General features: G+C 35.7%; 2 protein-coding genes across 2 annotated transcripts; both read right to left on the bottom strand.

The window, feature by feature from the left end:
• Window positions 1-11,939: 11,939 nt before the first annotated feature.
• Window positions 11,940-21,217, bottom strand: LOC142222114 (pheromone-binding protein-related protein 6-like). The gene is made up of 4 exons (XM_075292074.1): window positions 20,877-21,217; window positions 12,664-12,739; window positions 12,189-12,451; window positions 11,940-12,109 (listed from the first exon to the last, which is right to left on the bottom strand). Exons 1-4 carry the CDS (start codon window positions 20,967-20,969, stop codon window positions 12,092-12,094), a joined length of 450 nt encoding a protein of 149 aa, XP_075148189.1. The 5' UTR covers window positions 20,970-21,217; the 3' UTR covers window positions 11,940-12,091.
• A 21,365-nt stretch (window positions 21,218-42,582) lies between these two features.
• Window positions 42,583-48,021, bottom strand: LOC142233003 (uncharacterized). The gene has a single exon (XM_075303748.1). It carries the CDS (start codon window positions 48,019-48,021, stop codon window positions 42,583-42,585), a length of 5,439 nt encoding a protein of 1,812 aa, XP_075159863.1.
• Window positions 48,022-72,089: the final 24,068 nt, after the last annotated feature.

Below are 72,089 nucleotides of genomic sequence, written 5' to 3'. Positions count from 1 at the left end.
CAGAGACCAATTTTTTGCTCCGATTTAGTTGAAATTTTGCACAGGGAGTATAATTAGCATTGTAGCTATGGGTGCCAAATTTGGTTGAAATAGGTTCAGAGTTAGATATAGCTCCCATATATAGCTTTCGCCCGATTTACACCCATATGACCACAGAGGCCAATTTTTTGCTCCGATTTAGTTGAAATTTTGCACAGGGAGTAGAATTAGCATTGTAGCTATGCGTGCCAAATGTGGTTGAAATCGGTTCAGATTTAGATATATCTCCCATATATAGCTTTCGCCCGATTTGCACTCATATGACCGTAGAGGCCAATTTTTAGCTCCAATTTAGTTGAAATTTTACACAGGGAGTAGAATTAGCATTGAAGCTATGCGTGCCAAATTTGGTTGAAATCGGTTCAGATTTAGATATGGCTCCCATATATATGTTTTTCTGATTTCTACAAAAATGGTCAAAATACCAACATTTTCCTTGTAAAATCGACACTGCTTAGTCGAAAAGTTGTAAAAATGCCTCTAATTTTCCTAAACTTCTAATGCATATATATCGAGCGATAAATCATAAATAAACTTTTGCGAAGTTTTCTTAAAATTGCTCCAGATTTAAATGTTTCCCATATTTTTTTACTAACATTGTGTTCCACCCTAGTGCATTAGCCGACTTAAATTTTGAGTCTATAGATTTTGTAGAAGTCTATCAAATTCTGTCCAGATCGAGTGATATTTAAATGTATGTATTTGGGACAAACATTTATATATAGCCCCAACACATTTGACGGATGTGATATGGTATCGAAAATTTAGATCTACAATGTGGTGCAGGGTATAATATAGTCGGCCCCGCCCGACTTTAGACTTTCCTTACTTGTTTTTTACCAACATTGTGTTCCACCCTAGTGCATTAGCCGACTTAAATTTTGAGTCTATTGATTTTGTAGAAGTCTATAAAATTCTGTCCAGATCAAGTGATATTTAAATGTATGTATTTGGGACAAACCTTTATATATAGCCCCCAACACATTTGACGGATGTGATATGGTATCGAAAATTTAGATCTACAAAGTGGTGCAGGGTATAAATTAGTCGGCACCGCCCGACTTTAGACTTTCCTTTCTTGTTTCTTATAGAAATAAAATTTTGAAAAAAATTATCAATAAAAATACAATTTTAGAAAAACTTTTGTGTAGTAAATAAAATTCTGCAAAATATTCTACAGAAACAAAATTTTGACTAAATTTTCTATAGAAATAAAATTTTGACAAAATTTTCTATAGAAATAAAATTTTGACCAAATTTTCTACAGAAATAAAATTTTGACCAAATTTTCTATAAAAATAAAATTTTGACCAAATTTTCTAATAAAAAAAAATCTATTACTATAAAATTTTGGCAAAATTTTCTATAGAAATAAAATTTTGACTTAAAAATTTTTATAGAAATAAAATTATCAATAGAAATAAAATTGTGAAAAAACTTTTGTGTAACAAACAAAATTTTGCAAAATTTTCTATAGAATTAAAATTTAGCAAAATATTCTATACAAACAAAATTTTGACTAAATTTTAAATAGAAAAAAATATTTCTATAGTAATAAAATTTTGAATAAATTTTTTATAGAAATAAAATTTTGACAAAATTTGCTATAGAAATAAAATTTTGACAAAACTTTTTATAGAAATAACAGTTTGACAAAATTTTCTATAAAAAACAACTTTGAAAAAATTTTCTGTCAATATTCCACGTACGTATATGGCCTGAAAATAAAATTAAAAAAAAATAATTTCGATTGTTCGAAATATTTCAAATAAATTGATATGGGCATTAAAATGGATCGATCCATCCCATCTGCTAGTCTAAGATTCTAGGAAACATAAAAAGATAGACGTAATTGGAAGTTGATTTTCATTTACAATCATGATGTACATTGATCGAATGAATAACGCAATGGAAACTAATTTGCGTAAAAACTTGCTTAGTTACAAAAATGTGAAATGTTTTAAAAAATTTGGTTTAGCCGAAGTCGGAGTCGAGCAAAATTTTTACGACTCCGACTCCAGCAAAATCTTCAGACTCCGACTCGGGCTCCACAGCCCTGGCTATACCAAAACATTCACGGATGACACCATATTCGGCTCACCCATTTATGGACCTAAAATACTTCTTGTTTATTTTAATAAACGCATCAATGGAATGAACGTATCAATGTCTAGGAACTCAAGTAGTCAAATCGGCAGGTAGGTCTACTTGGGGGATATATAGAGGAACATGGACTTAGATTTCTAATTTCAGGCAAAAAAAAATGCAGTGTCCTGATTGTCACGAAATCAAATTGTGTTTCGGGGAATATTAAGCGATATAGTCCAACTTCAAATTTGTCCAGCTAGCAGACAAAAAACACGTAAAGAAAGTTTAACCCGTCTGAATTAATTTTGACCAAATTTGGCATACACAGCTAAAGCGTGCGAAAGATGTATATGGTAGCTATATCGAAATCTGTACCGATATCGATTTCGGTATGTGTAGCCAGAATTTTAACTCTACTCTCATTGCGAAATTTTATGTAAATCGGAGTAAAACTTTGGACTCTTTTTGTTAAATGGGTATGTATCGGGCGAAAGATATATATGGGAGCTATATCTAAATTTGAACCGATTTCAACCAAATATGGCATTCGTATCTAAAATGTTGATTCTATTCTCTTGTACATTTGAAGCAAATCAGGTAAAACTCTGGCTTCTTCAGCCATATATGTTCATATTGGGCGAATGTTTTCTTCCAAATCAATAGGTCTCTATTCTTATCCAAAACATATACTTGTGCCGAATTTGAACTCAATTAGCCTAGAAGTGCGTCCTAGACTTTCATCACAAAAATGTGTTCATACACAGAAAACAATTCCGTCGTTAAACAAATGATAATTTGAACTTCTTTTTATTGCAAAAAAATTTTTTGTAGTTAAATTGTATTATTTTTTCGAAATTTTCCACAGCTTATTGAAATCTTAAGTTTTTTATTATGTCTCAAATATTTTATGAACTGAACGTGTGTAAAATGTTCGGAGACTGTACACATAAGCTCAATATGAACTAAAGCAAATGAAAATGTTCGTACGATTCCCGAAATTAGTACGAATTAACTACTGTATGGTTAAAATAATTTGCGCCTATGATTTTCTTCTTTATTTTTAGTTCATTTTATCTTTTATGAGAGGGTGTAATTTCATGAACTGCAGTTAAGAAGTAAAACAGGGCATTATTTTTTTCTCGTTTTAACAACGAATTGTGGAAATCTCAAAATTTGGAGTACAATTGAGTTAAATTTTCGTACGACTTAGTTCATTCTTCATATAATATACAGCTTACTTTTTTCGGTGCAGTGACGGAATTCCCATTTTCATTTCTCGAGCATCTGGAAGACGAAAAAAGCTAAAAGAATGGACATTATGCGCGTGATATAAGAACTTTCTGCTATTAAGGACACAGTAAGACTACGTAAGTTTTTGTCCAAACAACCTTAATTTAGTGGAAACTTGCAGAATACAACAAGTATATACGGCCGTAAGTTCGGCCAGGCCGAAGCTTATGTACCCTCCACCATGGATTGCGTAGAAACTTCTACTGAAGACTGTCATCCACAATCGAATTATTAGGGTTGCGGTAACACTTGCCGATGGCAAGGTATCTTAACACTTCCTAACACCGTAATATATACCACATAGTCCATACGTGGTATATATTAAACTAAAAAGGCCGATTAAATACGTATATAATTAAGTTTAAAGTTTCTATATAAATAAAATTTTGACAAAATAACATTTTGACAACATTTTCTATAGAAGTAAAATTTGGAAAAAAATTTCTATAGAAATAAAATTTGGAAAAAAATTTCTATAGAAATAAAATTTAGAAACAATTTTCTATAGAAATAAAATTTGGAAAAAAATTCTCTATAGAAATAAAATTTTGACAAAATTTTCTATAGAAATAAAATTTTGACAAAATTTTCTATAGAAATAACATTTTGACAATATTTTCTATAAAAATAAAATTTTGGTAGATTATTTTTGGCTCGAGTGGCAACCATGATTATGAACCGATATGGACCAATTTTTGTGTGATTGGGAATCAGCTATATATAACTATAGACCGATACGGACCAATTTTGGCATGGTTATTAGCGGCCTTATACTAACACCACGTGGCAAATTTTAACCGGATCGGATGAATTTTGCTCCTCTAAGAGGCTCCGGAGGTCAAATCTGGGGATCGGCTTATATGGGGGCTATATATAACTATGGACCGATATGGACCAATTCTTGCATGGTTGTTAGATACCATATACTAACACCACGTACCAAATTTCAACCGGATCGGATGAATTTTGCTCCTCTAAGAGGCTCCGGAGGTCAAATCTGGGGATCGGCTTATAAGGGGGCTATATATAATTATGGACCGATATGGACCACTTTTGGCATGGTTGTTAGAGACAATATACTAACACTACGTACCAAATTTCAATCGGATCGGATGACTTTTGCTCCTCAAAGAGGCTCCGGAGGTCAAATCTGGGGATCGGTTTATATGGGGGCTATATATAATTATGGGCCTATGTGGACCAATTTTTGCATGGTCATTAGAGAACATATACCAACACCATGGACCAAATTTCAGCCGGATCGGATGAAATTTGCTTCTCTTAGAGGCTCCGCAAGCCAAATCTGGCGATCGGTTTATATGGGGGCTATATATAATTATGGACCGATGTGGACCAATTTTTGCATGGTTTTTAGAGACCATATACCAATACCATGTACCAAATTTCAGCCGGATCGGATGACTTTTGCTCCTCTTAGAGGCTCCGCAAGCCAAATCGGGGGATCGGTTTATATGGGGGCTATATATAATTATGAACCGATGTGGACCAATTTTTGCACGGTTGTTAGATACCATATACTAACACCATGTACCAAATTTCAGTTGAATCGGATGAAATTTGCTTCTCTTTGAGGCTCCGCAAGCCAAATCTGGGGATCAGTTTTATATGGGGGCTATATATAATTATGGACAGATGTGGACCAATTTTTGCATGGTTTTTAGAGACCATATACCAATACCATGTACCAAATTTCAGCCGGATCGGATGAAATTTGCTTCTCTTTGAGGCTCCGCAAGCCAAATCTGAAGGTCCGTTTATATGGGGGCTATACGTAAAATTGGACCGATATGGCCCATTTGCAATACCGTCCGATCTGCATCAATAACAACTACGTGTGCCAAGTTTCATGTCGATAGCTTGTTTCGTTCGGAAGTTAGCGTGATTTCAACAGACGGACGAACATGCTTAGATTGACTCAGAATTTCACCTCGACCCAGAATATGGGGTCTTAGAGCAATATTTCGATGTGTTACAAACGGAATGACAAAGTTAATATACAAACGGAATGACAAAGTTAATATACCGAATCACCGGATGGGACTATAGACCTGCTGTTGGAAACACATCCCAGAGTGTGAGATCAAAGACACAATGGATATTTGTATTTCTATGGACTACAGAGGATCGGAGAAAGATATATTAGGTATGGTGACAATAGATTAAACGGGTTAATGGGCTATTGACAGTTTCTGCCCATATAAATCTCCAGGCTTGGATAGAGTATACCCATGTATGCTTCAGGAGTCTTTTGATCTCTTGGGTGATTCCTATGTGGAGTTGATGAGGGCCTCATTGCGTCTTGAATATATATCAAGGGCCTGGGGGAATGTTAAAGTAACATAGTCTTCATTCCGAAAGCGGGGAAGAGATCACATGGAACGGCAAAAGTTTTTAGAGCCATCAGCTTATCATCCTTCTTGCTAAAGACGATGGAGAGAATATGGGATGGTAATATAAGAATTCAGCTAGATATGAAACTATCGATCTGTCAGCATGCCTACCCTAAGGGGAGATTTATAGAATCTGACCTGCACTCAGTGGTGCATCACATAGAAAAATCTATGACTCTATGACATATGGTGAATATACATTGACAGCGTTTCTGGACATTGAAGGGGCCTGTAATTATACAAGAATTGATAGAGTAGTTCTAGCATTAGAGTAGAATGGTGTCGAGGAATTCATAAAAAGTGGATCGAGTTGATGTTGCGAACTCCACAAGGAAGGACAGAACCACTAGAGAATTGCCACAGGGAGGTGTAATATCACCTTTGCTGTGGCTATTAATGGTGAACGAGGTTTTGATTGGGCTGAGCAGTAAGGGCATCAAGGTGGTGGCATACGCGGATGACATTGTGATACTATACCAAATTGGGTACAAGAACCAGAAAAATACTAGCAACACTATTCTCCATAGTGGTCCTGGCAAGATTGAGAGTGAGTTAGTTCGTGAGTATAGTTTCGGAAAAATTCTTTCGTGACAATTTTTATTTTGGTCCAAGCTCACTTACGAGTAGCAACAGGAAATAGCCTATAAATTTAGTCGAACAATTTAATTTATACCTCGATCCGATAGCCACCAATACATTCCCCTTGCCCCGTCTATCTTCTCTCTCTCTCTCTCTCTCTCTCTCTCTGGATAGCATTAATGATTCAATGAATTTTTATCACCCAAACACCTGTTATTGAATGGTTACGCTTCATTATTCATAATGCGAAATTAACAAAACATTCAGCATTCAATTTTATTTACCCATGCCATACCACACCATATCACTCTACACCCCCCGAGTCATACTCTAGGCCGCTTTGGTATTATACTTGCACATTGTAATGCCAACGATTTTTCTCATGAATTCGTTTATAATTTATGTTGTCATAAATATTTTCAAGCGAAAAACGATCCAACAGAAAAAAAGAAGGCAGTTTTATGTGGCGCTTTTCCAAATATGTCGCACAAAATATTTAAGAATCTGTGAAGAATTCTCCTCGTACCTCGCTCCTTTGCTGCCAATGTGCCATTTTCCTTGCTATTGAATTGAGTTGGTAGGTAGCACCGTCCTTTTGTGTTAATGCCACATTTTGGAAATGACTGTTAGTCCTAATGCCAATGAAATGGCCAAAGAAAAAATGGAATTTCAATGCTATTCGAAGGATCTCATTAAAATGAAATTTCCATTCGATATTTATAATTCATGAAAGTACAAAAATGTTCATTTAATTTCTCTCTAGGTCCCCCTAAATAGATGGACAGCTAGATGAAGACATGGTAATGCTGAAATTTTCGTTACTTCGCTCGATTGTTTTTTCTTTTCGTATGAAAAATAAATCTCTTGTTGTTTTTCCAATTATTTGGCAATCAGTTTTCATTGGTGATACTTTTAATAGAGAAAGTGATGGAGATATGGTATTTGAATTTCATAGACTGCTATTGCAATAATTATGATAATAATAATTTTGGGAAATTTATTAAATTATATCTTCACAGGAAACGTATTCAAAAACCTAATTCACAAGGAATTATGTACGTTAAATGTGTTCTCATAAAGTTAAACGTTTTTAAAAACAGACAATAGTTCAATAAATTTAAACATATATGAAGTTTTCCATAAAATAAATGCACTTTTAATTCCTAGTGAAAGAGAGCTTCTAAAAAAGTAGTTTGGATCCCCAAATTGTGACCTGAAAGTTTGAGAAGGTTTTGCAAATAAAGAGAATTTTTAATTTTCTATTGAGTGTAAATGAAAAAATATGTTTCTACAGAAATATATGCCGAAAAACAGAATAAAAGCGATATATAACATAACTAGTATATCCGGCCGTAATATAGGCCAGGCCGAATCTTATGTAGCCTCCAACATGGATTGCATAGAAACTTTTACTAGAGATTGTGATTGTGGTAATACTTACCGATGGCCAGGTATCTTAAAATTTCTTCTAAGTTAGTCCATACGTGGTATATATTAGGCAAAAAAAAGTATAAATGGGGAAGTCTACAAATATTACGAGCCGATATGAACTTTTGCGCGGTAATTAAAGAGCCAGAATTGACCAATTTTTTCACGGTTGTTAAGAAACCATATGCTAACACTACGTACAAAATTTCAACTGGATTGGATGAATTTTGCTCCTCAAAGAGGCTCCGGAGGCCAAATCTGGGGATCGTTTTATATAGGGCTATACATAATTATGGACCGATATTTATATACTAACACCACGTAACAAATTTCAACCGAATCGGATGAATTTTGCTCCTCCAAGATGCTCCGGAGGTCAAATTTGGAGATCGTTTTATATGGGGGCTATACATAATTAGGGACCGATATGGACCAATTTTTGTACGGTTGTTAGAGAACATATACTAACACCACGTACTAAATTTCAACCGGATCGGATAAATTTTGCTCCTCAAAGAGGCTCCGGAGACCAAATCTGGGGATCGGTTTATATGGGGGTTATATATAATTATGGACCAATGTGGACCGATTTTTGCATGGTTGTGAGAGACTATATACTAACACCATGTACCAAATTTCAACAAGATCAGTTGATTTTTGCTCCTCCAAGAGGCTCCGCAAGCCAAATCTGGGCGTCGGTTTATATGGGGGCAATACGTAAAAGTGGTCCGATATGGCCCATTTTCAATACCATCCGACCTACATCAAAATAATTACTCCGGCGGAGTTACAAGCAGTAACTGACAAAATTATCCCCTGGTTGTCGGCGATATATAAAGGATGTATCAACTTATCATATATCCCAGGAAAGTGGAGGGAAACAAAAGTCGTTTTCATACCTAAAGCGGGAAAAGCCTCTCACTCGAGGGCGAAGGATTTCCGACCAATCAGCTTATCCTCATTCCTACTTAAGACTCTGGAGAGGATGATAGATATTTATCTTAGAACTAGCATCGATTCAAGTTTGTTCTCGAAACGACAGCATGCATACTCGAAGGGCAGGTCTACTGAGACCGCACTACTAGTCAGCTTTATTGAAAGCTCACTATCTGTCAAAGAATACACAATCGTGGCGTTTCTAGACATCGAAGAAGCGTTCAATAATGTCCATCCGAGCTCGATATTAAATGGACTGACAACTCTGAATGTTGATCCATGTATACTCAGGCTGTTAGACGAACTGCTAATGAAGAGACGTATTTCAGCCACACTAGGACAAGCACTCCCCAAGGAGGAGTTCTATCACCTCTTCTTTGGAATGTTGCTATAAATAGCCTTCTGGTTACTCTAGAAAAAGAAAGGATAAAAGTGGTGGCATACGCAGATGATGTGGCTCTGGCAGTCAGGGGAAAATTCCCATCCACAATCAGAGATATTATTCAGAGGGCCCTCCGGATGACTGAGAAATGGGTGAAAGACAATGGTCTTGGGGTAAATCCTGCAAAGACAGAATTAGTCATGTACTGCAAAGATCGCAAAACTCCCACGGTTAGGCCTATTTCCTTAGGGGGTATTGAAATTCCCTTTGGTGATTGTGCAAAATACCTTGGCATTATTTTGGACAGGAAGCTGAACTTTAAGCTTAATATTGAAAAAAGGGCGAGAAAGGCAACTGTAGCTTTGTACTCGTGCAAAAAGGCAATAGGAAAAAAATGGGGACTAAAACCAAAAATTGTGCATTGGCTATACACGGCAGTGGTTAGACCTATAATGCTATATGGTGTTGTAGTCTGGTGGCCGGCACTTCAGAAACCGACTTGTTTAGATAAAGTTCAGCGTATGGCGTGTTTGTGTATTTCAGGCGCATTCAGCAAGACAGGAACAAACTCCCTTAATGTCATACTGCATCTATTGCCTTTAGACATTTTGGCCAAACAGTCAGCTGCAACAACGGCTGGTGCGGTTGCGCGAGCTATCGCTGTGGTCGGAAAGAAGTTACGGTCACAACAGTTCGGTCCTCAAAATAATGCCAGATGTGCCTAACGTAGTGGATTACACTTTGGCGAGTCCACTTTTCGACAAAAAGTTTGAGACTCTAATCCCCAACAGTGAGGCGAGGTGCACACAGACCCCGGGGAATAAAGAATATATAGATTTCAACACTGATGGCTCCAAATTGGATGGACAAGTGGGGTTCGGAGTATATTCTAATGATCTGGAACTTCGAATAGCGAAAAGATTACCTAACCACTGTAGTGTTTTTTCAGGCTGAAATATTAGCAATAAGAGAGGTGGCGAATTGGCTGAGAAGTAATGTTCCAAAAAATGTGGGCATTAATATATACTCAGACAGTCAACCTGCAATAAAATCCTTGGACTCTGTGTTCCTCAACTCGAAAACGGCCATCGACTGCCGCAAATCTCTCAATGAGATGTCTGAGCAGTACAATACTCACCTAATATGGGTGCCTGGCCATAGGAACATACCGGAGAACTGCGAAGAGGATGAGTTGGCAAGGCTAGGGGCCACCTTACATATTGGTATGCCCCTAGCTACCTACAAGCTCATACTGCGTGAGAAGGCTGTTATGATGGCAAATGTTCGATGGGAGAATTGCAAGGGTTGTAACTACACCAAGCAAATATGGCCCCATTTCAACTTAAACCGCACACTAGATATGCTAATGTTCTCGAGACGTCAGATATCACTCCTGATATCTGCTATAACGGGTCGCTGCCTGATAGGCGATTTTGCAAAAACTATTGGCGCGAAGTATAGTGACTATTGTATGAGCTGTCATGATGCGGAGGAAAAATAATCAATTAAACACCTCTTGTGTGAGTGTCCTGCATTTTGTGTAAAGCGCAAGCAACTTTTAGGAGCATATAGTTTCAGATTACTGGCGGATCTGGAAAACGTTAACTTAAGCAGTCTGCAAATGTTTTTGGAACAATCTGGTTGGTTCAGCGAAGAAAAATAATCGAGCGGTTAAAACTAGAAGTGCCCATATGTAATAGGTACTTTTAGTTAATGTGGTATCACAATGGACTGAATAGTCTAAGTGAGCCTGAATCTTAATCGGGCTGCCACTTTAACCTAACCTAACCTACATCAATAACAACTACTTATGCCAAGTTTCAAGTCGATAGCTTGTTTTGTTCGGAAGTTAGCGAGATTTCAACAGACGGACGTACGGACGGACATGCTTAGATCGACTCAGAATTTCACCACGACCCAGAATGTATATACTTTATGGGGTCTTAGAGCAATATTTCGATGTGTTGCTAACGGAATGACAAAGTTAATATACCCCTACGGGAAATGGATCATCCACAGGTCCGGTATATGACTAGTACCTGGTGTTTATTGAACAGTCCTAGTTCTGGTCAAAACGTATGGAGGAGACCGGTCACTTTGACATGGGTTTGTCATTGACGGGGTAAATTTATTCCAAAGGACACGTCCTGGGACAATTTAGTAGGAGCACCCCATAGACAGGTACTCAGGAACCAGTTTCGAGCCGACTATTGGGAATCTGTTTCCTATCGCATCAGAAGTGAAGAACTTTCGAAATATGTTGAACAATATGTTATTCTGATAATCGTATTTCACTAAATGTGTATATCCAATAAGTTTTAATTTCAAGCGAGTATGGAAATCAATAAATTATGACTATTTAAAAATTGCGACAAACTGGGGCACCGGTACCAGTCCTGTGATATGTCCGTCAGTGGCAATTTGCACAAATTTCCCGTAGGGTACCCTATGTTGGAGGGTATAAAAAGAAATCTTATGAAAAAATATTTGATAAATTGGTCCCAAATGAAGACCGGAACATTTGTCGATTATCCACCATCTAGCATCTCTACAAATGTCAAGCAAATCGGCGATCATAAGTTGAAAGCTCAAAAATATTATCAGATTTGTTGTCCTAAAATGTTTTAGAACGGCAATTTTTCACCAAAGGTTTTTTTTCACATTTTTAAGACGGTCTTACGGGCTCCGATTTAAATATTGGTCTGTCACATAAATATCACAGCATTTTCAATATAGTAATATTTTGAAATTTGCACTTTCCCAACTAATCATTAATACAAACCAAATATATTTCGCATTTGCTCACTAGAAATTAGTATTCTTTTTAAATAATAGGATGATTTTTTTTTAATTACCACAACCCACTATAATTGATTAATCAAATACACAACAGATAACTTTCGTAATCCACAATAATATGCCAAGCTGTAACATTTCTCTATGGTAAGAAGTAATGCTGCAACAATAAAATGAATATTATTAATTAAGAAACTTTTGGAAAGTATCGAATGTTTTCTAAATTCAAATTTATTTACCACGGGATCTGTTTCCTTCCAACAGACATGCCATGACCAGGCTCTATCACATTGAGTGGCTCCCTTTGGTATATGCGATTCGCAGGCATCAACAATGTGCTGGACAAATTTCGTCAATTCTTCAGGCAATAAGCGTTTCAATTTATCATAATGAAGTTCGCCATCATCATCGACAACATTCACTTCATGAAATAGGCAATTCATGTAACATTTTAAAGCCTCATCTTCATGAACCTCTCCATCGCTGAATTCTTTGATGGCATCTGGAAAAGCGATATGCGTTTGTGATGTGAGAGTTAATTTCTTTGTCAATTAAAGAAAGCAATATGAAAAGCGAATGGACAAATGAAGCCCTTGGACAAATTTCTCCAAAAGCCTCGATTGAATGGTCAGAGACGAAGTGAGAGAGAAAGAGGTACCAGCGAACAGACCACAACATGGCCTAGTGAGTATTGTTCGGTTTTGGCATATTTACCTTCGGTTGCTCCTGTTTTTTCAACGCAAACATCATGGATGATGGTGAAATGTTTCAGAAACTCTGGTGGAGGATACTGCAAACCACATAAAAGAAAAGAAACAAAAAATAAATATGTAAAATTTAACAATGGACAACAATTATAAAAAAAAACACCAAACTAATGTTGGTGCAAGTCTTTTCTATAACGCACTACGTAAGTTAACTCAAAGGTCGAATGTTGCCAAATCCATGACTACCGAGCGAATTCTATTAAAATTAAACAATGAAGCTGATATTTGTGTTATCTAGAGGAAATCCTTATTTATTACAATCCTGGCGTAAAAACTTTGTCTTTGTAAAAATTTTTGTGAAAATTTAATTTCTATTGGAAATTTTGTCACAATGTTATTTCTATAGGAAGTTTTATCAAAATTTACTGCCTGCTCATGAAACACCAAATCGACTCGAGACGAATCATTCGTCTAGATTGAAACTAAAATAACTTTTGATATATTTGCTAGAAAATGCTGATATTTGTCATGAACTCTTTATTTATAATTTACTATCAAACACCGAAACAATTGGTATTCCACATACTCTGGTTTTCGAGATATCAATATGGGATTTTTGACGAATCGTTCGTCTCGAGGCGAACGAAAATTCCACGAACAGGCAGTTAATGTCTATAGGAAATCTTGTCAAAATTTCATTTCTATAGAAAAATTTGTTAAAATTTCATTTCTATAAGAAATTTTGTAAAAATTTCATTTCTAAGGAAATTTTGTCCAAATTTCATTACTATAGAAAAATTTGTCAAAATTTCATTTCTATAAGAAATTTTGTAAAAATTTCATTTCTTAGGAAATTTTGTCAAAATTTCATTTCTAAGGAAATTTTGTCAAAATTTCATTTCTAAGGAAATTTTGTCAAAATTTCATTTCTATAGTAAATTTTTTAAAATTTCATTTCTATAGTACATTTTTTAAAATTTCATTTCTATAGTAAAGTTTTTAAAATTTCATTACTATAAGAAATTTTGTCAAAATTTTATTTCTATAGAAAATTTTGTCAAAATTTTATTGCTACAGAAAATTTTGTAAATTTTTTACCCTCCACCATAGGATAGGGGTATATTAACTTTGTCATTCCGTTTGTAACACATCGAAATATTGCTCTAAGACCCCATACAGTATATACAAAGGGTGATACGGTCAAAATTTGGTCAATATAAACTTGACGTATTTCTTTCAATTTTGCATTTAAAAAACCTGAACACCCCTCATTTTGAAGGTGTGTGTGTGTAGAATGTTGCTCCCATTTTGATTTTGGAATTCACTCTTCAGTTGTCAAAATGCCGTCCAAGCAAGGAGAGCAGCGTATCAAAATTTTTCTCGCGCATCGCGAAAATCCGAGCTACTCGCACGCAAAGCTGGAAAAATCGCTAAAAGTTGCCAAATCAACCGTTACAAATGTAATTAAAGTGTTTGGGGAACGTTTGTCGACAGCTAGGAAGTCTGGATCGGGGGGAAATCGAAAACCGGAAGCCGCTGAGACGACAAAGAGAGTTGCCGGTAATTTCAAGCGAAACCCTAACCTCTCTCTCCGATATGCCGCAAATAAGCTGGGGTCTACAACCATGCATCGAGCCAAAACACGAGCCGGACTATCGACTTACAAGAAGGTAGTGACCCCAAATCGCGATGACAAACAAAATACGACGGCCAAAGCGCGATCCCGGAGGCTGTACACGACGATGCTGACGAAGTTTGACTGCGTGGTAATGGACGACGAAATCTACGTCAAAGCCGACTACAAGCAGCTTCCGGGACAGGAGTTTTATACGGCAAAAGGAAGGGGAAAGGTAGCAGATATTTTCAAGCACATAAAACTGTCAAAGTTCGCAAAGAAATATCTGGTTTGGCAAGCCATCTGTACCTGTAGCTTGAAAAGCAGCATTTTCATAGCTTTCGGGACTGCCAACCAAGAAATTTACGTGAAAGAGTGTTTGAAACACGGTTGTTCCGCACTGTTTTGGCTGCATTTGGCATCTTGCCATTACGGTAAAAAGGTCATGGAGTGGTACGCCGCCAACAACGTGCAGGTGGTTCCCAAGGACAAGAACCCTCCCAACACGCCAGAGCTCCGCCCAATTGAGAAATACTGGGCTATTGTCAAGCGGAACCTAAAGAAGACCAAAAAAACTGCTAAGGACGAGCAGCAGTTCAAGGCAAAGTGGCTTTCTGCAGCGAAGAAGGTGGACAAGGTTGCTGTACAAAATCTGATGGCAGGTGTCAAGCGTGAGGCCCGGCAATTGGGATTTGGAAAAGCGAAAGCCTTACTGAATATTTTTCCTGAATTTTATACTAATTGAACTTGAAAAAGAAATTTAATTTGATTTTTTAAATAAACGATTTCACCAATTTACACGCGTTTTCCCTTGACCAAATTTTGACCGTATCACCCTTTATTCTGGGTCGTGGTGAAATTCTGAGTCGATCTGAGCATGTCCGTCCGTCCGTCTGTTGAAATCACGCTAACTTCCGAACGACACAAGCTATCGACTTGAAACTTGGCACAAGTATTTGTTATTGATGTAGGTCAGATGGTATTGCAAATGGGCCATATCGTTCCACTTTTACGTATAGCCCCCATATAAACGGACCCCCAAATTTGGCTTGCGATTGCTCTAAGAGAAGCAAATTTCATCCGATCCGGCTGAAATTTTGTACAAGGTGTAAGTATATGGTCTCTAACAACCATGCAAAAATTGGTCCATATCGGTCCATAATTACATATAGCCCCCATATAAACCGATTCCCCGATTTGGCTTGCGGAGCCTCTAAGAAAATCAAATTTCATCCGATCCGGCTGAAATTTGGTACATGGTGTTAGTATATGGTCTCTAACAACCCTGCAAAAATTGATCCACATCGGTCCACAATTATATATAGCTCCCATATAAACCGATCCCCCGATTTGGCTTGCGGAGCCTCTAAGAGAAGCAAATTTCGTCCGATCCGGCTGAAATTTGGTACATGGTGTTGGTATATGTTCTCTAATGACCATGCAAAAATTGCCCATAATTATATATAGCCCCCATATAAGCCGATCCCCAGATTTGGCCTCCGGAGCCTCTTAGAGGAGCAAAATTCATCCGATCAGGCTGAAATTTGGTACGTGGTGTTAGTATATGGTCTCTAACAACCATGCAAGAATTGGTTCATATCGGTCCATAATTTTATATAGCCCCCATATAAATCGATCCCCAGATTTGTCCTCCGGAGCCTCTTGGAGGAGCAAAAGTCATCCGATCCGGTTGAAATTTGGAACATGGTGTTAGAATGTGGTCTCTGACAAACACGCCAGAATTTATCCATATCGGTCCATAATTATATATAGCCCCCATATAAACCGTTCCCCAGATTTGATCTCCGAAGCCTCTTGGAGGAGCAAAATTCATCCGATCCGGTTGAAATGTTAGTATAAGGCCGCTAATAACCATGCCAAAAGTGGTCCATATCGGTCTATAGTTATATATAGCTGATCTCCAATCACACTAATTGGTCCATATCGGTTCATAATCATGGTTGCCACTCGAGCCAAAAATAATCTACCAAAATTTTATATTTATAGAAAATGTTGTCAAAATTTTATTTCTATAGAAAATTTTGTCAAAATTTTATTTCTATAGAAAATTTTGTCAAAAGTTTATTTCTATAGAAAATTTTTTCCAAATTTTATTTCTATAGAAAATTTTTTCCAAATTTTATTTCTATAGAAAATTTTTTCCAAATTTTACTTCTATAGAAAATGTTGTCAAAATTGTATTTCTATAGAAACTTTAAACTTAATTATATACGTATTTAATTGGCCTTTTTTAGTTTAATATATACCACGTATGGACTATGTGGTATATATTACGGTGTTAGGAAGTTTTAAGATACCTTGCCGTCGGCCAGTGTTACCGCAACCCAAGTAATTCGATTGTGGATGACAGTCTTCAGTAGAAGTTTCTACGCAATCCATGGTGGAGGGTACATAAGCTTCGGCCTGGCCGAACTTACGGCCGTATATACTTGTTATTATTCATTTCTATAGGAAATTTTGTCAAAATTTCATTTCTATAGTAAATTTTCTAAATTTCATTTCTATAAGAAATTTTGTAAAAATTTCATTTCTATAAGAAATTTTGTAAAAATTTCATTTCTAAGGAAATTTTGTCTAAATTTCATTGCTATAGAAAAATTTGTCAAAATTTCATTTCTATAAGAAATTTTGTAAAAATTTCATTTCTAAGGAAATTTTGTAAAAATTTCATCTCTAAGGAAATTTTGTCAAAATTTCATTTCTAAGGAAATTTTGTCAAAATTTCATTTCTATTGGAAATTTTGTCAAAATTTCATTTCTATAGGAAATTTTGTCAAAATTTCATTCTATAGGAAATTTTATCAAACTTTCATTTCTGTAGGAAATTTTGTCAAAATTCCAGTTTTATTCGAAATTTTGTCAAAATTTCATTTCGAAAGCAAAAAGTTGTTAAAATTTTATTTATATAAAAAATTTAGTAAAAATTTCATTTTTAAGGAAATTTTGTCCAAATTTCTTTGCTGTAGGAAATTTTGTCACAATTTCACTGCTGTAAGAAATTTTGTCAAAATTTCATTGTTATTGGATTTTTTTTCAAAATTTCAATGACATAGGAAATTTGGTCACAATTTCAAACCTCTACGAAATTTTGTCAAAATTTCGTAGAGGTGTGAAATTTTGTCAAAATTTTATTACTATACACAATTTTGTCCAAATTTTGTCTCTATAGAAAATTTTGGCAACATGTTATCTCTATAGAAAATTTTGGCAAAATTTATCAATATTTTATCGATATAGAAAATTTTGCCAAAATTTTATTTCTACAAAAAATTTTGTCAAAAGTTTATTTCTATAGAAAATTTTTTCCAAATTTTATTTCTATACAAATTTTTTTCCAAATTTTATTTCTATAGAAAATTTTTTCCAAATTTTACTTCTATAGAAAATGTTGTCAAAATTTTATTTCTATAGAAACTTTAAACTTAATTATATACGTATTTAATTGGCCTTTTTTAGTTTAATATATACCACGTATGGACTATGTGGTATATATTACGGTGTTAGGAAGTTTTAAGATACCTTGCCGTCGGCCAGTGTTACCGCAACCCAAGTAATTCGATTGTGGATGACAGTCTTCAGTAGAAGTTTCTACGCAATCCATGGTGGAGGGTACATAAGCTTCGGCCTGGCCGAACTTACGGCCGTATATACTTGTTATTATTCATTTATATAGAAAATTTTGTCAAAATTTCATTTCTATAGTAAATTTTCTAAATTTCATTTCTATAAGAAATTTGTAAAAATTTCATTGCTATAAGAAATTTTGTAAAAATTTCATTTCTATAAGAAATTTTGTAAAAATTTCATTGCTATAGAAAAAATTGTCAAAATTTCATTTCTATAAGAAATTTTGTAAAAATTTCATTTCTAAGGAAATTTTGTAAACATTTCATTTCTAAGGGAATTTTGTCAAAACTTCATTTCTATTGGAAATTTTGTCAAAATTTCATTTCTATTGGAAATTTTGTCAAAATTTCATTTATGTAGGAAATTTTGTCAAAATTCCATTTTTATTCGAAATTTTGTCAAAATTTCATTTCGAATGCAAAAAGTTGTTTAAATTTCATTTATATAAAAAATTTAGTAAAAATTTCATTTTTAAGGAAATTTTGTCCAAATTTCTTTGCTGTAGGAAATTTTGTCACAATTTCACTGCTGTAAGAAATTTTGTCAAAATTTCATTGTTATAGGATTTTTTTTTTCAAAATTTCAATGACATAGGAAATTTGGTCACAATTTCAAACCTCTACGAAATTTTGTCAAAATTTCAATGCTATAGAAAATTTTGTCAAAATTTTATTACTATACACAATTTTGTCCAAATTTTGTCTCTATAGAAAATTTTGGCAACATGTTATCTCTATAGAAAATGTCAAAGTTTTATCTCTATAGAAATTTTAGTCAAAATTTTATTTCTATATAATTTAAACTATATAGAAAATTTTGTCAATATTTTATCGATATAGAAAATTTTGCCAAAATTTTATTTCTACAAAAAATTTTGTCAAAATTTTATCTCTATAGAAAATGTTGTCAAAATGTTATCTCTATAGAAAATGTCAAAGTTTTATCTCTATAGAAATTTTAGTCAAAATTTTATTTCTATATAAAATTTTGCAAAAATTTTATTTCTATATAAAATTTTGTCAAAATTTTATCTCTATAGAAAATTTTGTCAAAATTTTATCTCTATAGAAAATTTTGTCAAAATTTTATCTCTATAGAAAATTTTGTCAAAATTTTATCTCTATAGAAAATTTTGTCAAAATTTTATCTCTATTGAAAATTTTGTCAAAATTTTATCTCTATAGAAAATTTTGTCAAAATTTTATCTCTATAGAAAATTTTGTCAAAATTGTATCTCTATATAAAATGTCAAAATTTTATCTCTATAGACATTTTTGTCAAAATTTTACTTCTATAATAAGTATTGTCAATTTTTTATTTCTATATAAAATTTTGTCAAAATTTCATTTCTATAGAAAATTTTGTCAACATTTTAGTTCTATAGAAAATGTTGTCAAAATTTAATTTCTATAAGAATTTTTTTAAGTTTTATTATTATAGAAAATTTTGTCCAAATTTCAATGCCATAGAAAATTTTGTCAAAATTTGATTACTATAGAAAATTTTGTCAAAATTTTATTACTATAGAAAATTTTCTCAAAATTTTGTTACTATAGAAAATTTTTTTAGAAATTCTATTTCTTTACGAATTTTTGTTAAAATTTTATTTCTATAAAAAATTTCAAATATACATTATACCATTTTTTGTGGTGTAGGGCACTTAAATCCCCTGGTAGATATCATTAAACACTAGGACACTTAATGAATGCAAGAAATGAAAAGAAACCAATAAATATAAAAACAGAGAGAGATACGAATTATTGACATTGTGTTTTTGACCAGACACCTTACACACTACACCGTAAAGCCGGATTGTCAGCCATAGGAGGATAATTTAAGTGATAACGAAATGAAGACAAATATCACCAGCAAAACTCTGATTCGGCGAAGCAATGTGTCAAAGTTAATTAAGATTGGAATCAATGTCGCCTTATGGCAACGATTTCCTTTGTTTTTTTTTTTTTTTTTTGTATCTCCGTCTCCCTCCGTTAATCAGATAAATTAAAGACAGTTGTTGGATATCACATATACTAAGGGAAATACGAAAATTTATAAATATAATTATCCTTATTGTATGTATACACCACATACATTGTGGTATTAAATGCTAAATGAACCACGATTGCTTGGATGTGTATTTTGCTTGACTGTGTATTTCCCGTTCGTAGACCTGTATCCTATAGAAGTCTGGTAAGGCTGCATTTCAGATCCTGCCCACTGTCCAATAATAAATTTGCCTAATAAGTTACGTGCCCATTTTAACATTGAGAGATGTTTAATTAGTTGTTAAAGGCCTCTCAATATTAGTTAGAGTGATTTTCCTGCGATGTTCCAAAACGAGGAATCTCAACAATCGACTTGATAGGTTATGGCGTCTGCAGTTTGAAACGAGAATGGAATAATTTCAATTTTCTTATATTGAAACGCCTTTTGAATACGCAGTAATAAGGAGGTCCCTTATCATTGAGCTTAACGTAGAATCGGGCAGTATTCATTGATAATTGCCAATAGGCTTATAAGTTAGCTTGAACTAGCGGGCTTCCACTAAACTTTGAGAATATTAAGAAAAATATACCAAGAAATTTATTTGGTTTGGAAAATCTAACAGGTCCATAGGACATACCTGTTCCATAACATACATACCTCTGACAAATGCTGTGTATTATACACCCTGAATTTATTCAGAGTTCAACAAAATTAACAAATTTCCCACCATAAGATATTTCAATCGATATAGCATAATTTGCATCGCTAAATGAATAAATCCTCAGTAACTGTATTAGTATCCTAGTTATTCTCAAGGCACTTGATCACAATTTACAAATTACTTACTCCCAACAGAATATGCAAAATTTGTTGGTATTTTGTTGTTTTTCTGTTGTTTTTTTCTCAATTATTTGTTAGCTTTGTTTTTGTTTTAGGCCCTGAAGTGTAAAGTAATTAAATTGTTAGCTTACATTCTCATCGCGACGTGGTTTTTGTGCCATGGCTAAGAGTGGCATCAATATCAGCACCACCACTGGCAGGACAATTAAAAATCCTTTTTCCATTTTGTTCGTTAGATTTCTTGTTCGCGTTTACGCTCGCCTTAATGTTTGTTGTTCCTTTGCGTTGCACGTTCAATATTCAGGAGTGTTGTTACCAAGGAATTACGAGTTTTTTACGCGTTTTAAGCTCTCACTTTTTTTTTTTGCAATGGGAGTATTTTTTTTGTTTTGGCTGATATTTCTGCGTGTCTGGCTGGTTGGCAGGAGGATGAATGAATACAACTTGATTTACATTTGTGATTGCTTTATTTGAAATTCCAAAGTGTATTTTATAGTTCCATTTCGTTTCCATTTCCAATGCTATTCACCAGTGGTAATGTAAGGGGTGCATGGTTACGCTTGTTTCTTTATACACTTCGAAAATATACTCATTTGTAAAAGTATCTTAGAGTTAGGTGTTGTATTTATATATACAGGTTCACAATTGTACACGTGGGCGGTTCACTAAGTACTAAGCCTACAGACAATGATACCCTCAAAAAAAGTGAACTCTCTTTATTATATATGGAGAAAGTTTCCTTTACTCTAATATTTTTTTGTGTACGTTAGTCAAATGAACTAAAAAACGGGGAAAAATTATACGCAAATGAAGTAAAAAGTTTTACTTAATTCGTACTTCTCACAAAATAGTTCATTATTTCTTTAAATTTGTAAATTTTACTACAAATGCGTCGATCATGAACTTCGTATGTCACTAAAGACATTCTTGTAATTTTGGACTCCAATTTTTTCTTTCAAACTACAAAATTTTCTTTAACAAGTGAAAAAATTAGTTATGTCTAATAAATGTTCTTGAATTTGTCGAAAAATATTTACTTATTTTTGTGATATCGGCGTGATGTTAGCGTTTGTAATACTGTTTAGTTAAAAATTTCTAAAAACATTAAAATTTTTCTAAAATTAACTAAATGTTTTCTTCCTGATGGGTTCACTGTTTTTTCAGTGTAGTCAATTTAGCTATACCCTCTGATAAGTGTTGCCAGTATTTTTCTAACTTTTATCCCCAAATTAGGACACTTTTGTCTTCAACTATCCTCAAAAAATTTTTGACAAATTTTTATGAAAAGAATAAATATATAATATTCTGCTATAAAAAATTATTAAATAATTTAAAAATTTCACACATTTTAAAAGTTTTGTCATACCAGGTTGGGAGCTGCAATAAAACCATGGTTTGAAATGCTCAAGAGAAGAAAATCGTAATTCGGTCACCACACACAAAAAAAAAAATCTGATTCAATCACGAAATTAATTGATCCAATTAAAAATTAATAATTGAAATGTCTTCAATCGCAGAAATGATAGTATCAATTAAAAAATTAATTGAAGGTCAATTAAAAAGTTAATTGATCCAATTAAAAAATTAATTGATACTATTATTTTTGTGATTGATTTTTGTTTCAATTAAACAATTTGTTGAATCAATTAAATTTTTAATTGAATATTTTTTAAAACTCAATTAAAATTTTAATTGGAAAAATGTTCGTGAAATGTTTTTGTGTGCATGTATATATGAGTAAATTAACTTCTAAACAAGTATATACGGCCGTAAGTTTGACCAGGCCGAATCTTATGTACCCCCCACCATGGATTGCGTAGAAACTTCTACTAAAGACGGTCATCCATAATTAAATTACTTGGGTTGCGGCCGATGGCAAGACATCTTAAAACTTCTTAACATCATCTTCTAAATTGTAAGTTAGTCCATGCGGGATATATAGTATACATAAGAAAGGTCGATTATATACGTTTATATTTAGTTCTTGACCAGTATATATTGGGAAGAAATAATTACGAACCGATATGAACTTTTGTGCGGTAATCATAAAGCCACACGTAAAGAAAAAAAAAGTTTGGAAAACGTGTACCGAAAACGTTTTTCTTTTGTTAGAGTTTTTTTGAATTCCTTCGAAAAGTATACACTTTTATCACCAAAAAAATTCGTTTGTTACAAAATGTTAATTTTTTTAATAAAAAAAAGTTATTTTTGAACCAACAACACAGTCCATTTCGTTTATATCAAACACTGTTCTTTTCTGACTTTAGGTCTTTAATAAGACACATTTTACAGTTCAAAATTTAATATACTACAATGTAATGTTGAACATTTTTTCGGAATCTTCCTAACATATCTGGAATATATGTAAAAAAAAAAAAAAACTTTGGCCGAAGCAGGGATCGAACCCACGACCCTTGGCATGCAAGTCAGACGTAGCAACCACTGCTCCATGGTGCCCAACTAAATGTATTTTTCTGTGAAATAAACTTTGTTTAATCGGCTCGTGGGCGCCGCAAGCTATGCTATATAAATATAACTTATATGGGTAATTGTCTATTGATGACAATAACGGCTACATAGTTCAGTGGTTAGTGTGTTGGCTTCTCCGTCCAGGCGAAAGGTAAAAAAAAGGTGCTAAGAACTAAAAAACTTCGTGGAAGTGACAAAGATGTGAGGGAAAATGCAATTAGCCAGAAAAAAATTTTTTTTTGAGTTAGTCTTTATGAAATTGTTTTTACATCCTGGAAAAGAATAAACGTTTATCACAAAAAGTATAAACTTTTCTTCCAAATACACTTCCTTTCAACGAAAAGCAAATGAGAAACGAACTTTGTTTGTCTAAAATTTCGTTTGTGAGGAAAGAATTATTTTTTTGCGTGCAGAATTGAAATATGGCAGAATTAAAAAATTGGAGATTTTTTACTGTTTGGTAGAATTCTGGATGTTTTGGAAGATTTTGCAAAATATGTTATTCTTCTCCAACTATGAAATGTTTCATAAATTTTCTATAGAAATAAAATTTTGATAAAAATTTCTATAGAAATAAATTTTTGACAAAATTTTCTATATAAATATAAAATTTTGACAAAAATTTTTATGACAATAAAATTTTGGTAGATTATTTTTGGCTCGAGCGGCAATCGTGATTTTTCTGTGATTGGGGATCGGTTTATTTGGGGAACTATATATAATATAGATCGATACGGACCAATTTTGGCATGGTTGTTATCGGCCATACACTAGCGAAATGTACCAAGGTTAGGTTAGGTTAGGTGGCAGCCTGATGTATCAGGCTCACTTAGACTATTCAGTCCATTGTGATACCACATTGGTGAACTTCTCTCTTATCAATGAGTGGTGCCCGATTCCATGTTAAGCTAAGGGACCTCCTTTTTATAGCCGAGTCCGAACGGCTTAGAGAACTTTTGAAACCCTCAGAAATGTCACCAGCATTACTGAGGTGGGATAATCCACCGCTGAAAAACTTTTTGGTGTTCGGTTGAAGCAGGAATCGAACCCACGACCTTCTGTATGCAAGGCGGGCATGCTAGCCATTGCACCACCAAATTTCAACCTGATCGGATGAATTGTGCTCCTTCAAGAGGCTCCGGAGGCCAAATCTGGGGATCGGATTATATGGAGTCTATACATATATAATTATGAACCGATATGGACCAATTTTTGCATGGTTGTTAGAGACCATATACTAACACCACGTACTAAGTTTCAACCGGTTCGGATGAATTTTGCTCCTCCAAGCGGCTCCGGAGGTCAAATTGGGGGATCGGTTTATATAAGGGCCATATATAATTAAGGTCCGATATGTACCAATTCTGGCATGTTTGTTAGAAACCATCTACTAACACCATGTACCAAATTTCAACCGGATCGTATGAAATTTGCTTCTCTTAGAGGCTCCGCCATCCAATCTGAGGATCGGTTTATATGGGGGCTATATACTTATGGACAGATGCGGACCAATTTTTGCATGGTTGTTAGAGACCATATACAAATACCATGTACCACATTTCAGCCGGATGGGATGAAATTTGCTTCTCTTTGAGGCTCCACAATCCAAATCTAGGGATCGGTTTATATGGGGGCTATATATAATTATGGACCGATGTGGACCAATGTTCGCATGGTTGTTAGGGATCCTGTACCAAATTTCAGCCGGATCGGATGATATTTGCTTCTCTTTGAGGATCCGCAAGCCAAATCTGGGGATCGGTTTTTATGGGGGCTCCATATAAAAGGTTTGCTGATAAGTCTCCGGTCTAACAAAGAAAAACACATTTTTTTGTCAAAATTCGTTTTTATTATTCAACATAGTTCCCTTCAGGAGCGATACAACGATTATAACGACCTTCCAATTTTTTTATACAATTTTGGTAGTACTCCTCAGTTTCGGCGATCACCTCTTCATTGCAGCCAAATTATTTCCCTGTGAGCATCTTTTTGAGGTCTGAGAACAAGAAAAAGTCGCTGGGGGCCAGATCTGGAGAATACGGTGGGTGGGGAAGCAATTCGAAGCCCAATTCATGAATTTTTGCCATCATTCTCAATGACTTGTGGCACGGTGCGTTGTCTTGGTGGAACAACACTTTTTTCTTCTTCATATGGGGCCGTTTTGCCGCGATTTCGAGCTTCAAAAGCTGCAATAACGCCATAAAATAGTCACTGTTGATGGTATTCCATGCGATAAAAATTATTCCATGCGCATCCCAAAAAACATAGGCCATTACTTTGCCAGCGGACTTTTGAGTCTTTCCACGCTTCGGAGACGGTTCACCGGTCGCTGTCCACTCAGCCGACTGTCGATTGGACTCAGGAGTGTAGTGATGGAGCCATGTTTCATCCATTGTCACATATCGACGGAAAAACTCGGGTGTATTACGAGTTAACAGCTGCAAACACCGCTCAGAATCATCCACACGTTGTTCTTTTTGGTCAAATGTGAGCTCGCGCGGCACCCATTTTGCACAGAGCTTCCGCATATCCAAAAATTGATGAATGATATGACCAACACTTTTCTTTCATATCTCTAAGGTCTCTGGTATCTTGATCAACTTCATTTTACGGTCATTCAAAATCATTTTGTGGATTTTTTTGATGTTTTCGTCGGTAACCACCTCTTTCGGGCGTCCACTGCGTTCACCGTCCTCCGTGCTCATTTCACCACGCTTGAATTTTGCATACCAATCAATTATTGTTGATTTCCCTGGGGCAGAGTCCGGAAACTCATTATCAAGCCAAGTTTTTGCTTCCACCGCATTTTTTTCCCTTCAGAAAACAGTATTTTATAAAAAAAAGGAAATTCCTTTTTTTCACAATAACAAAAGTTACTTCATAAAAGACGCTCTATCTCACAAACTAATTGACTTACAGACGTCAAATTTTGACACGAATCATTTGAAGGTTGGTACTATATAAAAATAATATGCATTTAATACTAGCGACGCCATCTATGTGTCAGACCGGGGACTTATCAGCCAACCTGTTAATTATTGACCGATGTGGACCAATTTTTGCATGGTTGTTAGAGACCATATACCAACACCATGTAACAAATTTCAGCCAGATGGGATGAAATATGCTTCTCTTAGAGGCTCCGCAAGCCAAATCAGGGGGTCCGTTTACATGGGAGCTAGACGTAAAAGTGAATCGATATGGCCCATTTGCAATACCAGCGGACCTACATCAATAACAACTACTTTTCGAGTTGTTCTTTAGTTCGGAAGTTAGCGTGATTTCAAACAGAGGGACGGACGGACGGACATGCTTAGATCGACTCAGAATTTCACGACGACCCAGATTATATATACTTTATGGTGTCTTAGAGCAATATTTCGATGTGTTACAAACGGAATGACAAAGTTAATATACCACCCATCCTATGGTGGAGGGTATAAAAACTCCCAGCCAAGCTGAGTAAAATTATAAATTAGCGCTTGGACTCCTAAAATAAAATCCTGTGTCCGTTTCTAGGCCAAATGCTCCATTTGTGCCCTTTTGTATGTGGTGAAAACTTTGAAGGAGCAAAGTTTTCTGTTTTAAATTTTGGCAATCCGTTGTTCTTCTTTTTTTAGAGATAAAGAGAATTTCATATAAACCTTACTTGTTATAATGAAACGATTTGGAAAAATCCCCAGAAAAGTCTCAAAATTTATGGAAATTCTTCACCGAATCCCCAGGTCCCCATATCCCTAATACTGACAATACTGCCTGTGATCGCGTTTTGAACCGATATAGACCAATTTTGGTCCGATATGGACCAATTATTGCTTGGTTCTTAGAAGGCCTATATTGACATCATGTAACAAATGTGGACAGGATCGGATGAAATTTGCTCCGCTCATGATATGGGAGCTATACCTAAAATGGTACGGTATTCACCGCAACCAAGTATGTTTATGCTTTGTGGGGTCTGAGATCAATATTTTGATGCGTTACAAACGGAATGACAAAGTTAGTATAGCCAATGGTGGATAATATAAAAAAAGCTGACTAATGTCACGTAAAGACCCAGAAAATCTTGATGATTATTCCTAAACTGTGCCAAGCACTGCTCTCCACTAGTCTCACTGTTGCTCATCCATTAAGCCGGCATCTTCTTCATAGCCAAAACTTCGTACAGGACATGAAATAGGTGACCCAATACCATATGGATTTGTTGCCACTCTGTCACCTGTGGTACCAACTGGTATCAAAAACAACTTTCAACATACAATTCTCTCAGTGTACATACTCAAACTCTACGCATTGCATATTGCAAATTGTTACTTTCGATCAGTAGTACTTCGATACCGTAATTACAATTTTCCCATATTGTTCTTGAGAGCCCATAACAAATTCTGCTTACAAATCTGAAATTGAACAATAAAAAAATGTGTCACTGTGAATATACTAGATAGCGAGGGACGTACAGAAGGTTGGAATGGAATGTTGGGCGGATACATACACTTGTCATCATATACCCAAATCACACTTTACAACAATCGTGAAGTGTGACACACCTTCTCCAATTCAATTGATTTACAATTTGATTGTTAAGGCGTTACCTCCACCATCCATCAACAAGTGTTTTAATGATGAACTGATGAATATTCTCTTAATTGAATAGAATCCCACAATCAAGTTTGTTGTTTTGCATATGCTAGGGTCGAGGCTATCATTTGAATGATTATGGGGTTATATTGCAATCAAAATCATCCTTTATTTATTTATTTTGTTTTTGTTTTTAATAAAAGAAAAATATAATATATTTGAACTTAAATTTAATGCTATTAATGCAAATGAAATATATTTTTTGTTCGATTTTTCAATTTGTTTCTATTCTTTTTTTTTGTTATTGCACCCAAATAGATCGACCTACTGGTTTAACTTATTGTGGCATGAAATGTGAAATTTTAATTTTATCTGTTTGAAATTTAAAATTTAGAGGAATTTGGAGGTCATAAAGAGAGCTATGCCGAATTGGTTATACATGTATAGGATCATAACATATTTGGGAATAGCTCCTATACATTTACTTGAAATATGAAATCTTGCGGTACCTTAAGTAAGTAAAGTGTTAAATTTGGTATATATCGGTGCATGTTTTGATAACGACCTAAAGTACGCGAACAATCCCCTTCCTCAGATATTCTGTGAGAACCCATTGACAAATTTCTTTGCTACACTCAAAAAAAAGTGAACCCTACACATAAAACAAAACACCAAAATATTTTCAATTAAAAAGTTGATTGAACTTGAAAATCCTTTCAATTAATAAATTAATTGATACTATTAACTTTTTAGTCAGGATGGAAACATTGAATTAATTAAGCCAAGGAATAAAATTTTAAAATTTTTAATAAAACAATTAATCGCCCAGCAAAAAAAAATTGAAGTTGTTCCACAAACATTTCTTTTAAAGCCCATCCCAGAATCCCCCACCGAGTTTTTTCAACTTCTGATGCAGTCCTTTTGGACAAGTCCACAAACATTTCTTCTAAAGCGCATCTTGGGATCCCCCAATGATTTTTTTTCTACTTCCGATGCAGTCCTTTTGGACAAGTGCACAAACATTTCTTCTAAAGCGCATCTTGGGATCCCCCAATGATTTTTTTTCTACTTCCGATGGAGTCCTTGTGGACAAGTATTAGAAAGAACGTAATCAGGCTATTTTAAGTGCACATTTTGTACAATTAAATTTTACAAAAAATAGAAAACTAATAAAAAAAAAAACTAAAAAAATAGAAATTAATAAAAAAAGTAAAAAATAATAAAAAAAAAATAAATTTCATTCCCGCTGGGATTTGAACCTGTGCTGTTGGACTTTTTCGCTTCCATGGAAGTTCTTTTGAGAAAGTTTTTCAAATTACGAGAATTTTAAATTTTTTGCTTGACTTTTAATAGAAATATATATTTATACGAAAATATATGCCGAAAATAAAAAATAACAAGTATAAACGGCCGTAAGTTCGGCCAGGCCGAATCTTATGTACCCTCCACCATGGATTGCGTAGAAACTTCTACGAAAGACTGTTATACACAATCGAAATACTTGGTTTGTTGTATCTTAAATCGTTTTCTAAATTGTTAGTCCACACGTGGTATATATTAGACAAAAAGCTATGTAAGTCTACAAATAATTACGAATCGATATGGACTTTTGCACGGTACATAGGGAGCCAGAGTTGAAATATGGGGGTCGCTTATATGGGGGCTATATACAATTATGAACTTGATATGGACCGATTTGATACCACCACGTACCAAATTTCAACCAGATCGGATGAATTTTGCTTTTCCACAAGGCACCGGAGGTCAAAACTGGGGATCGGTTTATATGGGGGCTATATATAATTATGGACTGATATGAACCAATTCATGCATGGCTGTTGGATACCATATACTAATATCACGTACCAAATTTCAACCGAATCCGATGAATTTTGCTCTTCCAAGGGGCTCCGGAGATCAAATCTGGGCATCGGAGCTATATATAATTATGGCCCGATATCGACCAATTTTTGCATGGGTGTTTGAGGCCATATATTAACACCACGTACCAAATATCAACAGAATCAGATGAATTTTGGTCTTCCAAGAGGCTCCGGAGGTCAAATCTGGCGATCGGTTAATATGGAGCTATATATAATTATGCACCGATGTGGACCAATTTTTGCATGGTCATTAGAGACCATATACTAACACCATGTACCAACTTTCAGGCGGATATGAGAAATTTGCTTCTCTTCGAGGCTCCGCAAGCCAAATCTGGGGATCGGTTTATATGGGGGCTATATATAATTATGGACCGATATGGACCAATTTTTGCATGGTTGTTAAAGATCATATACCAACACAATGTACCAAATTTCAGCCGGATCGGATGAAATTTGCTTCTCTTAGAGGCTCCGCAAGCCAAATCGGGGGATCGGTTTATATGGGGGCTATATATAATTATTGACCGATGTAGACCAATTTTTGCATAGTTGTTAGAGACCATATACTAACACCATGTACCAAATTTCAGCCGGATCGGATGAAATTTGCTTCTCTTAGAGGGTTTGCAAGCCAAATTTGGGAGTCGGTTTATATGGGGGCTATACGTAAAAGTGGACCGATATGGCCCATTTGCAATACCATCCGACCTACATCAATAACAACTACTTGTGCCAAGTTTCAAGTCGATAGCTTGTTTCGTTCGGAGTTAGCGTGATTTCAACAGACGGACGGACGGACGGAGTGACATGCTCAGATCGACTCAGAATTTCACCACGACCCAGAATATATACTTTATGGGGTCTTAGAGCAATATTTCGATGTGTTACAAACGGAATAACAAAGTTAATATACCCCCATCCTATGGTGGAGGTATAAAAACGATTCATGACATAAAAAATAATTTTTTTGAAAAAAATTTGATAAAAACAAGTATATACAGCAGTAAGTTCGGCCGGGCCGAATCTTAAATACCCACCACCATGAACCAAATATTAGGGGTTCCTTTGAAATTTCAGGAGGGCTTGAGGACTTGAGGACACTTCCCGAAGATAAATTTAAAGATTTCACCTATGAGGACTATATCAGATTCTGGATTTATAAGAACCATTTTTGTTTGAGTTTTAGAGTAATCATTAACATCTCTTGTAAGTGTGCAAGAAAATTATAAAATAACGTTTTGATTTGAAATCTTAAATCTGTAGAAGTAAAATCTGGAAATTTTACATTGAGTTTCAAGCAATTTTCATGATAAGTGCGCTTTCTACACCCTCAAGAAGTGAAGTCGGTCTATATGGAGGCATTACCAAATGGACTGATAAAAACTTAATCCGATACACGTTTTTGTGAGCCTAAAATACCAGAATATTTACAATTTCAGGCAAATCAGAAAAATCGCGAAATCGTTCTTATGGGGGCTATACTAAAATATGGAGCGATACTCACCGTTTTCGGCACACCTCTTTATGGCCCGAAAATACCTCTAGATTTCCAATTTCAGACAAATTGGATAAAAACTACGGTTTCTATAAACCCAAGACCCCAAATCGGGAGGTCGTTTTATATGGGGACCATACCAAACCATGGACCGATACTCACAATTTTTGACGCACGTATTTGTGGTCCTACAACACCTCTAGATTTCCAATTTCAGGTAAATTGAATAAAAACTGCGGTTTCTATAAGCCCAAGAAGTAAAATCGGGAGATAAGTCTATATGGGGGCTATACCAAAATATGGACCGATACTCACAATTTTTGGCACACGTATTTGTGGTCCTACAATACCTCTAGATTTCCAATTTCAGGTAAATTGAATAAAAACTGCGGTTTCTATAAGCCCAAGAAGTAAAATCGGGAGATAGGTCAATATGGGGACTATACCAAAATATGGACCGATACTCACAATTTTTGGCACACGTATTTGTGGTCCTACAATACCTCTAGATTTCAAATTTCAGGTAAATTGAATAAAAACTGCGGTTTCTATAAGCACAAGAAGTAAAATCGGGAGATCGGTCTATATGGGGGCTATACCAAAACATGTACCGATACTCACTATTTTTGGCACACCTCTTTATGGTCATAAAATACCTCTAGATTTCAAATTTCAGGCAAATTGGATAAAAACTACGATTTCTATAAGCCCAAGACCCCAAATCAGGAGGTCGGTTTATATGAGGACTATATCAAAACCTAGACCGATATAGCCTATCTTCGAACTTGACCTGCCTGCAGACAAAAGACGAGTTTGTGCAAAATTTCAGCACGATTGCTTCATTATTGAAGACTGTAGCGTGATTACAACAGACAGACAGACAGACAGACAGACAGACAGACAGACAGACAGACGGACATCGTTATATCGTCTTAGAATTTCTCCCTGATCAAGAATATATATACTTTATATAGTCGGAAATCGATATTTCGATGTGTTACAAACGGAATGACAAACTTATTATACCCCCGTCACCATTCTATGGTGGTGGGTATAAAAATTGCCGCTGGTGAGATTTGAACCTGCGTTTCTTATTTTTTCGTTCATACTAATAAAGAACATCTCGAGAAGCAATTAGAATGTTATTCCTTGGTGCCATATTACGATCATATCACAAACATTTGAATTGACCTTTCGACGCTTTATGTTCAATGGCGTTTGTGGCTGACTGTGCTAAGACGTTCTGTTATGGTGCCAGCAAACCCAGGTTCAACGCTTGGTCGGAGCGAAAAAGTTTTTCAAATTGTAAAAATTAGATAATAGGAATATAATTGTGTAATATAAAACATATGGATGAAAAAAAGTGAAATTGGTTGAAAAAAATTGTTTTCCAAGTTTGCACTACTTCCGGATCACAGATTGGGTATCCAAACTACTTTTTTGGAAGCTCTTTTTTTGCTGGGTGATTCAATTAACTTTTTAATTATACTCGGAAGACTAAGTCAATTAAAACAAGTAAATATATATATACGGCCGTAAGTTCGGCCAGGCCGAATCTTATGTACCCTCCACCATGGATTGAGTAGAAACTTCTACGAAAGACTGTCATCCACAATCGAATTACTTGGATTGTGGTATCTTAAAACTTCTTAACATCGTTTTCTAAATTGTCCATACGAGGTACATATTAGACAAAAAGTTGTGTATAGTTAAGTCTACAAATAATTACGAATCGATATGAACTTTTTGCACGGTACGTAGAGAGCCAGAATTTAAATATGGGGTCGCTTATATGGGGGCTATATACAATTATGAACTTGATATGGACCAATTTTTGTGTGATTGTGGATCGATTTATCTGAGGGCTATATATAACTATAGTCCGATATGGACCTAGTTAGGCATGGTTGTTAACGGCCATATACTAGCACAATGTACCAAATTGCAACTGACTCGGATGAAATTTGCTCCTCCAAGAGGCTCCAAAACCAAATCTCGGGATCGGTCTATATGGGGCTATATATGACTATGGACTGATATAGACCACTTTTGGGATGGTTGTTAAATATCATATACCACCACGTACCAAATTTCAACCAGATCGCATGAAATTTGCTTCTCCAAAAGGCACCGGAGGTCAAATCTGGGGATCGGTTTATATGGGGGTTATATATAATTATGGACTGATATGAACCAATTCCTGCATGGTTGTTGGATACCATATACTAACATCACGAACCAAATTTCAACCGCATCGGATGAATTTTGCTCTTCCAAGGGACTCCGGAGGTCAAATCTGGGGATCGGCTTATATGGGGCCTATATATACCCAGCAAAAAAATTTGGAAGTTCTTCCAAAGGCACAACCTTAAAAGCACTTCCAGAAGGTGAACTCCCAATAATGTTCTTTATTTTAACTACCCAGGAAGTTCTTTTAATTCAGTTTTTTATAAATTAGTTTTTCATACTTTAAATGGGTAATTATAACTTTTTTTGTTTCAAATAGGTTAAAAACAGAGTACGAATTCATAAATTGGTACAAATCATTTAAATTTTGTCGAAAAAAATGCTAAATCCAATCTGAAAAAATTGTGAATTTTTGAAAATATTTGAGGTCAAACGTTTCCGACGAACGTTAGAATCCATTAGAAATTATAAAAAAATATAAAAATTATTTATTTGACAAAATATCACAGAATTTTTTAAGTTACATCCAAAACAATGAATTCGGATCACACCTAAAGAAGTGATGCAAATTCAGTGCAACAGCTATTGAAATGGAGTACTTTCGTCCTATGACAAGCCCATGTTAAATTCATCGCTTCTGTGTCAATTTTGCACCACTTCCGGATCCAAAAAGAACCTTTTCATTACTTTTTTGGCGACGCTTTTTTTGCTGGGTAATTATGGACCGATATCGACCAATTTTTGCATGGTGCTTGAGGCCATATATTAACACCACGTACCAAATTTCAACTGAATCAGATGAATTTTGGTCTTCCAAGAGGCTCCGGAGGTCAAATCTGGTGATCGGTTTATATGGGGGCTACATATAATTATGGACCGATATGGACCAATTTTTGCATGGTTGTTAGAGACCAAATACTAACATTATGTACCAAATTTCAGCCGGATCGGATAAAATTAGCTTCTCTTAGAGGCTCCGCAAGCCAAATCGGGGGATCGTTTTATATGGGGGCTATATATAATTATGGACCGATGTGAACCAATTGGTTGTAAGAGACCATATACTAACACCATGTACCAAATTTCAGCCGGATCGGATGAAATTTGCTTTTCTTGGAGGCCTCGCAAGTCAAATTTGGGGGTCCGTTTATATGGGGGCTATACGTAAAAGTGGACCGATATGGCCCATTTGCAATACCATCCGACCTACATCAATAACAACTACTTGTGCCTACACGGATGAAAAAGACTGTTTTTCATATGTTTGGCTATAAACATTATATGTTTGGAACACAAATTTTTAAACACAAAATTTTTAAACACAATATTTTTAAACACAATAATGTTCATAAACTAGCATAACATGTTTGGGACATATATGTTAATATGTTAGAACATATTATGTTTGGGACATAAAATGTTTGTAAATATAATATGCTTGGATGCAAACATATATTAATTTAGAAATAGCCTATAAACATATATGTGTTTAGTAGCTTGGAGCGCTATTTAACAGGGAGCGATATTGAATTAAGTTGGTGGTTGTTTCTTGTTATTACAAAATTAACATTTTATTTTTCCTTGGGCAATTGATCAGCTACTTCTTTGATCCTTACAAACTGTGTGGTCCGCTGTTCGAATCCCCGTCCGGCAAAAGGTAAAATTAAAATAAAATAAAAATCATAAAATTGAATAATATCTTCTACAATGTTTGTATTACAGAAAAAGGTGCTAAGAACTAAAAAATCTCGTGGAAGTGAGAAAGATGTGGGGGAATATACAATTAGGCAGAAACAAAATTTTGAGCATTCAGGTCGAAAACCTATGTTGTTAGCACCTATATTACCTGTTTATTTTCATAATTCATTATGATTGTAAATATATAAATAAATAAATAAAATTTTGAGCACAATATTGTTTGGGAGAATTTTTTTTAAGCATATAATATTTTTGGGTGCAAAATGCTTCCAAACATATTATATGTTCACATAATAACATATTGTTTTTTAGAAGACAACATTATTGAATTTGGATGCAAAAATACAAAATGTATGGAACTTAGACTACCCAAACATATATTGTTTAGACCAATATGCTTTCAAACATATTATATATTGGAAGAGATCAAACATATAAATGTTTGGGCAATACCCAAAAATGTATATGCTTGAAGCAAAATATGTTTGGGAGTATATGTTACAGAAGCGATTTTTTGTGAGGGTGTAGTTTCAAGTCGATAGCTTGTTTCGTTCGGAAGTTAGCGTGATTTTAGCAGACGGACGGACGGACGGACATGCTCAGATCGACTCAGAATTTCCCCACGACCCAGAATATATATACTTTATGGGGTCTTAGAGCAATATTTCGATGTGTTACAAACGGAATAATAAAGTTAATATTCAAAAATTCATAAAATAGTACCAATACCGAAGGAAAAGGGAGCTACTTCAATCAGTAATTTTCGGCCGATTTCCATTTTGTCCATTGTGAATAATATTTTTGAGAAAATACTTCATCGTCAATTAGTGACTTATATCGACGGAAATAATTTGATTAATCCTTTCCAATACGGATTTCGGAAAGGATGTGGGACGGAGGACGCAACAATAAGTGTCGTCAACTACATCTGTAAATTGTTAGATGAAGGAAATAGTGGAGATGTGGGGATCTTCTTCGACTTGTCAAAAGCTTTTGACATGATTGACCATAGTATTTTGCTACAGAAATTACGTTTTTATGGCATTCGTGGATCTGAACTAAGACTTTTTAGCTCTTATTTAGAAAACCGTAAACAATTTGTCCAAATTGGTGATGTAAGAAGTGAGGAGATTCCTGTGAAATTTGGTGTGCCACAAGGAAGTATTTTAGGTCCTCTTTTATTTGTTTTGTATCTCAATGATCTTGCAAACCTGAATCTTTTTGGGAAAATGTTTATGTACGCTGACGATATATGCATAATTTATCCATTTAAATCGGAGGTGTCAACCAAGTGTTATATGGAAAGAGATGCAGCTCTAATTTTGGAATATATGCGTCGTAATAAACTGTTTGTGAATGAATCTAAAACAAAGTTGATCCGTTTTAGACCTTTTGTTCGCTTCAATTCTCAATTTAGCCTAAATGTTGGAGGAAAGTTGATTGAAGAAGTAAGCTCCATAAAATATTTGGGGTTGCATATGCAGTCTAATTTGTCATGGGATGAACATATTCATACTTTAAAACAGAAAGTATCATCTTCACTGGGTCTCTTATACAAATTTAAGCATAAGTTTAACCAGAATACCAAATTTATTGTTTATCAAAGTTTAATACAGAGTCATTTGAATTACTTTGCAGCTATATATGCTTGTAAAAACACTATAGCTCTACGATCATTGCAGCGACTACAGAATAAATAATTGAAAGTGGTAGCGAATCTAGAATTGGCCCATTCAACTTTAGATCTTTATAGAACAATTTTTCCATCTGTGTTACCTATATATGGAGTATACAAATTTCAGACTATAGTATATGTTTACAAATGCCTTCATGACATAGGTCATCACAAGTTTCAATTTGTGCGAAATCAAACTGTTTTCAACACCAGAAACAATCGGAGACTGAGGGTTGTATTTTGCCGAACCGAAACGACAAAGCAACGTATTGAATATTCTGGTATACGATATTATAATAACTTGCCAGATACGATAAGGGAGTGTAGAACAATTTCTACTTTTAAAAAGAAATTAAAAGAGTATTTGTTGTCAAATGTTGATGTATTCCTTTGTAGTCACAATACAGCAATAACTTAGTGCTTCTAATATGTTGTACAGGAAACGAAATGTTTTAATTTTACAATTGATCTCAAAGTATTATATAAATATTAACTAATAGTATATAAATTTGCCAACTAGCCTCTACTATGCCAATCGGCGCTGAGGCACTAATATAATTTGAATTTATATAATTAAGTTTTATAACGTCTAAATAAAAAAAATATATACCCCCCATCCTATGGTGGAGGGTATAAAAACGAATAAATTAAAATTTGCTGCCTAGGATCAAATACGCAAAACTTAAATTTAAAAGAGAATTCTGTCTTAAAAGTATCCTTACTTCAATTCTTCGCTTCTTTGGCTCGGAATCAATACCAAAATCATTAGTGTAAAGACAAAATCTTTGGAACCGGACATGCTTTTTTTTAGTGTGGCTATACTGAAACATAAACTATTACTATTTACCTTTATATTTCCAAATTTAGACAAATGGATTAAATATTCGAGTGTCTACACGGGCAAGAAATCGGGCAATCGGTCTATATATAGTCCCCATATAGACCGATCGAAACATCAACTCGATCTTAGTAGTCACTTTTAGGAAGAACTACTGGGCCTCTGTCGCAATTTCCAAAAAGGATCTCGCTTTTAATAATCTAAGTACAATTTTTTACAGTTCCTCGTTAAATTATTCGAACATTATACCCAAAATTAGTATACATGTAATTTTAATAATCACGCCAACTTTTTCTTTTGGGCCTATGACCATCCCCGTACATGAGAAATTTCTTAACTCCACCAATGGCTTTACAACAACATGGACCGATGCACCCATAAAAAGCCGACTATATTACATGCCGCACCACTTTGCAGATCTACATTTTTCGATACCTCAAATTCTTCAATGCCAATTGTACTCGCCTCGCAAAATTGCATATAAATCGGAGTAAAACTCTAAATGTGAACCTATGTTATTGAAACCAAATATGGTACACCTTTCGACACTATCAGTTGTACTCTCTGTTACACGGTTTGGTTCAGGATATAAAAAAAAAAATAAATAAATGTAATATGAAATGGAAATAATGAAAATTTTAATTTGTTTAAATATATACATATAAATTGTTAATAATTAATATAATCGAGTTTCAAATTATGAACTATGTATGAAATTGTTATATATAAGAATTTTTTATTCCATTTTACAGAAATAAGTTTAAAAAGATAAATTTTATTAAATAAATAATTGAAAAAAATATAAAATATAGTTATTTTATATTTCTAACAAAGTGCCATTTTTGTCCTTTGTATTTAAGCAGCAACGCTTGAAAGTTTCCTAAAAATTTATTTAGGAAAAATAATGAAAAGAAAAAAAGAAAAATTCAAAATATTACTATAATAAAAAACTGAGATTATTAATTTATATTAGTTTCATTCGTTGGCTACATTTTTTTGTATCTTATTTACTAATTAAAATTCCTATGATAGGAAGTCATTAAAATTGTTCGTAGTATGGACTTAAAGCTATCTCTCTCTCCTAGAATACTGCTAATGACTTCATAGGGTTTTGCACTTTCCTCTTCCTCAATTGGTTCATAGAATGTCTAGAGTGTTTATCTTTCATCTTGACTAAATGCAAAACAATTTCAAACTTACTTTTGTAACTTTACAACTTACAGCTCAATCTATGCCACCAAAACTGAAGTAGAGAAAATAACCTCTTTAGTGGGTCGTTGTTGTCGGTATTTTATAAAATAAAAATGTCAAAACTTTGCCTGGGGTATGGGGAATGGAATTGTATGGCGGATAAAATAACCAAACAACTCCAAAACAAAAATTTTTACTTGAAATTAATGGAGGCTTCACCATCCACATAGTCATGGCCATGTAGGACAAACTAAAATTCAACTCTATGTTATAAATAAATTAGATGTGTCGTATGTATAAATTCGCTCACATACATACCTCAACTCTGAACTAAAAAACAAAACACTTCGAAAAGCTGTGAAACACTCAGAAATGTCACCAGCATTATTAGTAGAGGGATAAACCACTGTTGAAAAAATAAATTGAGCTAAATTTTATGACGTTATAGAAAACTGTAGCGTGAGGCCATTTAAAGAAAATATAGAATTTTGCTATCTTTTATTGGGAGAACAAGTGTGCAGACTGCACACATCACTGCCCAGCAAATAAAGAACTTCCAAAGGAGTAGTTTGGACCCCCAACTTATGATCCGGACGTAGTGCAAACTTGAATCATCTCCAATGAATATTATGTTACATGGACTTGTCAGACGATACAGACACATGGTGTCTTTGGCAATAATGCTCAGAGCCGGCTTCTGAGTCGATCTAGACGGACATGGCGTCTGTTTATTTGTTTACTAACATTGTGTTCCACGCCAGGGCATTAGCCGACTTAAATTTTAAGTCTATTGATTTTGTATATGACAGCTTATATGTATTCTAGAAAGTGCAGGGTATGTTATAGTCGGCCCCACACGACTTTAGACTTTCCTTACATCTTTTTTACGTTTTTGTTACTTCTCTCTACTTTTTTAGCGACATTTAATTGACAATGATTTAAATTTTGATTTTAAACCGCCAAATAGCGTATTTTCTAAGAGAAAGAACTCCATCGGAAGTGGAAAAAATTGGAACAACTTCTAATAAATAATAAAATAAGTAAGGAAAGTCTAAAGTCGGCCCTGCACCACTTTGTAGATCTAAGTTTTCGATACCATATCACATCCGTCAAATGTGTTGGGTGCTATATATAAAGGTTTGTCCCAAATACATACATTTATATATCACTCGATTTGGACAGAATTTGATAGACTTTTACAAAATCTATAGACTCAAAATTTAAGCTGGCTAATGCACTAGGGTGGAACACAATTTTAGTAAAAAAATATGGGAAACATTTAAATCTGAAGCAATTTTAAGGAAACTTCGCAAAAGTTTATTTATGATTTATCGCTCGATATATATGTATTAGAAGTTTAGGAAAATTAGAGTCATTTTTACAACTTTTCGACTAAGCAGTGGCGATTTAACAAGGAAAACGTTGGTATTTTGACCATGTTTGTCGAAATCAGAAAAACATATATATGGGAGCTATATCTAAATCAGAACCGATTTCAATCAAATTTGGCACACATGACTATATTACTAATTGTATTCCTAGTGCAAAATTTCAATCAAATTGGGCCAAAACTCTGGCTTCTGGGGCCACATAAGTCCATATCGGGCGAAAAATATATATGGAAGCTATATCTAAATCTGAACCGATTTCAATCAAATTTGGCACACATGCTTATACTACCAATTTTACTCCTTGTGCAAAATTTCAAGCTAATCGGGATACAACTCTGGCTTCTGGGTCCATATAAGTGCATATCGGGCGAAAGATATATATGGGAGCTATATCTAAATCTGAATCGATTTCAACCAAATTTGGCGCGCATAGCTAAAATGCTAAATCTACTCCCTGTGCAAAATTTCAACCAAATTGGGCCAAAACTCTGGCTTTTAGGACCATATTAGTCCATATCGGGCGTAAGATGTATATGGGAGCTATATCTAAATCTGAACCGATTTCAATCAAATTTTGCACACTTGACTATACTACTAATTGTACTCCTAGTGCAAAATTTCAACCAAATTCGGCCAAAAAACACGATAGTTTAATATTTTCAATATATAACAAGAGCAGAAGGTTTTATTAAGGTGTTTTCTATTATAATTAATGGTAAACAATATTACCTATAATTTCCAACGATATGGATAAATTTGCAACCGCACCAATTGGCTTATCGATAACAAGTAAAGTGAGAGATGCTCTCAACCAAGATGGCGGAAGGCGGGGCTTTTGACAAGATAAATTAATATTCAAATTATGACATTTCTACTCTGGCAGGGATGTACCAAAAAGTAGTATACAAATTCTAACGAACACTATTAAGTCCAATTAATCTTTACTCGAACTTAAACATTGCCGGCCGCCTTGCAACATCAAGGTATGTTGTAACTAAAACTAAACTTAAAATACAAAATGAGGCTAAGTGCAGTGCAAAGTGAGTTTCCTTCAGTTCATTTACCATAAATCCAATTTATTAATTCATTTATCTTTTCAAATTCAACCTAAGACTAGATTACAAAAAAAAACTAATAAAAATAATTACGTAAGGTCAGAAGGGGACCTGGTAGAACCCAAAAGGGGGGCTCTCGCGACAATATATCGATGGGTCAAAAGGGGACCCGTTAGAACCCCAAAAAGGGGGCTCTCGCGAAGAGATACAATAAAACGATGGCCAAAAGGGGGCCGTTAGAACCCAAAAGGGGGGCTCTCGCGCATTTACCCTAGCAGTTACACAACCCGGACAGAACCCAACCGAAGATTGTATAATGAGCCACCGGGAGACCGGGCGACGTATACACCCTATGTGTTATGATTCGCCCATACACCTCAGGACCAAAAACGATCGCAACCCGTCCCACTCGGTAAAATTGCGGATCTGCCAAAGGTAATCCCAAAAAGGATTCCTTGATCCGTTCTGGCACGGCTTCGGCGGGGGTCAACACACGACCTAGATCGTGCACACGAGCAGTAAACGTCAGTCGCTGCTCTGGATCATAAGCGGACGATACTGTCAACCGGCAAAATTGGACCCCCTCAATATTTGTAACCGGTAGCCCTAAGTTCTCGACCATAGAACGACAGATTTGGCTTTGGCGCGCGCAGTTGTCGATTACTGCACGGACCGGAACGGACACACCATGGGGGGACACGCGGACTACGAGGCTGGGCGCCAGAGTAACGACATTCTGCAGAGGCAGAACTCCGACGCCGCCAAAATCGGAATATGACCGTGCCACAGCAAGATCGGACGGACGATTCGTATGGTTCCCACTACGAATCCGCTGAGCAGACCTCGAGCTCCCATGTTCAATTCGAGGCGCCACAGCCGCAGCGTGTAACAAAACATTGTGGTCCCCGGAGCAACTGGGGCACCTACGCCGGCTAGGACAATCCTTCGACTGGTGGGTCTGTGCTAGACATCTGTAGCAATAGCGATGTCGTACCACCATACGTATCCTCTTCTCAATCGAAAGAGAGAGGAACTTCCGACACCGCCGCAATGCGTGACGACCTCCACAAACCCTGCAAACCAATTGAGCAGGAGTTCGACCAACATCAGTAGCCTCTACTACAGCAGGCGCCACCACGGGCTCATCCACAACTACCGGAGGTGGACTCTCAATTTCTTGGGGCGATAGCTGAACCTCCGGAATGGCAGGCGACGGTATCGCCATCGGCTCCTCCAACAATGCCCGTTCGACCGCCGACATATCAAGGGGGCACGCAGTATCATCATCCGATTGATCCATAATAACCTCGAAATTTTCAAAGTCGTCAGCGAAGCACGAGGTATTTTCCATGATACTGCGAGAAAATATACGAATTACAAAGAGTTCGCCGAAGTGTCGGTCAATGAGACCAACTTAGCTATAGGTCGTCTTACAACGCCATTCTCCGTACGTATATCCGCGACCCGAATGTGACCATCTACGCCCGGGTGAACCGACACGACTCGACCTAATTTCCAAGAAGTTGGTGGAAGCTGTTCATGACGAATAACGACTAGGTCATTTACCATAACATCGCGCTGAGGAAATTTCCACTTATATCTCATATGCAGATTCTTCAAATATTCCTCTTTCCAACGTACACAAAACTGTTGTGCAAGAGCCTGTACCTTACGAAACCGATTCACCAACGAAAGAGGCTGTTCGGTTATAACTGGCTCAGCAGGGGCGAGTAGAGGGGCACCTATAAGAAAATGACCCGGTGTCAAAGCGTCAAGCTCCTGCGGGTTATCCGATTGGGGACAAAGAGGTCTTGAATTCAAACAAGCCTCAATACGAGCCAACACCGTCGAAAACTCTTCAAACGTGAAACGAACATTCCCTATTTGCCTTCTGAAATGCAACTTAAAACTCTTCACCCCAGCTTCCCAAAGGCCTCCCATATGAGGCGCACCAGCTGGGATAAATCGCCACGATAGGCTCTGGTGTGCAAACTTAGAGGACACGACATCACTGCTTCCCCTAATTACATCCCGGAAATTTCGTTCAAGCTCACGCGACGCACCGACAAAATTTGTCCCATTGTCCGAGAAAATGGTCGCAGGACAACCCCGACGAGCAACAAACCTATGAAATGCCGCAAGAAAGCCGGCAGTCGACAAGTCGGAAACCGCTTCCAAATGAATCGCCCTAGTAGCAAAACACACGAAAACGCACACATAACCTTTAGTTATGCGACAATAACGTCCGGTGAACGACTTCACCTCAAAGGGGCCTGCATAGTCTACGCCAGTCGTAGTAAAAGGTCTGTCGAGAACAGTTCTTTCCGGAGGAAGAGGAGCCATCACCTGACTACAAACCCGTTTCCTCTCCAAAAGACATGGTTTACACCTATGTATAACCGAACGAATAAGATTCCTCACCCGAGGTATCCAGTATTCTATACGAAGAATACGCAACATCAACTGATTTCCTCCATGAATGGAAATCAAATGAACAAATTCCACCAAAAGCTTCGTGAATCGACAGCTGTAGGGCAAAATTATAGGGTGCCGCTCCGAATACGAAAGAATAGGCGAGCGGCTCAAACGACCATACATCCGCATTACACCCATTTCATCAAGGAACGGGTTCAAAGAAACAAGTGAACTGCCAGTACCTAACGAAGACCTATCCATCAAGTCCTTATATTCATTACCATAATTCATTTTTTGAGCAAGCACTATCAAGCGACTTTTAGTTGCCCTAATCTCAGACGATGATAAACTGTGATCCGCATAGCTACAATCACGCCTATGAGCGGGATGCGTCCGATAAAAGAATCTCATAACATATGAGATAACACGCAGCGCTCTATCCAGAGAAGAAAATCTATCGAGAACATCCTCGTATGAATTAACGAAAGAAGCATGTGCCTTCACAGACCGAATTTCTACGTCGGTGTCAAAAGAGGAAGTGTCACGAACCGGCCATTCCGATTGACTACACGATAGCCACTGAGGCCCATGCCACCAAAGTCGAGAGGCGGCCAAATCCGAAGGGGACACACCGCGGCTGCCAAGATCAGCAGGATTATCCTCCGACCTCACATGATACCAATTCGTACCACCGACGTTCTCCTGAATGCGACATACCCTATTCGCGACAAATGTTGTCCAAGCCGAAGGCGTTTTCTTTAACCAGGCTAGTACAATAGTCGAATCCGTCCAACAATAAATTCGACCAAAATCAATACCGATTTCTCGAATGACCGTTCTTGCGAGTTCGGACGCTAAAACAGCGCCGCAAAGCTCCAAACGAGGCAAAGAAACCGATTTCAACGGAGCAACTTTCGTCTTGCACGATAGCAAATTAACGACAATCTCGCCATTTGGGGCCAAAACTCGAATATATACTACCCCCGCGTATGCCTTAGCCGAGGCATCTGAAAATACGTGAAGCTCGGCCGAAGTGCACGGTGTGTAACGAATCCACCGAGGAATATTTATCGAATTGACATCCGGATAACTATCTACAAATTTTTCCCACTCGGATGCCGTTGCCGAAGGCAGTATTTCATCCCAGCCGACGCGATCAAGCCAAACCTTCTGCATGATAATCTTTGCCACAATTATCACTGGACCTAACCAACCGACAGGGTCGAATAATTTCGCGATAGCCGACAACACTTCCCGTTTAGTGTATCCACACCTTTTTGCTATAGGCTCGACCGCGAAGTAGAATGCATCCAATTGAGCATTCCATCTCACACCCAATGGTTTCGAATTGCTAGCCTCGACAAATGCCAGCAATTGAGCATCAACCAAATATTCCGGCGGTAGTGAATCTAAAATTTCTCTATAATTCGATGTCCATTTCCGCAGTTCAAATTTAGCCGTCGCAAGCGCCGCGATTAATTGATCCCGAGCCATTATCGCAGTTTCAAGGTCATGAGTTCCGGTCAAAACGTCATCAACGTACATACATTTACGTAATATATCGGCCGCGAGTGGAAACTCCTCCTCAGTGTCTTCAGCTAACTGTAACAGTGTCCGTATCGCGAGATATGGTGCACAGTTTACACCGAAGGTCACCGTTTGTAGTTCATAGTCCTGGACTGTCCTTGTCGGAGAATCCCTAAAAACAATTCTCTGCAACGGAGCATGAGAAGAGTCCACTCGAATCTGCCTATACATCTGTGTAATATCGCAGTTGAACACGTATTTAAATAGTCGCCATCGCATAATAAGAAGGACTAAGTCCTGCTGCAAAGTGGGACCTACGTGAAGGATATCGTTAAGACTATTCCCGTTGGACGTTTTATTAGACGCATTAAATACGACGCGAAGTTTGGAAGTCTTCTTCTCGAGGTTAATGACAGGATGATGTGGAAGATAACACGAAAGTGTATCACTTGCAGAAATGGCGGATACTGGCCTCATGTGATCCAAATGCAAATATTCTTTAACAACACTATCATAAACTGATTTCACGTCCGGCCTTTTCGATAATGACGATTCATTACGATAAAATTGCCTCAAAGCAGTTGTTCGGGACTCACCCAAATATCCACGAGGACCGAGCTCTTCCTTTAGCGGAAGTGTAACTATATATCTACCTTCCGAATCTCTGCGCGTTGTCCGAACGTAATTTTCCTCACAGAACTTATCGGAGGGGGACAAAACCCCTTTACGTGGTGTTTCCTCCAACTCCCAAAACCGTAAAAGTGTTCTATCTAAATTTTCCTCTTCATCAACCGCTATAGTCGTAGTAAATGTTTGAATTTGCGATGTAGAAATCGGACCCGTTACTAGCCAGCCGAAAACACTGTTCTGTGCTATCAATGATTGAGCCGCAATCTGCCGGCAACCTTCTAATAGTATTCTCGGGTACAAGTCAGCGCCTAGTAGAATATCGACCGGTCTCGACACGAAAAGATTCGGATCAGCTAAGCGAATATCCGGAATCTGAGACAAAACTTCCTGCGACACCGTAAAGGAAGGTAAATTCCCGGATATAGATTGGAGCACTATAGCCATAGTTTCCAACAAAACCGACGCGTTGAGTGGAGATCCGATTTTCAAATTACACATTTTACTCGATTTGGCCGAAATTGCGCTATTTACCCCCGAAATTGTAACATTAGCCGCGTGAACCGGTAGTTTCACCCGATTTCGAAAGCGTTCCGTCAGAAACGAAGATTCTGAAGCGGGGTCAATCAAAGCGCGTGCCGGATATGAAACCCCATCGTGCATGATATTAATCATCGCAGTTCCCAAAAGCACGGCCCTATTTTGCGTCGTATGAAATGCCTGGCGAGGTAGGCACGCCGACGAGGTAGAAGGTTGCGGCTGATCAACCGAAGGCATAGTTCTCGGTTGAAAACTAGCCGCTGAACTCGACAAGGTGTTGGTCGAACCCGTCGCCGAAGTCGCGCTATTAGACGGCGTAGAATCGCGATGCAATAGCGAATGATGTCTCGAATTACATTTTACACACGAATATTGTCTTGGACAATCCTTCATCTCATGACCTTTCATTAAGCAATTCAAGCACAACCGGTTACGTTTTACCACTATGTAACGTTCCGATACCGAGAGTTTACCAAATTTAACGCAAGCCGAAAGTCTATGATTATGTTTAGGACAAATAACGCACTTAGATTCCGACGAAGCACGCGACGATTTAGAAGAAGACGCATTGGTAAAATGCGCTTTTACCTTCTTTTCCTGAGAACGCTTCGAAGACGTGTCTTCCCGCAAATCATGCAAACACATCAACGTACGAACCCTTTCGGACAAAAAAGCGTCTAAATCCGCCCACGACGAAAGGGCTGATTTGTCCCTAACACTCTGCTCCCAAAGAGTCTGTGTGAGCCGCGGCAAACGTTGAAGGCAAATAAAAACGAGTATCTGGTCCCAATTATCGGTCGAAACTTCGTACGTATTCAATGCCGAAAGACAGCCATTGATTCCACGTTGAATCGATTTCAAACCCGCACTTGTCTCTACCGATACTGCCGAAATTGCAAAGAGAGACTTAAGTTGATTGTGAACTAGAACCCGCTTATTGTCGTATGCATCAACGAGGGCCTTCCACGCGAGGGCAAAACTTCGATGTGTCAGCGGAAACTTCGAGACAATTTCCCTAGCTTCGCCACTGGTCTTCCGCACAAGATGACACAAACGCTCGACGTCCGTTAATCTTGAATTGTTAACATAAACTGCTTGAAACAAATCCCGGAATGTAGGCCAGTCTAGAAAATTGCCCTCAAATACATCCGTATCGCACGGTGGCAACGCCAAATTGTGAACCATATCACAAAGTGGAGGGCCACTAACGGCCACTTCACCCCTAAACCCGGCTTTGCCATTAGGCAGCGACTGCCCATCCCGATCAGCCGGTATCGAAGTAGTCGCGTTATTAGCCCAAATCGCTTCGGATCCTTGAGTCGATTTATGAGACCCGATACTCCGTCTCGATGCTGCAACGACCGAAGACGCAGACGAAGTGATCGATGATCTACGTGACCGACGAAACTGGCCCAATTTTCGATTTATCGCGGACAAACAATTCATATAAGCCTGATGGGACGCGTCATATTTCCCGTCCACCGATTCAATATCGCTCGTTTGCGTTGTTCCGGCACCCTGTAAACTAGCCACGCATTCCTCAAAGCAATCCTGAACCTTTGTCCACAACTTCCCCAATTCCTCACTTCGAATCTCGAGGCTATAGACGTCTAACTCCTCATCTTTCATGGCATTAAAATGGGCGTGGAATTTAATAAGAGCGTCCGAAACGCGAATAAAGCGATCAAAGGGAGATACAGACATTCTAACTTTACGTTCAACTACCAAATTGAAGAATGTAACCAAATACGAAATTACAATATAGCCAAGAAGCAACGGCCAATAAAATTACCAAACTCAGACAAGGTTCCGTTCAATAAAAATAGCAAAATACGCAAAAGTAACTCGAGTTACAAAGATTAATTCGAGTCCACAACTCGCGAAAATCCGACAAAAGATCAAACGTTCCCAGAAACCGAAAATACTGAATGTAGGGTGCACAAAATATTACCCCCGAACGCTTGACACAAGAAAAATTATAATAATAATAATAATAAACAAAGGTATAAATAAATCAATAATAATAAATACCTGTCCAATAAATATTCAAAATTTACCAAATATTTGAATGATCGAATAATTTCTCTCAGTGTGAGAGCGTAAAAGTTTCAAAATATACCGAGTTTTAATTCAAGCCCCGATTCCAACCGGGAAATATTCAAACCTTTGAATTCAACTTGAATTCTAATGTGGGAATTACACGTAGTGTATAGCCCCCTTAAGAATTCAAATGATGATCGATATCCGATAACACGATAGTACGAGATGTGCCCGATTAGTCACTATACTATAGCAATCGACTAAGAGCGCAACACTGATGAGAACAAAACAAAATAAAAGCTTTTGTATGTTCTCAAATGTATGCAAATGAACGAAACAATAATTAACAAATGAAATTTCAGCACAGAAAACGCGAAAAAGTGGTGAATATACGAAACAAAGAGAGTGATATATGTGTATAGTGAATATTAGTGTACGAAAGTGGTGAAAATATGTACTTTAAGTTATTTCTCTCCGAAATTATTTGCACAGACGTCAAAATGGAAATACAAAAACAAAAACCTTGAATGCGTTTTGCCGTCGGCAAATGAAAATTTACTTAAAAACAATGAAAAACGATATTTTCACGCAAATAAAGGCAAATAAACCACTTTAAATAAAAAAACACTAATATTCACTGATACCACTGAACTTGTACACCACTTTTAGGAATATTTATAATAAAAACCGATCGCGTAGCGTTGTAAAACAACCTTTTTTTTTCTTTAAATGGACGGACGACCACTATATTTGTTGTTGCACCGACCGCGAACTCACTTTATAAGGGAAAATGCACTGCACTTACCTTATAAAACGATGAAACAGATGTTGAGGATGATGAACTGATTGGTTTGAGTTTAAGGTGAAATTGATGACCAGGTCAGGTGGACTGTGTCTATAACAAAAACCAAGAAAAACACCGGTTAAACCAATTCTTCCACTCCGAAGTCCAATTATCCGGTACGAATGGATCAAAATGTTCGCCGAATGCGAAAAGTATGGAAATATAGAGAAAAATAAAAACACGATAGTTTAATATTTTCAATATATAACAAGAGCAGAAGGTTTTATTAAGGTGTTTTCTATTATAATTAATGGTAAACAATATTACCTATAATTTCCAACGATATGGATAAATTTGCAACCGCACCAATTGGCTTATCGATAACAAGTAAAGTGAGAGATGCTCTCAACCAAGATGGCGGAAGGCGGGGCTTTTGACAAGATAAATTAATATTCAAATTATGACATTTCTACTCTGGCAGGGATGTACCAAAAAGTAGTATACAAATTCTAACGAACACTATTAAGTCCAATTAATCTTTACTCGAACTTAAACACTGGCTTCTGGGGCCATCTAAGTCCATATCGGGCGAAAGATATATATGGGAGCTATATCTAAATCTGAACCGATTTCAATCAAATTTTGCACACTTGACTATACGGCTAAGTGTTATGTTTGTACAAAATTTCATGCAAATTAGTATAAAACTCTGGCTGCTGGGTCCATATTAGTGCATATCGGGCGAAAGATATATATGGGAGCTATATCTAAATCTGAACCGATTTATTCCAAAATCAATAGGGTTCTATTCTGACTCAAATTAGGAACATGTGCCAAATTTGAAGGCGATTGGACTTAAATTGCGACCTAGACTTTGATCACAAAAATGTGTTCACAGACAGACGGACATGGTTATATCTACTCAGGGACCCACCCTGAGCATTATTGCCAAAGACACCATGTGTCTATCTCGTCTCCTTCTGGGTGTTACAAACATATGCACTAACTTATAACACCCTGTTCCACAGTGTGGCGCAGGGTATAATAAAACAAGTATATACGGCCGTAAGTTCGGCCAGACCGAATCTTATGTACCCTCCACCATGGATTGCATAGAAGACTGTAATCCACAATCTAATTACTTGGGTTGTGGTAATACTTACCGATGGCAAGGTATCTTAAAACTTCTTAACATTGTTTTCTAAATTGTGAGTTAGTCTATACGTGGTATATATTAGACATAAAAGGTATGTATAGGTAAGTCTACAAATAATTACGAATCGATATGGACTTTTGCACGGTGCGTCCAGAGCCAGAATTGAAGTGTGGGGGCTATATACAATTATGAACTTTATATGGACCAATTTTTGTGTGATTGGGAATCGATTTATCTGAGGGCTTTATATAACTATAGACCGATATGGACCTAGTTAGGCATGGTTTTTAACGGCCATATGTTGTTAACGGCACAATGTACCAAATTTCAACTGACTCGGATGAAATTTGCTCCTCCAAGAGCCATCAAAACCAAATCTCGGGAACGGTTTATATGGGGGCTATATATGATTATGGACTGATATGGACCACTTTTGGCTAACACCACGTACCAAATTTCAACCAGATCGGATGAATTTTGCTTCTCCAAAAGGCACCGGAGATCAAATCTGGGAATCGGTTTATATGTGGACTATATATAATTATGGACTGATATGAACCAATTCCTGCATGGTTGTTGGATGCCATATACTAACATCACGTACAAAATTTCAACTGAATCTGATGAATTTTGGTCTTCCAAGAGGCTCCGCAAGCCAAATATGGGGATCGGTTTATATGGGGGCTATATATAGTTATGGACCGATGTGGACCAATTTTTGCATAGTTGTTAGAGACCATATACTTACAACATCTACCAAATTTCAGCCGGATCGGATTTGCTTCTTTTGGGGGCTCCGCAAGCCAAATCGGGGGTTCGGTTTATATGGGGCCTACATATACTTATGGACCGATGTGGACCAATTTTTGCATAGTTGTTAGAGACCCTATACTTACAACATGTACCAAATTTCAGCCGTATCGGATGAAAGTTGCTTCTCTTAGAGGCTCCGCAAGCCAAATCGGGGAATCGGTTTATATCGGGGCTATATATAAGTATGGACTGATGTGGATCAATTTTTGCATGGTTGTTAGAGATCATATGTTGACACCATGTACCAAATTTCAGCCGGATCGTATGAAATTTGCTTCTCTTAGAGGATCCGCAAGCCAAATCTGGGGGTCCGTTTATATGGGGGCTATACGTAAAAGTGGACCGATATGGCCCATTTGCAATACCATCCGACCTACATCAATAACAACTACTTGTGCCAAGTTTCAAGTCTTAGAGCAATATTTCGATGTGTTACAAATGGAATGACAAAGTTAATATACCCCCATCCTATGGTGGAGGGTATAAAAAATCCAAAAGTTGTATTATTAAGAAAATGACCAACTACCATAAAGGCATGTTTCTGTTAAATAAAGTTTCTTTACATCGGCTCGTGGGCACCCAAAACGATGCCCTATAAATATAACTGTTTGACTGTATGCGTTGCTTGTGTGTTGATGGCTATAGCGATGATTATCTGTTAGTGAAAATAACAGCTACGCAGCCCAGTGGATAGTGTGTTGGCTTGTAATTAGTATAGTCCGCGCTTCGATTCTCCGTAGAGGCGAAAGGAAAATTTAAAGAAAATTATAAAAACAAATAATTTCTTCTAAATTTTTTGTATTACAGAAAAAGGTGCTAAGAACTAAATAAACTGCGTGGAATTGAGAAAATGTGAGGGTAGATGCAATTAACCAGGAAATTAAATAGTCTTACCCTCATTTTCATGAAGCTCCGTTAGTGCTACGTTAGCTAACTAAATTTTAAACCGATCTATGGACATATGTGTCATCTTGCCTATACATTCTATATGCCAGTTAGGAGATTAACTGCTAAAAATTTGTCAGTTAAAGTTAACTGGAGAAAAGATCTTTGCAATTTACTTTCTGTTAACTGACAGTTAAAGTCTAACGGAGCTACATGAAAATGGGCGTTAGTTTTTATGAAATACATCTTGCAAAAGAATCAACATTAATCACAAAAAGAATATAACTTTCTTCCAAACAAACTTCCTTACAGCAAATGGGAAACGATATTTTTTGTCTAAAATTTCGTTTCGGAAGAAAAAATTGAGTTTTTTTTTTGCGGTAATGCATGCTGCTTTTACCCATAAAGGATGAAAATATTCATTTTTGTTACGGAAGTGATGCAAAATTGACGCAGATGCAATCACTGTGATTTGAATTCAGTGTTTTGGATGTGAATTTAGAACTTTTGCGATATTTTGCCAAACAAATAATTTTTATAATTTTCTACGAATTTTAATGCATTCTAATGCTTGTCAGAAACGTGTGACCTCAAATATTTTCAAAACTTCGCATTTTTTCCAGAATGGATTTAGAATTTTTTTCGACAGAATTTAAATATTTTGTACCATTTTTTTTTTAAATTCTTACTCTATTTTTAACCTATTTGAAACCAAAAAAGCTAAAATTACCCACTAAAAGCACGAAAAAAATCGAAAAAAAACATTGAATTAAAAGAACTTCCTGTGTGGTTACAATAAACAACATCTTTGGGATGGTAGATTTGGAAGTGCTTTTAAAGTTGCACCTTTAGAACAACTTCCAATTTTTTTTGCTGGGTTTATATTGCTTTCTTGACCATTTGATTCGTTTTTTAACACTTCTGTCTTATTTTGTGGAAAATTGGTATCTATAAAGAGCCTTATCCTAACCTCCAATTAATTCAACCCAATTCCCATATCGTCGGCTGTGGTCTCAATGAGAGGAAGAGTTTTTAGAGAAACTTAAACTGAACATTGTCTGGAGATCTCTTGACTACAGTCAATAGCTGAGGATATATGCCACTCGGAATTTTTACCGTTTTCTTAATTGGTTTATTTGGACAATTTCATGCAGCTAATTTAAATTTTTATTAGGATGTTATGTACACTGAAAAAAATTTTACGTGATATTAAAGATTACGCAACCTCAATTTTAGGATGCGCAATTTATACACTATTAAGGACAAATTTCTTTAAAATAATGAAATTTTAATTAAAAGAAAGTTCATAATCTTTGCTTAAAAAATTTTTTTCATTAAACACATTTAGAAAATTTGCATCCCTTTGTTAAATTTGCATGTCTTTAAACTAAGGCACATTTTCCTTAAAGTAAAGAAACACATTTTTGATTTAAAGAAATCGTCCTTAAATTAACTGAAATATTGAATCTTTAGATTTAAGATAAAAACGATTCAAATATAGGCTAAGACTTATTTTTAGGATTTAGCATCTTTGGTTTAAAGTTTTTTTTTTAGAATTAAGAAAATATTTTTTACTTCGAAGTATCCGTCATAATTTAGATTTTTAGGATGGGGGTATATTAACATTGTCATTCCGTTTGCAACACATCGAAATATTGCTCTAAGACCCCATAAAGTATATATATACTGGGTCGTGGTGAAATTCTGAGTCAATTTAAGCATGTCCGTCCGTCCGTCCGTCTGTTGAAATCACGCAAACTTCCGAACGAAACAAGCTATCGACTTGAAACTTTGCACAAGTAGTTGTTATTGATGTAGGTCGGATGGTATTGAAAATAGGCCATATCGGTCCACTTTTACGTATAGCCCCCATATAAACTCAGATTTGGCTTGCGGAGCTTCTAAGAGAAGCATATTTCATCCCATCCGGATGAAATTTGGTACATGGTGTTGGCATATGGTCTCTAACAACCATGCAAAAATTGGTCAACATCGGTCTATAATTAAAGCCCCCATATAAACCGATCCCCAGATTTGGCTTGCGGAGCCTCAAATAGAAGCATATTTCATCCGATCCGGCAGAAATTTGGTACATGGTGTTGGCATATGGTCTCTAACAACCATGCAAACATTGGTCCATATCGGTCTATAATTATTATAGCCCCCATATAAACCGATCCCCAGATGTTGCTTGGGGAGCCTCAAATAGAAGCATATTTCATCCGATCCGGCTGAAATTTGGTGCATAGTTTTGGTATATGGTCTCTAACAACCATGCTAAAATTGGTCGACATCGGTCCATAATTATATATAGCCCCCATATAAACTGATCCCCAGATTTGGCTTGCGGAGCCTCAAAGGGAAGCAAATTTTATCCGATCCGGCTGAAATTGGGTAGATGATGTTGGTATATGGTCTCTAACAACCATGCAAAATTGGTCCACATCAGTCCATAATTATATATAGCTCCCATATAATCCGATCCCCAGATTTGGCTTGCGGAGCCTCTAAGAGAAGCAAATTTCATCCGATCCAGTTGAAATTCGGAACATGGTGTTAGTATATGGTCTCTAACAACCGTGCGAGAATTGGTCCACATCGGTCCATAATTATATATAGTCCACATATAAACCGTTCTCCAGATTTGAACTTCGGAGGCTCTTGGAGGAGCAAAATTCATCCGATCCGTTTCAAATTTGGAACGTGGTGTTAGTATATGGCCGCTAACAACCATACCAAAATTGGTCCATATCCGTCTATAGTTATATAGCCGATCCCCAATCACACAAAAATTGGTCCATATCGGTTTATAATCATGGTTGCCACTCGAGCCAAAAATAATCTACCAAAATTTTAATTCTATAGAAAATTTTGTTAACATTTCATTTCTATAGAAAATTTTGTCAAATCTTTATTTCTATCGAAAATTTGGTCAAAATTTTATTTCTATAAAAATTTTTGTTAAAATTTTATTTCTATAGAAAATTTTGTCAAAATTTTATTTCTATAGAAAATTTTGTCAAACTGAATTATATACGTATTTAATCGGTCTTTTTATACCCTCGACCATAGGATGGGTGTATATTAACTTTGTCATTCCGTTTGTAACACATCGAAATATTGCTCTAAGACCCCATAAAGTATATATATTCTGGGTCGTGGTGAAATTCTGAGTCGATCTGAGTATGTCCGTCCGTCCGTCCGTCTGTTGAAATCACGCTAACTTCCGAACGAAACAAGCTATCGACTTGAAACTTGGCACAAGCAGTTGTTATTGATGTAGGTCGGATGGTATTGTAAATGGGCCATATCGGTCCACTTTTACGTATAGCCCCCATATAAACGGACCCCCAAATTTGGTTTGCGTTTGCTCTAAGAGAAGCAAATTTCATCTGATCCGGCTGAAATTTGGTACATGGTGTTAGTATATAGTCTCTAACTACCATGCCAAAATTGGTCCACTTCGGTCCATAATTACATATACCCCCATGTAAGCCGATCCCCCGATTTGGATTACGAAGCCTCTAAGAGAATCAAATTTTATCCGATCTGGCTGAAATTGGGTACATGATGTTGGTATATGGTCTCTAACAACCATGCAAGAATTGGGCCATATCGGTCCATAATTATATATAGGTCAACATCGGTCTATAATTAAAGCCCCCATATAAACCGATCCCCAGATTTGGCTTGCGGAGCCTCAAATAGAAGCATATTTCATCCGATCCGGCAGAAATTTGGTACATGGTGTTGGCATATGGTCTCTAACAACCATGCAAACATTGGTCCATATCGGTCTATAATTATTATAGCCCCCATATAAACCGATCCCCAGATTTTGCTTGGGGAGCCTCAAATAGAAGCATATTTCATCCGATCCGGCTGAAATTTGGTGCATAGTTTTGGTATATGGTCTCTAACAACCATGCTAAAATTGGTCGACATCGGTCCATAATTATATATAGCCCCCATATAAACTGATCCCCAGATTTGGCTTGCGGAGCCTCAAAGGGAAGCAAATTTTATCCGATCCGGCTGAAATTGGGTAGATGATGTTGGTATATGGTCTCTAACAACCATGCAAAATTGGTCCACATCAGTCCATAATTATATATAGCTCCCATATAATCCGATCCCCAGATTTGGCTTGCGGAGCCTCTAAGAGAAGCAAATTTCATCCGATCCAGTTGAAATTCGGAACATGGTGTTAGTATATGGTCTCTAACAACCGTGCGAGAATTGGTCCACATCGGTCCATAATTATATATAGTCCACATATAAACCGTTCTCCAGATTTGAACTTCGGAGGCTCTTGGAGGAGCAAAATTCATCCGATCCGTTTCAAATTTGGAACGTGGTGTTAGTATATGGCCGCTAACAACCATACCAAAATTGGTCCATATCCGTCTATAGTTATATAGCCGATCCCCAATCACACAAAAATTGGTCCATATCGGTTTATAATCATGGTTGCCACTCGAGCCAAAAATAATCTACCAAAATTTTAATTCTATAGAAAATTTTGTTAACATTTCATTTCTATAGAAAATTTTGTCAAATCTTTATTTCTATCGAAAATTTGGTCAAAATTTTATTTCTATAAAAATTTTTGTTAAAATTTTATTTCTATAGAAAATTTTGTCAAAATTTTATTTCTATAGAAAATTTTGTCAAACTGAATTATATACGTATTTAATCGGTCTTTTTATACCCTCGACCATAGGATGGGTGTATATTAACTTTGTCATTCCGTTTGTAACACATCGAAATATTGCTCTAAGACCCCATAAAGTATATATATTCTGGGTCGTGGTGAAATTCTGAGTCGATCTGAGTATGTCCGTCCGTCCGTCCGTCTGTTGAAATCACGCTAACTTCCGAACGAAACAAGCTATCGACTTGAAACTTGGCACAAGCAGTTGTTATTGATGTAGGTCGGATGGTATTGTAAATGGGCCATATCGGTCCACTTTTACGTATAGCCCCCATATAAACGGACCCCCAAATTTGGTTTGCGTTTGCTCTAAGAGAAGCAAATTTCATCTGATCCGGCTGAAATTTGGTACATGGTGTTAGTATATAGTCTCTAACTACCATGCCAAAATTGGTCCACTTCGGTCAATAATTACATATACCCCCATGTAAGCCGATCCCCCGATTTGGATTACGAAGCCTCTAAGAGAATCAAATTTTATCCGATCTGGCTGAAATTGGGTACATGATGTTGGTATATGGTCTCTAACAACCATGCAAGAATTGGGCCATATCGGTCCATAATTATATATAGCCCCCATATAAATCGATCCCCAGATTTGTCCTCCGGAGCCTCTTGGAGGAGCTAAATTCATTCGATCCGGTTGAAATTTGGAACGTGGTGTTAGAATGTGGTCTCTAAAAAACACGCAAGAATTGGTCCATATCGGTCCATAATTATATATAGCCCCCATATAAACCGTTCCCCAGATTTGATCTACGGAGCCTCTTGGAGGAGCAAAATTCATCCGATCCGGTTGAAATTTGCAACGTGGTGTTAGAATAAGGCCGCTTATAACCATGCCATAATTGGTCCATATCGGTCTATAGTTATATATAGCCGATCCCCAATCACACAAAAATTTGTCCATATCGGTTCATAATCATGGTTGCCACTCGAGCAAAAAATAATCTACCAAACTTTCAGTTTTATAGAAAACATTGTCAAAATGTTATTTCTATAGAAAATTTTGTCAACATTTTATTTCTATAGAAAATTTTGTCAACATTTTATTTCTATAGAAAATTTTGTCAAAATTTTATTTCTAAAAAAAATGTTGTCAAAATTTTATTTCTATAGAAATTTTTTTCCAAATTTTATTTCTATAGAAAATTTTTTCCAAATTTTACTTCTATTGAAAATTTTGTCAAAATTTTATTTTGTCAAAATTTTATTTCTATAGAAACTTTAAACTTAATTATATACGTATTTAATCGGCCTTTTTTAGTTTAATATATACCACGTATGGACTATGTGGTATATATTACGGCGTTAGGAAGTTTTAAGATACCTTGCCATCGGCAAGTGTTACCGCAACCCAAGTAATTCTATTGTGGATGACAGTCTTTCGTAGAAGTTTCTACGCAATCCATGGTGGCCGAACTTACGGCCGAGCATACTTGTTGAATTTAATATATACCACGTATGGACTTACTTACAATTTAGAAGACGGTGTTAGTAGGTTTTAAGACACCTTGCCATCGGCAAGCGTTACCGCAACTCAAGTAATTCAATTGTGGATGACAGTGTTTAGAAGAAGTTTCTACGCAATCCATGGTGGAGGGTACATAAGCTTCGGCCTGGCCGAACTTACGGCCGTATATACTTGTTAAACTCACATTTGTTTGTATTCACGTACAAACAAATGTCAGTTTAAAAACATCTTTATTAATATACCGGAAAAAGATAATGAAAATTCGATAAATGAGATCTGTATCCTAATTTAAATTTTATATATCCTAGATTTAGAGACATATTGGTCGCAAAAAAATTGTCCTTATTTTAAAGAACCCGCATCTTTGACTCGGAATCAATACCAAAATCATTAAAGGAAAGTCAAAATCTTTGGATCCAAGTATTTTTGTTTTTTCTTTTGAGTGTAGTTTTCAAAAAAAAAAAACTAAAACTAATGGCGACAAAGACATTAAGGATGAGGAACTTGATAAAAGATTTTCTGAGGGAAGGAAAACAAGGGAAAACATTAAAACACAGAATATAGCTATGTTTAATTAAAAGTTTTTTTCTTTATGCAAAAAACCAAACAGTACAAACCTCATGATGTCCTTCAAGTCACTGAGAATCCTTTGCAATCGTAACGCATACTTACGCACGGACACACTCATTATAAATTCAGAGACCTGTTTCATAGGCCACTATTTTTGAAAGTCCTCCTACAAATAGCGCTAGAGAAATGCTTTACCAAAATGCCTTCATCTTAACATTCTGCTGCCATCCTTGGCAGAAACTCGAGTACTCCATTAACAACTTCATTTCTGTAAAATGTCTGTTTATTTCATTGCAATGGCTGTGGCATGGCAATGGAAATACTTTATGGTTCTATATCTACAACTGAGTTAGAGTGCACTGCGAATGATAACTTTTACCAAAACTTTTGGAAACAGGCAAACAAAAAAAAACGAAACGAAACGAAAAGCTAAGCAAAACAAAAATCAAAATGGAAGACAACAATTCTGCGAGTGCCATCTATTTTACACAGTTTTTAAGTTCACATTTATTTTTCATTAAATTGCATTTTCATTTAGAACTTTAATTTATTAAATGTAACTTTTAATTTAAGGGAATCTAATAGGTTTCACCATAATACAAGGGTATAGTTTGGCACAAGCATAAAGTTTGGATTTGTAAGTACCATCCCATGGAATAGAGAGATACCGAGTAAGACCAGTGCTGAAATACCTTTGTGGCGATGTTCATACTATCGATGCTATGGATTTGTGTCGTTAGGATTTTCTGCTGAAAATGGATGTAAACGAAGCTTCCACCTGCTCAACAGTGGAAGTTACATAATATTGGGTAGTCGAGAAAGTTTTCTCATATAGACATCATTGGGGTTGTCTATGGCCAGTGCTACCAATAAAATTAGCCAGCAAAAAAGTTGGGAGTTGTTCTAAAGCACTTCCAAAAATCTCCTCCCAAAGATGTTTTTATACCCACCACCATAGAATGGTGATGGGGGTGTAATAACCCAGCAAAAAATGGAGCACTATTTCAGCAGGATTGTAAGGGTGAGAGGCAGTACCAACTGCTTTCTGTGGGCGATGTCCCGATTTAAAGCAGCTTCTAAATAGCGCTGCTATAATTGCTCATTTTAATAGAAATATTGCTCAGAAGTGATATATAATCTTGAGTATAGCATTGTGGGCGTGAAGGAAAACAGCACTACCTTTCATGCATCTATACTGCACGAATTGGTTGCAACAACGTAAGCGAATGATCATAAAGTAATTTCATTATTTGTTTACGTTATTGCAACTGATTCATGCAGTGTGGATGCACTGCCTACTTTATTGTATACCAAAAAGCGCAACTAAACTCTTACTGCTGAAGTATTTTTTGCTGGGAAGTTTGTCATTCCGTTTGTAACACATCGAAAGTATATATATTCTTGATCAGAGAGAAATTGTAAGACGATATAAGCATGTCCGTCTGTCTGTCTGTCTGTCTGTTGTAATCACGCTACTGTCTTCAATAATGGCGTTATCGTTCTAAAATTTGGTACAGATTCGTCTGTTGTCTGCACACAGGCCAAGTTCGAAGATTGGCTATATCGGTCCAGGATTTAATATAGCTCCCATATAAACCGATCACCCGATTTGGGATCTTGGGCTTCTAGAAACCGTATTATACCCTCAACCATAGCATGGGTGTATATTAACTTAATTATTCCGTTTGTAACATATCAAAATATTGTTCTAAGACCCCATAAAGTACATATATTCCGGGTCGTGGTGAAATTCTGAGTCGATCTGTTGAAATCACGCTAACTTTCGACGAACCAAGCTATCGACTTGAAACTTGGCACAAGTAGTTGTTATTGATGGTATTGCAAATGGGCCATATCGGACCACTTCTACGTATATCCGCCATATAAACCGAGCCTCTTAGCGAAGCAAATTCCATTTTTACAGAATGCAATCGAAAATCGAAAGAGTACTGCATAGGAGAAATGAATCAAATACAACAATAGTGTCATTGTATAACAAACAATAAGCCGATATATACCGAATTTTGGCATAGCCCTATGTTGACCTGAAATACCTCTAGATTTCCAATTTAAGGATATCTTTTAGAAATAGAGGCGTCTCTATGCTCAAGAAATCAAAACCTCGACCGATACAGCCCACAACCAAAGAAAAAAAAACGTTTGGAAAACGTTTACCGAAACGTTATTCTTTTGTTAGAGTTTTTTGAATTACTTCGAAAAGTATACACTTTTATCACCAAAAAAATCGTTTGTTACAAAATGTTTTTTTTTTTAATAAAAAAAGTTATTTTTGAACCAACAACACAGTCCATTTCGTTTATATCAAACAATGGTCTTTTCTGACTTTAAGTTTTTAATAAGACACATTTTACAGTTCAAAGTAAAAATGTAATATTGTAGAATGTAATGTTGAACATTTTTTCCGAATCTTCCGACCATATCTGTTTAATCGGCTCGTGGGCGCCGCAAGCTATGCTATATAAATATAACTTATATGGGTAATTGTCTATTGATGACAATAACGGCTACATAGCTCAGTGGATAGTGTGTTGGCTTACAAATTGCATGGTCGGCGGTTCGATTCTCCGTCCAGGCGAAAGGTAAAAAAAAATTTTTAAATTTATAAAATCGTATAATTTTTCTACATTGTTTGTATTACAGAAAAAAGTGCTAAGAACTAAAAAACTTCGTGAAAGTGAGAAAGATGTGAGGGAAAATGCAATTAGCCAGAAAAAAAAATTGAGTTTTTTGTGTCTTTATGAAATTGTGTCTTTATGAAATTGTTTTTACATCCTGGAAAAGAATAAACGCACTGTTAGAAAAATATGTTTTTCATATGGTCCGATATAAACAAAATGTGTTTCGGGCACAATTTTAAAACACAATATATTTGAGTGCAAACATGTAATGTTCCTAAACTAACACTAAATGTTTGGGACATCTATGTTAATATGTTAGAATATATTATGTTTGGGGCATGAATGTTTCATATGTGTGAATGCAAACATATATAAATTTACAAATTTCGACTAAACATACATATGTTGTGATATTTTATTCAATGCGACAGAGAGAGTATAGAGAAAGAAATAGAGATGGAAACCGGGAGAGTTGACGAAAGATATCAACATAACACAGCGAAAGAATCAAAAGATAACAATTTCTGTGAAACCGCTGTTGTTTCGGAAAACTATTTTATGATAAGGTCAAAAATTTGATATGCTTAAGTCTAAATATTATTTAATTTGAATAAATAGAATAGACATTCGGAACCAAGAGAATAGACATTTGAAAAACAAACAGAATATGTTTTCGCCTTGAGAGCAGCATTTTATGTATGTGTGGTCATGTGTTTTGTTTATCATTTTGGCATTATGGGCACAAATTTTTCTTGGTTCGTTAAAAGAAATCAGGGGTCTTCATAAAAATAACGAAAGGGCACTATACTCTTTTTAGAGTTTGGACAGTAAAATTAAATGAGGAGGAAATAGTGAAAAATTACACAGTAAAATGTATAAAAACAAAGTTTAGTTCCTCTTTATTAATAAGTAGTCCACGAGGAGTTGACGGACACCTTCAAATGTAAAAGCGGACATTAAGTTCGGGTTTTGCAGCTAAAACAATTTAAAAATTTTATTTTCTTTAAAATCAATTATTAAAGAAAAAGAAAAATAAAAGACATTTTAGAGCGATGGTGTTAAATGCTAGTAAAAAACTGTTCACGTCTAAATAAATTTATGTTTATATTATAAAATTATTTATGTATGTTTATACTCGACTCCAGGTTCTTCTTTTGTTAGAGTTTTTGAATTGCTTCCAAATTTTAAAGTTTTGTACCAAAACAGTTTTTTTTACAAAATTGTTATTTTTGCTATTAAAAAATTATATTTTATCCAAAATCAGTCAATTTTGTTTATATGAAGCACTGTTACTGACTATAAATCTTTAATAACCCACATTTCGAAGTTTCATTATAAAAATTTAATATAGTATAAATATAAATGTGTAAATTAAAAATAAAAAAAGTGTTCGGTCGGAGCAGGGATTGAACCCACGACCCTTTACATGCAAGGAGCCACCGTGGTGCAATGGTTAGCATGCCCGCCTTGCATACACAAGGTCGTGGGTTCGATTCCTGCTACGACCGAACACCAAAAAGTTTTTCAGCGGTGGATTATCCCACCTCAGTAATGCTGGTGATATTTCTAAGGATTTCAAAGCTTCTCTAAGTGGTTTCACTGGAATGTGGAACGCCGTTCGGACTCGGCTATAAAAAGGAGGTCCCTTGTCATTGAGCTTAACATGGAATCGGGCAGCACTCAGTGATAAGAGAGAAGTTCACCACTGTGGTATCACAATGGACTGAATAGTCTAAGTGAGCCTGATACATCGGGCTGCCACATAACCTAACCTAACCTAACCTTCTGTTAAATAATGTTATGTTTGCATGGGCTCGTGGGCGCTGCAAACTATGCTATATAAATGTAATTTATAACGATAATTATCTCCTGGTGACTATAACAGCTATGTAATCCAGTGGCTTACAAACTGTATGGTGCTCAGTTCGATTCTCCGTGCAGGCGAAAGGTAAAATTTAAAAAATTTATAAAAGTGAATAATTTCTTCAACATTATTTGTATTACAGAAAAAGGTGCCAAGAACTAAAATATTTCGTGGATGTGAAAATTACGAGTATGTTAGGCAATGAGCAGAATCGCCTTTGGGAAAAATTCTTCCAAGCATATAATATTTTTGGGCTCAAAATGCTTCCAAACATATAATATGTTCACATAAAACAAACATATTAATGTTTCGGCAGTATCCAATAATATATGTGCTTCCTGCAAAATATGTTTGGAACATATGTTAAAGAAGCGATTTTTTTGAGGGTGTAGAGATTTGAATTATATGTATGTGTGGACAAGTGTTTTGTTTATCATTTTGGCATTGTGGACACACATTTTTTAACGGCCTTAAAGGTAAAAATGAAATTAAGTACAAACAAGTAAGGAAAGTCTATAGTCGGGCGGGCCGACTATATTATACCCTGCACCACTTTGTAGATCTAAATTTTCGAAACCATATCACATCCGTCAAATGTGTTGAGGGCTATATATAAAGGTTTGTCCCAAATACGTACATTTAAATATCACTCGATCTGGACAGAATTTGATAGACTTCTACAAAATCTATAGACTTAAAATTTAAGTCGGCTAATGCAATAGGGTGGAACACAATGTTAGTAAAAAAAATATGCGAAACATTTAAATCTGAAGCAATTTTAAGGAAAATTCGCAAAAGTTTATTTATGATTTATCGCTCGATATATATGTATTAGAAGTTTAGGAAAATTAGAGTCATTTTTACAACTTTTCGACTAAGCAGTGGCGATTTTACAAGGAAAATTTTGGTATTTGACCATTTTTGTCGAAATCGGAAAAACATATATATGGGAGCTATATCTAAATCTGAACCAAATTTGGCACGCATAGCAACAATGCTAATTCTACTCCCTGTGCAAAATTTCGACTACATCGGAGTTAAAAATTTGGCTCTGTGGTCATATGAGTGTAAATCTAAATCTGAACCGATTTCAACCAAATTTGGCACGCATAGCTACAATGCTAATTCTACTCCCTGAGCAAAATTTCAGTTAAATCGGAGTAAAATATTGGCCACTGTGGTCTTATGAGTGTAAATCGAGCGAACGATATATATGGGAGCTATATCTAAATCTGAACCGATTTCAATAAAATTTGGCACACTTGACTACACTACTAATTGTACTCCTAGTGGAAAATTTCAACCCAATAGGGGTAAAACTCTGGCTTCTGGGACCGTATTAGTCCATATCGGGCGATAGATATATATGGGAGCTATATCTAAATCTGAACCGATTTCAATATAATTTGACTATAGTACTAATTCTTCTTCTTGTGCAAAATTTTAGGCAAACTAAGGTAAAACTCTGGCTTCTGGGGCCATATAAGTCCATATCGGGCGAAATATATATATATATATATATATATATATATATATATATATATATATATATATATATATATATATATATATATATATATATATATATATATATATATATATATATATATATATATATATATATATATATATATATATATATATATATATATATATATATATATATATATATATATATATATATATATATATATATATGGGAGCTATATCTAAATATGAACCGATTTCTTCCAAAATCATTAGGGATCTATTCTGAGCCAAAAAGACATACTTGTGCCAAATTTGAATTCGATTGGACTAAAACTGCGACCTAGACTTTGATTACAAAAATGTGTTCGCGGACAGACGGACTCAAGAGCCCACCCTTAGCATTTTTGCCAAAGACACCATGTGTCTATCTCGTCTCCTTCTGGGTGTTGCAAACATATGCACTAACTTATAATACCATGTTCCACAGTGTGGCGCAGGGTATAAACACCATAAGTTTTAAAGGCATTTAAAATGGTGTTATATGCTAGTAAAAAACGGTTCAGGCCTAAATAAATTTATGCGTACATTATAAAATTATTTATGTATGTTTATATTCTTCTTTTGTTAGAGTTTTTGATTTTCTTCCAAAATTTTAAACTTTTATACCAAGAACGGTTTTTTGTTATAAAATTTTTATTTTTGCAAAAAAAAATAATAATATTTTATTCAAAAGCCATTTCGTTTATATCAAGCACTGTTTCTGACTGTAAACTTTAATAACCCACATTTCGAAGCTTCATTATAAAAATTTAATATAGTATAAATGTCTAAATTACAAAAAAATTGGTTCGGTCGGAACAAGAATTGAACCCACGACCCTTTGCATGCAAGGCAGACATGCTAACCACTGCTCCACGTGGCCAACAAATGTACGTTTCTTTTAAATAATGTTATGTTTGCATGGGCTCGTGGGCGCTGCAAACTATGCTATATAAGTGTAACTTATAACGATAATTGTCTACTGGTGACTATAACTGCTACGTAGCAGATGTGGATAGTTTGTTGATTTACAAACTCTATAGTCCTCGGTTCGATTCTCCGTCCAGGTGAAAGGTAAAATTTAAAAAAATTTATAAAATTGAACAATTTCTTCAACATTATTCGTATTACAGAAAAAGATACCAAGAACTAAAAATTTCGTGGAAGTGAAAATTATGTTAGGGAATGAGCACAATCTTCTTTGGGGAAAATTCTTCCAAGCATATAATATTTGTGGGCTCAAAATGCTTCCAAACATATAATATGTTCACATAAAACAAACATATTAATGTTTCGGCAGTATCCAATAATATATGTGCTTCCTGCAAAATATGTTTGGAACATATGTTATAGAAGCGATTTTTTTTTGAGGGTGTATAGACGCACTTATCATACTCCCATCTCCATCCGATAGTGGTTGTCAAAAATGCATTATATTTACTCAGATATATACTCCTATTATTTCATGGTCTTACCTATCATTAATACTACTCAACTAGTGCTTACACCCTCAAAAAAAATCGCCTCTCTAACATATGTTCCAAACATATTTTGCAGGAAGCACATATATTATTGGATACTGCCGAAACATTAATATGTTTGTTTTATGTGAATATATTCTATTTTTGGAAGCATTTTGAGCCAAAAATATTATATGCTTGGAAGAATTTTCCCCAAAGAAGATTGTGCTCATTCCCTAATATAATTTTCACTTCCACGAAGTTTTTTAGTTCTTGGCACCTTTTTCTGTAATACAAATAATGTTGAAGAAATTATTCAATTTTATAATTTTTTTAAATTTTACCTTTCGCCTGGACGGAGAATCGAACCGAGGACCATACAGTTTGTAAGCCAACACACTACCACTGAGCTACGTAGCTGTTATAGTCACCAGAAGACAATTATCGTTATAAGTTACATTTATATAGCATAGTTTGCAGCGCCCACGAGCCCATGCAAACATAACATTATTTAACAGAAACATACATGTGTTGGCAACGTGGAGCAGTGGTTAGCATGTCTGCCGTACATGCAAAGGGTCGTGGGTTCAATCCCTGCTCCGACCAAACACCAATTGTTTTTTTTTTTTTAATTTACGCTTTTATATTTATACTATATTAAATTTTTATAATGAAACTTCGAAATGTGGGTTATTAAAGATTTACAGTCAGAAACAGTGCTTGATATAAACGAAATGGACTGAGCTTTTGGATAAAATATTATTTTTTTATTGCAAAAATAACAATTTTGTAATAAAAAACTGGTTTTGGTATAAAAGTTGGATATTTTGGAAGGAATTCAAAAACTCTAACAAAGGAAGAACGTGGGGTCGAGTATAAACATACATAAATAATTTTATAATATATACAAATTAAATAATATTTAGACTTAAGCGTATAAAATTTTTGGCCTTATCATAAAGCAGTTTCCGAAACAACATATAAGCGGTTTCACAGAAATTGCTCTCTTTCGATTCTCTCGCTGTGTTAATTTGATATCTTTCGTCAACCCTCCCGGTTTTTATCTCTATTTCTTTCTGTATACTCTCTCTCTCTTTTTCGCTCTCTGAATAAAATATCACAACATATATATGTTTACTCGAAATTTGTAAATTTATATATGTTTACATTCACACATATAATTTTTATGAAACATGCATGCCCCAAACATAATATATTCTAACATATTAACATATGTGTTCCAAACATTTAGTGTTAGTTTGAGAACATTACATGTTTGCACTTAAATATATTGTGTTTAAAAATTGTGCCCGAAACACATTTTGTTTATATCGAAACATATGAAAAACATATTTTTCTAACAGTGTATATATGTGCATATTAATACAATTTAATGTCATCTATTTCATTAAAGCATTTTCCCATAATCATTGCTTCATCAGTACATATAAAGGGTGATTTGTTAAGAGCTTGATAACTTTTTTGTTAAAAAAAATGCATAAAATTTGCAAAATCTCATCGGTTCTTTATTTGAAACGTTAGATTGGTCCATGACATTTACTTTTTGAAGATAATTTCATTTAAATGTTGACCGCGGCTGCGTCTTAGGTGGCCCATTCGGAAAGTCCAATTTTGGGCAACTTTTTCGAGCATTTCGGCCGGAATAGCCCGAATTTCTTCGGAAATGTTGTCTTCCAAAGCTGGAATAGTTGCTGGCTTATTTCTGTAGACTTTAGACTTGACGTAGCCCCACAAAAAATAGTCTAAAGGCGTCAAATCGCATGATCTTGGTGGCCAACTTACCGGTCCATTTCTTGAGATGAATTGTTCTCCGAAGTTTTCCCTCAAAATGGCCATAGAATCGCGAGCTGTGTGGCATGTAGCGCCATCTTGTTGAAACCACATGTCAACCAAGTTCAGTTCTTCCATTTTTGGCAACAAAAAGTTTGTTAGCATCGAACGATAGCGATCGCCATTCACCGTAACGTTGCGTCCAACAGCATCTTTGAAAAAATACGGTCCAATGATTCCACCAGCGTACAAACCACACCAAACAGTGCATTTTTCGGGATGCATGGGCAGTTCTTGAACGGCTTCTGGTTGCTCTTCACTCCAAATGCGGCAATTTTGCTTATTTACGTAGCCATTCAACCAGAAATGAGCCCCATCGCTGAACAAAATTTGTCGATAAAAAAGCGGATTTTCTGCCAACTTTTCTAGGGCCCATTCACTGAAAATTCGACGTTGTGGCTCGTTAGTAAGTCTATTCATGATGAAATGTCAAAGCATACTGAGCATCTTTCTCTTTGACACCATGTCTGAAATCCCACGTGATCTGTCAAATACTAATGCATGAAAATCCTAACCTCAAAAGAATCACCCTTTATATATATACTCGTATGACTCCCTTTCTAGGTTGTTGCATGACTTCTATCTGCAATCAAACTAACAATGTTGTTGCTCATTTGAAATTGCCTCCAGTTGATTGGGCTGCTTGGAGCTATCTCTAACGTGTTGTTATTGCAAAACACAAGTGACAAATTTGCCCAATGTCCATTCAAATAAATCTCAATTATATTAAAAGCTTGAAATATTTGGATGGATGATTTTTCAAGATTTTGGATAAAATATACCATAATCCATGAAAGTTTTTAATTGAAAAGAACAAAATATTGAGAAAATGTTTTACCAAACGTTGCCTATTTTCAAAATTGTCATCCAATGTAAGGATGGCAATTTTTCATTGGAGTTTATGTTGTCATTTTCATTTGCCTGTTAGATTCATTGTAGTGCCCTTTGTTTGTGTGTGTGTGTGTGTGTGTGTGTGAAGTATTTTTCCTAATGAGCCTCTATCTAACATCTGCTAAAAATTGTGCAAACTTGTAGTTTATTTACAAATTTGCAGTTATGCTTATAGTTTCCCTAACTCAATTGTTTTGTTCTTTGTTTCTTCATGCACAAAAATAGTATCTCTATTTGAACAATGTTGTGTTTACCCTAATTTCGGGAAAGTTAACATATATATGAGCTATTTCAAAAAAAAGTTATCAATTTTATACTTTAATTTAAGGTCTTTTAAGGTTGAATTACAAACCATGTCTTAAATGCGTCCGATGATTGAAGATTTGAAATTTCTCTTTGAAATCAACAGCTCGAATAGACTGCCGCAAATAGAAACCCGTATATACGGCCGTAAGTTCGGCCAGGCCGAATCTTATGTACGAGGGTGGTTCGGAAACTACTTAGCCTATCAATGAAAGAGAACAGTTAGCTTTTCAAAAATATTTTTATTTTTCAATATAATCTCCTGAAACTTCAATACACTTAGTCCAACGCTTTTCTAGCAATTCTATCCCTTGATTAAAATAGTTTTCCTCAAGGTGTTCAAAATAGTGGTTTACAACTGTAATTGCATCTTCATTTGAGGTAAAACGCTTGCCAGCAAGGATTTTTTTTTGATTTGGGTACAAGTAAAAGTCACTGGGAGCTAAATCAGGAGAATAAGGTGGGTGGTCAAGCAACTCGTATATTAATTCCTTGATTTTAGCCATTGTTAAAACACTCTTGTTCGCTGGTGCGTTGTCTTGATGAAAAATTATTTTTTTTTTGTGTTGTAAGCCAGGAAGTTTTTCTCGAATTTGTACACTTAATTGATCCAAAAGGTTGCAATAGTACTCTGAATTTATTGTTTTACCCTTTTGCAGAAAGTCAATAAATAAAATACCTTTGAAGTCCCAAAAAAACCGTTGCCATAACCTTACCAGCCGATTGAATTGTGTTTGCCTTCAGTCCATTGTTTGGATTGTTCTTTTGTCTCTGGAGTATAGTGGTGGATCCATGTCTCATCAACAGTTATGAAACGACGCTAAAAATCCATTTTATTTCGCTTAAACGATCCAAACAAGCATAATAAATGTTCATTTTTATGCGTTTTTGATCGACTGTTAACAAAGGCGGCACCCATCTTGCAGAAAGCTTTTTCATCTGTAGTTCTTCATGCAAAATTAAATGGCATAGTTGTTAGAGACCATATACTTACATCACATACCAAATTTCAACCGGATCGGATGTATTTTGCTCCTCCAAGAGGCTCCGCAAGCCAAATCTGGGCATCGGTTTATATGAGGGTAAAAGTGGTCCTATATGGCCCATTTGCAATACCATCCGACCTACATCAATTGCAACAACTTATGCCAAGTTTCAAGTCAATACCTTGCTTCGTTCGGAAGTTAGCGTGATTTCAACAGACGGACGGACAAACACGCTTAGATCGACTCAGAATTTCACCACGGCCCAGTATATATATATATATATATATATATATATATATATATATATATATATATATATATATATATATATATATATATATATATATATATATATATATATATCGACTCAGAATTTCACCACGGCCCAGAATATATATATATATATATATATATATATATATATATATATATATATATATATATATATATATATATATATATATATATATTTTATGGGGTTTTAGAGCAATATTTCGATGTGTTACAAACGGAATGACAAAGTTAATATACCTCCCATCCTATGGTGGAGGGTATAAAAATTAACCTTTCCATCAACACACAGATTAATGCATTGTGTGTAATTCAACTTAAAATTTGTATATAGATTCAGTTTATAGGATTAATCATTACCCGGGAAAAAATCATTCGGGTTGAAAGAGGTTTCATTTAATTTGAAAAATAATTGATTTGGTTACATTACCCGGGAAAAAATCATTCGGGTTGAAGGAGGTTTCATTTAATTTGAAAAATAATTGATTTGGTTTGAAAAACGTTTAATTCTAAATATAAACGTTTTCGTTGAAGTGAAAAAGTTTATGTACCCTTCACCGTGGATTGCGTAGAAACTTCTGTGAAAGACTGTCATCCACAATCGAATTACTTGCGTTGTGGTAATACTTACCGATGTCAAGATATCTTAAAACTTCTTAACATCGTTTTCTAAATGGGGAGCTAATCCATACGTGGCATATATTAGACAAAAAAGTTATGTATAGGTAAGTCTACAAATAATTACATACCGATATGGACTTTTGCACGGTACGTGGAGAGCCAGAATTGAAATATGGGGGTCGCTTATATGGGGGCTACAATAATTAACTTGATATGGACCAATTTTTGTGTGATTGGGAATCGATTTATCTGTGAGCTACACGCAAAAAATAATTCTTTCCTCCCAAACGAAATTTTAGACAAACAAAGTTCGTTTCTCATTTGCTTTTCGCTGTAAGGAAGTGTATTTGGAAGAAAAGTATATACTTTTTGTGATAAACGTTTATTCTTTCCAGGATGTAACAACAATTTCATAAAGACAAACTCAAAAAAAAATATTGTTTTCTTGCTAATTGCATTTTCCCTCACATCTTTCTCACATCCACGAGGTTTTTTAGTTCTTAACACCTTTTCCTGTAATACCAGCAATGTAAAAAAAATTATGCGATTTTATAAATTTTTAAATTTTTTGTTACCTTTCGCCTGGACGGAGAATCGAACCGGACCATGCACTTTGTAAGCCAACACACTAACCACTGAGCTATGTAGCTGTTATGATCATCAATAGATAATTATATAAGTTATATTTATATAGCATAGCTTGCGGCGCCCACGAACCGAATAAACAAAGTTTATTTAACAGAAACAAATATTTAGTTTGGCACCGTGGAGCAGTGGTTGCTACGTCCGACTTGCATGCCAAGGGTCGTGGGTTCGATCCCTGCTTCGACCAAAGTTTATTTTTTTTTACATATATTCCAGATATGTTCGGAAGATTCCGAAAAAATGTTCAACATTACATTGTAGTATATTAAATTTTGA

This window comes from Haematobia irritans, chromosome 1 (genome assembly GCF_050003625.1).
Source record: "Haematobia irritans isolate KBUSLIRL chromosome 1, ASM5000362v1, whole genome shotgun sequence".
Taxonomy (NCBI): Eukaryota; Metazoa; Arthropoda; class Insecta; order Diptera; family Muscidae; genus Haematobia; species Haematobia irritans.
This window is presented reverse-complemented; position numbering and strand designations above follow the sequence as displayed.

Coding starts and splice junctions, on each gene's coding strand:
- LOC142222114 (XM_075292074.1), bottom strand. CDS start 20,969: ATGGAAAAAGGATTTTTAATTGTCCTGCCAGTGGTGGTGCTGATATTG. Junction 12,740..20,876: donor AACCACGTCGCGATGAGAAT/GTAAGCTAACAA, acceptor TGTGGTTTGCAG/TATCCTCCACCAGAGTTTCT. Junction 12,452..12,663: donor AAAAACAGGAGCAACCGAAG/GTAAATATGCCA, acceptor TCGCTTTTCCAG/ATGCCATCAAAGAATTCAGC.
- LOC142233003 (XM_075303748.1), bottom strand. CDS start 48,021: ATGTCTGTATCTCCCTTTGATCGCTTTATTCGCGTTTCGGACGCTCTT.